Here is a 67,190-nt window from a genome sequence, read left to right on the forward strand (position 1 = left end):
AGTGCGACGTAAATGCTCACTGAGTCAATATGGGGAGCTGGGCTCTCGCTCAGACACACCCTCTCCATAATGCACACCCTTGCAGTGACCACCATCCCCCTGGCTGTAGCAAGTCCCCCTTCCATTCTCATTCCACACTCTACTTTCTCATCTCACTCCACATTCCCATTCTAACTACAAGAGCACAGTTGTATCAGCTAGCCTGCCAAAAGGATCATCTGGTCTACCACACAGATCAGCAGATTTTCCAACTAAGAGTTAGAGAGTTGTGACCTATTCAAGTTTCAAGTGAGGTAATGACTCAGTCAGGACCAGAACCCTAATCGCTGATGCCCAGCCCGGTGTTCTGCCCCTCAACCATCCCATTGGCTCCCATGTCCACGTGGTTCCCTGGGCTATGTGTCCCTGGAGCAAGGGTTCCTCTGCCCTTAAACATCAGAAGGGAGAAGCAAATTTACCACCTGGTCCACAGTACTCCCCCACTCAGACTGGCTTCTTCGATCCCCAAGCAAAAGTCCTGCAGAGAGTCTGAATCTTGCCCACATCCCACACTCACATCTTCTGGGTTCTCTTTGCCCAGTTTCTTAAGCACTGTCAGGTAGAACTTGAAGAAGAAGCTGAGGGTTAGGGTACGCCGGAACTCCACCATGCCACCAGGGGCATCGGGGGCCAGGGACAGCTCCTCTGCCAGGCCAGCACACACGTCCTGCAGCAGCTCCTCATTCCAGAAGCTGCCAGAGAACAGAAGGTGGGAGAACACAGGGTAGCAGTCAAATAAACTTGGTTCAAAATTTGGCTTGGATACTTACAGTTTTGTAACTTAAGGCAAGTTACTTGCTTGAGCTTCAGTTTCCTCATCTTTAAAAAATTTTTTTTTAATGTTTATTTATTTTTGAGAGAGAGAGAGAGAGAGAGAGAGAGACACGGAGCTAAAGCAGGGGAGGGGCAGAGTGGGAGGGAGACATAGAATCTGAAGCAGGCTCCAGGCTCTGAGTTGTCAGCACAGAGCCCAATACGGGCTGAAACTGACAAACCTTGAGACCATGACTTGAGCCAAAGTCAGATGCTTAACTGACTGAGCCAGCCAGCTGCCCCTCAGTTTCCCCATCTATAAAAATAGGCACAATTTGGGTGCCTGGGTGGCTCAGTTTGTTGATCATCCAGCTCTTGATTTCCGCTCAGGCCATCCCCACTTCTTAAGACTCTTTCTCTCTCCCTCTGCCTCTCTACCCTACTCTTGTTCTCTCTCTCACTCTCTCTCTAATATAAATTAATAAACAAACAAACAAATAAATAAAAATACAAATAAAATAGACACAATTTTTAAAAGACCACAAAATAATAATAATTAAATCGATTAAGTCCTTATAATTCACTAAGCAATGTTCTAAGTGCTTTTTATGAGACATCACTTTTCCTTTCAACTTAAAAGTATAGAAAATTTTTGACTCAATTACCAACGAGAAATTGGTGCCCAGAAAGATTAAGTAGCTTGCCTTAGATGACCCATCTGTTAAGTGTTGGAGCCAGAAATTAGAATGAAAGAGCCAAGCTCCAAAGGTAAGCTTTACTTATCCATATGGCTATGGTAAGGATTACAGAGGACAGTGTTAGGGACATGCTTGGTACAAGAGCTGCCATAAACTAGCCATACTAATAGTGGAAGTCATAGTAAGAGTGTAGTAGCAGTAACAGCAGTCGTAGCAATAGCAATAGTAGTAGCAGCAGCAGCAATACTAGTAGAAGTGATACTAACAGTGACAGCAACATTAGTAGTGGAAGCAACAGCCATGCTAGTAGCAAGAGCAGAAGTCATAGTAGAAGTAGTGGAAAGAGGAGCAGTAGTAATAGCAATAGCACCGGTAATACTATGACTAGCAGTAGAAGTAGCAGAAGCAGCAAAGGAGATACTACTACCATTAGTAGTAGCGATAGTAATGGTAGTGATAAAAACAACAGTGCTAGTGATAGCATTAATAGTAGTAGCAGCAGTAATGCTATCAGTAGTACTAGCAGGAGTAGCAGCAGTAACAGTAGTAGCAGCAATACTAGTGTTACTAGTAGAAGAGACCACAGTAATAGTATCAGTAGTATCAGTAGTGGTAGCCACAGTACTAATACTAGACTAGTAATGACTAGTAGTAATGGTAGTAGAAATAGCAGGAACAATAATAGCAGCAGTGACAGCAGCAGGAATAGTAGTAATAGTAGCAGTAACGGTAGGAGTAGTATGAGCTGTAGTAATTGTAGTAGAAGCACAGCAGTAATAGCAATAGTAGTTGTGGATATAGTAACAGCAGTAACAGTAGTACTAGTAGTAGCGGAGCAGTTGTAGCAATGGTAGTACCAGTGCAGCAACAGCAATCCTATTAGTAATCATGCTACTGGTAGCAACAGCGGTAACCATGGTAACGGCAGTAGTAATCACAGTAGCAGCAGCGACACTAATAGCCCAGTAGTCATGGCGGCAGTACTATGGGAGTCGGAGCAGCGCTGGTGGCTCTCTTTTGCTGGCAGCTCTTACTTGGATATCTGCTTCCGCGTGGTCTTGAGGGCTGAGATGGTTCTGTCGGCCATTCCGCCGTAGCAGAGGGCCAGCTCCTTCACCTGCACGGTTCCCGGGTGGAACAGGACCCTCATGCCGCTGGTCACCTTGGCTATGTCATCTTCTCTCCGGGAGGCCTGCTTAAATGCTGAGAAATACTCACCCTAAAAAATAAGAGAAAGGTTCCCGCTTGCTCCCTTGTTTGGCCAGGACTGCAGATGGTGTGAAGCATGGGGGTAAAAGGGGAGGTGAGGGGACAATGTCGTCACAAGGGGCCGCTGGTGGCACTCAAAGATGTGGCCAGCACTGTCCCATTCTCAGGACGAGTTCCAGATAACACTCTCAGAGTGTTCTCCACCCAGGAAAGGGTCGAGATTTCTCCTGTGAGTGAGGAAAATTGAAAGTCAGGGAAAAGGAGAACAGGGTTCTCTCAACCAATAGCTGGGAAGAGGAAAGACACTTTCACAAAGGCTCCTCAGAGGCCCGCAGCCCCCAGGCTTCCCATCCCGGCGCCCAGCGTCAGAGCCCACCCAGCCTCTCAGGCTGTGCCGAAACCTCTGGCGACCTAACTGCCTCTCAAGCAGACACCACGAGATGCCACCGGGTGTTAGGAACACCCCTTCAGCCGGCCACCTGTGCGCCTGCTCTCTCTAGCTTGTCTCTCCCACTGCTCTATTGTCTATGGGTAGAAACCTTGCTTCCTGAAAGAATGAATCACACCGTGAAACACTAGCTGCCTTTGTGCTTTGAACAAACATTTCCCCCTGGGGTGCAGGCAGGTCCTGTCTTTCAGGAGAGGTCGGGAGCGTGAGTGACTTTCCAGGGAAGAACCATCTGATTCAAGCCCTTTCGGGCCACGTTCTGCTTGAGGTCTGAACCCACCCTGACTCCACAAATCATGATTAACATCAACAGCAGAGGCTGAAGGGAAGGCTTATTGGAGAAAACACAATGAAGCTCAGTGTGGACATCCAGACGGGCCACAGCGTCTGTTGGAAGAAGCCATTGGGGCTTCTCCTGACCATACAGCTGGTCCAGACTCCCGATGTCAGACACGGCCCTGGGCTGGTGAGCCCAGAGTCTGAGCTTGGTTCTGGAACAGGACCGTGCCAGTCCACAGAGACGTTTCTACTGCGGTGTCACGAAGCATCAGTGTCAGATAGGCAGCTGTTCTTTCTTGATAAATCTTTCCTAATTCTGGGCATTAAAATCTCCTTTCTTTTATGAAATGTTTTCTGTTTTTGAAGATTTTTTTTAACTTTATTTATGTTTGAGAGAGGAGGAGGGGCAAGATGGCAGAAAAGTAGAGAGCTCTGTACCTTGCACTCACCCCCATATCTTGCATGGAGAAGACCTGAACCCATCGGAACCCTTACAGAATCCAGGAGTTTGGGAGGAAAAGGAGACAGAGTCCGCTGAGAAAACCTTCTAATGTGAGTGCGAACTGGGGAAGATAAAATCGGTCTGGGACCAGAGACGCAGAGGGATGGGGGCGATCCCCCTCTGTAGGGAGTGAGAGGGGAAAGAGAGAGGCTGAAACTGCTCAAGACATGGTCCTTATCTCTGGGAAACAGAAAAACCTCCACTCGCGACACAGAGAGACCCGGTATCCAGCTCTCCAGCTGACCCTAAGCGGGACGCACTTCTCCAAAATAATCCCTGGGATAACAACTCGCTGCGCACCAAATCCCTGCTTGCCAACTCCCTGCACATGCCAACTCAACCTGGAGAGGCTGCGAACCGACCCGGCCTTTGTGATTCTGGCTCAGCTGGATCCCTAGATGGGAGGGGAAGGGCTTAAAAATGGGAGATTTGCCTGCGAGTTTGTGTTTTGGGTGACAAGACACAGAGGGACCTGGTTTCCTGCTCTCCAGCTGACCCGAGGCAGGAAGCACTCATCCCAGGCGACCCCCGTCCTTGCTCGCCATCCCCACCTGGAGGAGATGGGAGCAGCGGCTTCTGGCTCAATAACCAGGAGGTAGGCAAGAGGCTCAGAATTGCCCTGAGGGGATCCTCTACAAGTTTGTGTCCACGTCAATTTCAGTGGGGCGCGTGGACTGGGATTTGGAAATGAGGCCTGGCCTGGGATATAGGGCGCAACCCACCTTGGCTGCGCCCCTGGCATGGGGAGTTTACACACCCAAAAAAGTGAGTTGCAGCGCATGGTTCAAGAAGAGACTGGAGCGCCACCACTCTTCTCCCCACAATCACCAAGGAAGAACTCCCACATGAAGCATTGGATCAAACCACGCCCATCACTTCTAAAGAACTGCCCTCCTCCCCCCCCTTTTTTTTAATCAGAGCACTGACCTGATTAATTCTGGTTACTGGCTTGCTTAAACAGTCACATTTAATCCATTCTCTAGATGTAAATTCTACACCTACCTACCTTTTCATCTCTCTCTCAGGAGAAATCAGACGATATAGTTTCTCTGGATAACACCAGTGTCTTTCTATCACCTCTTCAACCATATTCCACCCTTTCAATCTTCGAAAAAAGCTTCTTATCCCTTCTCCATGTTCATTCATTTTCCAATTTTGCCTCATCCCTGCCCTGTCATCTCTCTCTTTCTCTATGTTCTTCAACCAGCACTGCATACACCCAGCTATTTAATTGTAGGTGGGAAATCTGGTTATATCCTTTAATATGTTCTTTGTCAATTGGGTTTCTTCTTTTTTCCTTTTCTTCTTTTTGACTTTTTTATGTATTTCTATTTTCTATTATTCGTTTTCCCTCCTCCCTCTTTTCTCTTTACTTTTTCGTTTTCCCTCTCAGTTTGCGTGTTACTTGGATTTGTCTGTGCGTCTGTATGCCTCTGTTCCCCATGTGTTTGTCTGTTTGTTTTCTTCTCCAGGGCTACCTCAAGAAACAAGCCAAAGTACACATGGTGGAGAGTCCTAAATACCACTACCAGTAGGAAAATAAAATAACCAAGGTCTCAACAAGAGAGACCAAGAGATACCATTCAAAGAACACTTTCTGAAAGGATAGGTCTGGGACAGTAAAAAAGTCTTCTTGGGTACAGCAGTGCTCACAGGTGCAAAGAGCATAACAAGTCTTTAAAACTAACAAGAGATAGAAAGCTAACCAATATGACAAAATGAAAGAGCTCTCCTCCAAAGAAATTCCAAGGAGCATTGACAGCTAAAGAACTGTTCCAAATAGGTATAAGTAGCATAACTGAACAAGATTTTGGAACAATAATCATAAAAGTAATCAATGGGCTTGAAAAAGCATAGAGGATATCAAAGAAACTATGACTATAAACAGCATGGAGCTTAAAAATAGGTATGATGAATTTAAAAATGTGATAAATAGAAACATAATTAACTGGAGGCGTCCAATGCATGGACTGAAGAGGCAGAAAGGAGAATAAGTGATTTAGAAAACACCATTATAGAGAAAGAAGTAACTGAGAAAAAAGAGACAAACTGATCCAGGAACATGAAAGAAGAATTTGAGAGCTCAGCGATACAGTCAAATGGAACAATATCCATATCATAGGAATCCCAGAATAGGAGGAGAGAGGGAAAGGTGCTGAAGGAATCCTGGAACAAATTATAGCAGAGAACTTCCCCAACCTGGGGAAGGAGGTAGATGCCGAAATCCAAGAGGAACAGAGAACTCACCTCAGACATAATTTGAATCGATCTTCTCACAATGTATCATAGTAAAAATGGCCAAATATAAGGTCAAAGAGAGAATGTTGAAAGCAGCTAGGGAGAAAAGGGCCCTATCATACAAAGGGAAACCTATCAGAATAGTGACAGGCCTATCTACTGAAACTTAGCAGGCCAGATAGGAATGGCAGGAGAGATTCAATGTGATGAACAGAAAAAATATGCAGCCAACAATCCTCTGTCCAGCAAGCCTGTCATTCAGAATAGAAGGAGAGATAAAAGTCTTTCCAAATAAACAAAAATTGAAAGAATTTGCACCAAAAGCCAGCCCTACAAGAAATCCTGAGGGGGACTCTCTAAGGGAAGTGTTGCAAGGAAAGAAGATACCACAGACACCACGACAAGCATGAATCCCACAAAGGACACAATGTCTCTAAACCCACATATTTCAATAATAACACTGAATGCAAATGGGCTGAATGCTCAAATCAAAAGACATAGGGTAGCAGAATGGATAAAAAACCTAAATACATCTATTTGCTGTCTACAAGAAACACATTTTAGACTGGAAGATACCTTCAGATTAAAAGTAAGGGGATGGAAAAATATATATCGTGCTACGGTAAATCAAAAGAAAGCTGGAGTCACTATACTTATATCAGACAAACTGGACTTTAAATTAAAGACAATAACAAGAGATGAAGAAGGGCATTATATAATAATTACAGGGTCTATCCATCAGGAAGAACTAACAATCATAAATGTCTATGCACCGAATATGGGAGCACCTAAATATTTAAAACAATTAATCACAAAAAGAAACAATCTTATAGACAAGAATGTGCTAAGAGTAGGGGACTTTAATACTCCACTTACAGCAATAGATATTTCAACCAGACAGAAAATCACTAAAGAAACAATGGACTTGAATGACACATTGGACAAGATGGATCTGAGAGATATATTTAGAATTATACATCCTGAGGCGATGGAATTCACTTTCTTCTGAAGTGTGCATGGCACATTCTCCAAGATAGATCACATACTGGGACATAAAGCAGCCCTCAATAAATATAAAAGAATTGAGATCATACCAAGCACACTTTCAGATCATAATGCTTTGAAACTTGAAATCAATCACAGGAAGAAGTCTGGATACCTCCAAAAACATGGACGTTAAAGAACACCCTACTAAAGAATGAATGGGCCAATAAGGCAATTAGACAAGAAATTTTAAAATATATGGAAACAAATGAAAATGAAAATACAAGAATCCAAACTCTATGGGATGCGGCAAAGGCTGTCCTAAGAGGAAAGTACATTGCACTCCAGGCCTATTTCAAGAAATTAGAAAAAGCGCAGGTGCAAAGTCTAACAGCTCACGTAAAGGAACTAGAGGAAGAGCAACAAGAGCACTCCAAACCCAGTAGGAGAAGAGAAGTGTAAAAATCAGGGCAGAAATAAACAATATAGAAACCAAAGAAACAATTGAACAGATCAATAAAACCAAGAATTGGTTTTTTGAAAAAATAAAATTGACAAACCTCTAGCCAGGCTTTTCAAAAAGAAAAGAGAGAGCACTCAAATAGATAAAATCATGAATAAAAATGTACTTATTACAACCAATCCCTCAGAAATAAAAGCAATTATCAGGGAATACTATAAAAAATTATATGGCAATAAATTGGACAACATAGAAGAAATGGACAAATTCCTAAACACACACTCACTAACAAAATTCACATGGGAAGAGAGAGAAAATCTGAACAAATCCATAACTAGTGAAGAAATCGAATCAGTTATTAAAAATCTCCCAACAAATAAGAGCCCTGGACCTGATGGCTTCTCTGGGGAATTCTACCAAATGTTTAAAACAGAATTAATACCAATTCTTCTCAAGCTATTCCAAAAATTAGAAATTGAAGGAAAACTTCTGGACTCATTTTATGAAGTTGGTATCACTCTGATTCCCAAGTCAGAGAGAGATCCAGTAAAAAAAGACAACTACAGGCCAATATCCTTGATGAATATGGATGCAAAAATCCTCAACAAGATACTTGTAAATAGAATCCAACAGCACATAAAAAGAATTATCCACCAAGATCAAATGGGATTCATTCCTGGGTTACAGGGCTGGTTCAATATTCACAAATCAATCAATGTGATACATCACATCAGCAAAAGAAAAGAATAAAACCATATGATCCTGTTGATAGTTGTAGAAAAAGCATTTGACAAAATACAGCATCCTTTTTAATAAAAACCCTAGAGAAAGTCGGGATAGAAGGAACTTACTTAAACATCATAAAAGCTATCTATGAGAAGCCCTCAGTGAACATCACCCTCAATGGGGAAAAACTGAGAGCTTTCCCCCTGAGATCAGGAACATGACAGGGATGTCCACTGTCACCACTGTTGTTTAACATAGTACTGGAAGTCCTAGCATCAGCCATCAGATATCAAAAGAAAATAAAGGGCATCAGAATTGGCAAAGAAGTCAAACTTTCACTTTTCGCAGACGACGTGATACTCTACATAGAAAACCCAACAGACTCCAGCAGAAGTCTACTAGAACTGACCCAAGAATTCAGCAAAGTTGGAGGGTACAAAATCAACATACAGAAATCTGTTGCATTTTTATACACAAATAATGAAACAATAGAAAGAGAAATCAAGAAACTGATCCCATTCACAATTGCACAAAAAAAGCCATAAAGTACCTAGGAATAAACCTAACCAAGGATATAAGAGATCTGTATGATGAAAACTATAGAAAACTTATGAAGGAAATTGAAGAANGAAGGTTAACTGACTGAGCCACCCAAGGACCCCCATGAAATGTTTTTTGTGAATGTCCCTATCCGGCAAAATATAAACTGGACAGAGCTAAGCCTGTTCCCTCCTCCCTTCTCCAACTCATNTTTGGGGAGGGGAGATGGGCACGGAGGAGGGAACTTGTGTGGATGAGCATTGGGCGTTATATGGAAACCAACTTGACAATAAACAATTCGTAAAAAAAAAAAAAAAGAGAGAGAGAGACAGAATGAGCAGAGGAGAAATGGNAGACCTGCCTGAACAGGACAAAGAAACCACCCATAAGCAGAAAGCCAACCAAGCCAACTTAGAGCAAGGTCAGCAAATAAACACCTCATCAGCATGTGTGGGCCTGACCTACAGGCAGCTCTCCGCTCAGCATGCAAACCCCGGTCTCTCCTGACCTGGGAAGGAATGCTTGGCAGCTGGACGTGATCCTTGAGATCATGTCGTTGGCTACCAGACAGAGACCCCGCTGCTTTCCGGACACCTGCCGTGAACCTTATGAATTCTTGATTTCCATCCTCACCATAATCTGCACGGTAGGTAACACTGTGCCCGTTTTACAGATGAATAAACCTAGGCTCAGAAATCTGAATTGATTTGCCCAGGATCACATGCCATGAGTCCGTGGCACGCCCTGCCCCCTAACCTGGAAGTCTTCATTGTCCAGAGAGAAATATGGCTGCTTAAAGACAATGTTCAGAGACTTTGTTAAAATTGCATGATGCTGAGAGGAGGGCAAGATGGCGGAGAAGTAGGGCGCTCCATACATCTCATTCGCCCCCATATCTCACACAGAGAAGGCCTGAAGCCATAGGAACCCTTACAGAATCCAGGAGTTTGGGAGGAAAAGGAGACAGAGTCCACTGAGAAAACCTTCTTACATGAGTGTAAACTGGGGAAGATAAAATTGGGCTGGGACCAGAGACACGGGGGGGGGCGATCCCCCTCTGTTAGGAGCCGCAATGAGTCTAGGGGGGGAAAAGAGTGAGCAAAATTGCTCAAGACAATGTCCCTGTTGCTGGAGAAGAGAAAAACCTCCTCTTGGGACACAGAGGGATCTAGTTTTCTGCTCTTCAGCTGACCCTAGGCGGGACGCACGTGTCCCAGGCGATCCCAGGGAAACTGCTCCCCGCTTGCCAGCTCAACCTGGAGTGGACGCTTGGCGGCCGCGCCTTTGTGCTTCTGGCTCTGCTGGATCCCTAGGGGGGAGGCGAAAGGCTTAAAACATCTAAGAGAGAGATTTGCCTGTGAGTTTATGTTTCGGCGATGGGACACAAGAGGGACCTGGTTTCCTGCTGTCCAGCTGACTCTAGGCAGAATGTACTCGTCCCAGGTGACTCCCAGATGAAACTGCTCCTCGCTCACCAGCTCGACCTAGTGGAGATGGGAGCAGTGGCTCCTGGCTCGATACCCAGGGGGAAGGCGAGGGGCTTGAAACGGCCCTGAAGGGCTCGACTGAGTGTTTATATGTCAGGCAATTTCAATGGGGTGCACAGACTGAGATCTGGAAACAAGGCCTGGCCTAGGATATAGAGCACAGCCACCTTGTCTACGCCCCTGGCACAGAGAGTTTACATACCCAAAATAAGTAGTTGCAATGCTTGGTTCAAGAAGGGACTGGGGTACAGCCACTCTTTGCCTGACAACCACCAAGGCAGGACTCCCGCGGGATGCACTGGACCACATCACGCCCATCCCTGCTAGAGAGCTGCCCTCTTCCTCTTTTTTTTTTTTTTTCCCCTGGAGCCGGGGCAAGACCAACATGGATGCACTGCCCTGATTAATTCTGGTCACTGGCTTGCTTGAACAGTCACATGTAATCCATTCTCTAGATGTAAATTCTACACATACCTACCTTTTCAACTCTTTCTCTCTGAAGTTATCAGACTATACAGTTTTTCTGGATAGCATCATCATTTCTTTTGCCTCTTTTCCAACCATATTCCACTCTTTCACTCTTTGAAAAAACCCTCTTATTCCTTCTGCCTGCTCATTTCAATTCCAATTTGGCTTCATCCCCACCATGTCTTTTCTTTCTTTCTCTATGCTCTTCCATCAGCACTGCATACACCTGGCTATTTATTTCTAGCTGGGAAATAAATAGTTTAAATGCTTTAAACTGTTCTTTACCTATTGGGTTTCATCATTTTCCTTTTCTTCTTTTTTTCTTTTTTATGTATTTTTATCTCTGATTATTTGCCCTCCTTCCTTCCTCTTTTCTTTTCTATTTTCTTTTTCGTTTTCCCTCTCAGTTTGCATGTTTGTTGGATTTGTCTGTGCATCTGTGTGCCTCTATTCTCTGTGTGTTTGTCTGTCTGATTTCTTCTCCAGGGCTACCTCAAGAAACAAGCCAAAGTACACATGGTGGAGAGTCCCAAATACCACTACAAGTAGGAAAATAAAATAACCAAGGTCTCAACAGGAGAGACCAAGAGATAACATTCAAAGAACACTTTCTGAATGGACAGACCCTGGACAGTCAAAGAGCCTTCTTTGGTACAGGCGCTCACAGGTGCAGAGAGCATAACAAGCTTTAAAAACTAACAAGAGACAGAAAGCTAACCAAAATGACAAAATGAAAGAGCTCTCCTCTAAAGAAATTCCAGGAAGAAATGAGAGCTAAAGACCTGCTCAAAACAGATATAAGCAACATAACTGAACAAGGATTTAGAACAATAATCATAAAATTAAATGCTGGGCCTGAAAAAAGATGGAGGACAGCAGAGAAACTATGGCTATAAACACTATGGAGATTTAAAATAGTTGTGATGAATTTTAAAATGTGATAAATGAGATACATAATAAACTGGAGGCATCCAATTCACGGATTGAGAGGCAGAAAGGAGAATAAGTGATATAGAAAAAGAAGAAACTGAGAAAAGGAGACATAAACTGATCTAGGAACATGAAAGAAGAGTTTCAGAGCTCAGTGATATAATCAAACGGAACAATATCCGTATCATAGGAATCCCAGAAGAGGAAGAGAAAGGGAAAGGTGCTGAAGGGGTCTTGGAACAAATTATAGCAGAGAACTTCCCAACCTGGGGAAGGAAGTAGATGTTGAAATTCAAGAGGCACAGAGAACGCCCCTTAGATATGACTTGAATCGATCTGCATGACATATCATAGTGAAACTGGCAAAACATAAGGACAAAGAGAGAATGTTGAAAGCAACTAGGGAGAAAAGGGCCCTAACATACAGAGGGAAACCTATCAGAGTGATGACAGACCTATGTACTGAAACTTGGCAGGCCAGATAGGAATGGCAGGAGAGATTCAATGTGATGAACAGAAAAAATATGCAGCCAACAATCCTCTGTCCAGCAAGCCTACCATTCAGAATAGAAGGAGAGATAAAAGTCTTTCCACATAAACAAAAATTGAAAGAATTTGTCACCACTAAACCAGCTCTACAAGAAATCCTGAGGGGGATTCTCTGAGGGAAATGTTGCAAGGAACGCAAGATACCAGAGACACCACCACAAGCATGAATCCCTCAAATGACACAATGACTCTAAACCCATATATTTCAATAAAAACACTGAATGTAAATGGACTAAATGCCCCCAATCAAAAGACATAGGGTAGCAGAATGGATAAAAAAACAAAATCCATCTATTTGCTGTCTACAAGAAACTCATTTTAGACTGGAGGACACCTTCAGATTGAAAGTAAGGGGATGAAGAAATATCTATCTTGCAACAGGAAGTCAAAAAAAGCTGGAGTAGCTATACTTATATCCGACAAACTTGACTTTAAAGTAAAGACCGTAACAAGGAGTGAAGAAGGGCATTATTTAATAATTACAGGGTCTATCCATCAGGAAGAGCTAACAATTATAAATATCTACGCACCAAATATGGGCGCACCTAAATTCATAAAACAATCACAAACAGAAACAGTCTTATCGATAAGAACGTGCTAATAGCAGAGGACTTTAATACTCCACTTACAGCAAAGGAGAGATCAATTAGATAGAAAATCAATCAAGACACAATGGACTTAAATGACACATTGGACCTGATGGATTTGACAGATATATTTAGAAATCTACATCCTGAGCCAGGGAATTCACATTCTACTCAAGTGCGCATGGTACATTCTACAAGACAGATCACATACTGGGACATAAAGCAGCCCTCAATAAATATAAAAGAACTGAGATCATACCATGCACACTGTCAGAACACAGTGCTATGAAACTCGAAATCAATCACGGGAAGAAGTCTGGAAAATCCCAAAAAACATGGAGGTAAAAGAACACCCTATTAAAAAACGAATGGGCCAATCAGGCAATTAGAGAAGAAATTTAAAAATATATGGAAACAAATGAAAAATGAGAATACAACAATCCAAACTCTATGGGATGCGGCGAAAGCAGTCCTAAGAGGAAAATACATTGCGCTCCAGGCTTATTTCAAGAAATTAGAAAAAGTGCAAGTGTAAAATCTAACAGCACACCTAAAAAACTAGAAGAGAGCAACAAGAGCCCCCAAAACCCAGTAGAAGAATAGAAATATAAAAATCAGGACAGAAATAAACAATATAGAAACCAAAGAAGTAGTTGAACAGACCAATGAAACCAAGAATTGGTTTTTTGAAAAAATAAACAAAATTGACAAACCTCTCGCCAAGCTTCTCAAAAAGAAAAGGAGAGCACTCAAACAGACAAAATCTAATGGAAATGAACTGATTACAACCAACTCCTCAGAAATATGAGCAATTATCAGGGAATACTATGAAAAACTATCGCCAACAAACTGGACAACTTAGAAGAAATGGACAAATTCCTAAACACACACTCACCACCAAAATTCACATGGGAAAAGATAGAAAGCCTGAACAGACCCATAACAACTGAGGAAATTGAATCAGTTATCAAAAATCTCTCAAGAAATAAGAGCCCTGGGCCAGATAGCTTCCCTGTAGAATTTTACCAGACATTTAAAACAGAATTACTACCCATTCTTCTCAAACTATTCTAAAAAATAGAAATCGAAGGAAAACTTCTGGACTCATTTTATGAAGCCAGAATTACTCTGATTCCCAAGCCAGACAGGGACCCAGCAAAAAAGGAGAACTACAGACCAATATCCTTGATGAATACGGATGCAAAAATCCTCAACAAGATACTTGCAAATCGAATTCAATAGCATATAAAAATAATTATCCACCAAGATCAAGTGGGATTCATTCCTGGGTTACAGGGCTGGTTCAATATTCGCAAATCAATCAATGTGATACATCACAACAGCAAAAGAAAAGAAAAAAACTATATGCTCCTGTCGATAGATGCAGAAAAATCATTTGACAAAATACTGCATCCCTTCTTAATAAAGACCCTAGAGAAGGTCGGGATAGAAGGAACTTACTTAAACATCATAAAAGCCATCAATGAGAAGCCTTCAGCTAACATCATCCTCAACGGGGAAAAACTGAGAGCTTTTCCCCTGAGATCAGGAACACGACAGGGATGTCCACTCTCACTGTTGTTTAACATAGTGCTGGAAGTCCTAGCATCAGCCATCAGACATCAAAAGGAAATAAAAGGACATAGAAAACCCGGCAGACTCCAGCAGAAGCCTACTAGAACTGATCCATGAATTCAGCAAAGTTGCAGGGTACAATATCAATGTATAGATATCTGTTGCATTTTATACACCAACAATGAAGCAACAGAAAGAGAAATCAAGAAACTGATTCCATTCACAATTGCACAAAAAAACATAAAATACCTAGGAATAAACCTAACCAAGGATACAAGAGATCTGTAGGATGAATACTATAAAAAAACTTATGAAGGAAATAGAAGAAGACACAAAGTAATGGAAAAACATTCCATGCACATGGATTGGAAGAATAAATATAGTTAAAATGCCATTACTACCCAAAGCAATCTACACATTCAATGCAATCTCAATCAAAATTGCACCAGCATACTTCTCAAAACTAGAACAAACTGTCCTAAAATTTGTATGGAACCGCAAAAGACCCCAAACAGCCAAAGTAATATTGAAGAAGAAAACGAAAACAGGAGGCATCACCGTCCCAACATTAGCCTCTACTACAAAGCTATAATCATCAAGACAGTATGGTATTGGCACAAAAACAGACACATAGACCAATGTAATAGAATTGAGAACTCAAAATTGGACCCAAAAGTATACAGCCAACTAATCTTTGACAAAGCAGGAAAGAATATCCAATGGAAAAAAGACAGCCTCTTTAACAGATGGTGCTGGGAGAACTGGACAGCAACATGCAGAGGAATGAAACTAGATCATTTTTTCACACCATACACAAAAATAAACTCAAAATGGATAAAGGACCTGAATGGGAGACAGGAAACCATCAAAATCCTAGAGGACAAAGCAGGAAACAATCTTCTGGATCTCCACCGCAGCAATTTCTCACTTGACACATCCCCAAAAGAAAGGGAATCAAGAGCAAAAACGAACTATTGGGACCTCATCAAGATTAAAAGCTTCTGCACAGCAAAGGAAACAATCCATAAAATTAATAGGCAACTGACAGAATGGGAAAAGAGAGTTGCAAATGACATATCAGATAAAGGGTTAGTATCCAAAATCTGTAAGGAACTCACCAAACTCCACACCTGAAAAACAAATAATCCAGTGAAGTCATGGGCAGAATACATAGACAGACACTTCTCCAAAGAGGACATCCAGATGGCCAACAGACACATGACATGATGCTCAGAGTCCCTCATCATCAGGGAAACACAAATCAAAACCACACTGAGATACCACTTCACGCCACTTGGAGTAGCTAAAATGAGCAAATCAGAGGACTCTAGATGCTGGCGAGAATGTGCAGAAAAGGGCACCCTCCTACACTTTTGGTGGGAATGTAAACTGATGCAGCCCCTCTGGAAAAGTGTGGAGATTCCTCAAAAATTAACAATAGAACTCCTCTAGGACCCAGCAATAACACTGCTAGGAATTTACACAAGAGATACAGAGTGTTGATGCATAGGTGCACATGTACCCTAATGTTCATATCGGCACTCTCCACAAGAGCCAAAACACGGAAAGAGCCTAAGTGTTCATCAACGGATGAATGGATCAAGAAGATGTGGTTTATCTATACAATGGAATACCTAAGGCAATGAGAAAGAATGAAATCTGGCCATGTGTAGCAACATGGATGGACCTTGGGGGTTTTATGCTGAGCGAAATAAGTCAGGCAGAGAAGGATAGATACCATATGTTTGCATTTATAGGAGGATTAGGAGGAACTTAACGGAGGAGTGTGGGGAAGAAGAAGGGGAGAAATAAAGGGGGAGAGAGAGGGAGGAGGCAAATCATGAGAGACTCTTGAATGTTGAAAACCAAGTGAGGACTGATGGGTTTGGGGGGGGGAGGAGATGGGGGGTGATGGGCATGGAGGAGGACACTTGTGGGGATGAGCACTGGGTGTTACATGGATACCAACATGACAATAAACTATTAAGAAGGGCGGGGGGGGAATGTTGCATGATGCTAAGGTTGGTCCCCGAGGCTGACTCTGGTCTCTCATCTGGAACCTGCCTGGGGTAAGAGCAATGTAGGCCGCTGCTGAACATCTCACCTCCCTGCTGTAGGGGATCTCGATGGAAAGCAGTATCTCCTCCGGAGCCAGCAAGGTCTTTCTGTAAGCAGGGAAGAAGTTGTGATCCATCCGAACCGTTCTCCTGGTGCCTGTACAAAAGTCAGATACAGAGCGGCCATTGTGAGAAAACAGAGAGCAATCCACCGCTGAATTCCCCATCCTGGTCTCTGGTTCCCACGGTCAGAGGGAGGTGCTGGCACAATTAGGGCCAAGGCCCCCCATCTGAAATTCTTACTCAGCGATGTGCTGGTCAGTGTTTAATAATTCAGTATGTGTGGGCAGAGGGAGTCCTGATTTGTAGTATTTGCTAGTTTCTCCAGCATCAATACCCCCACCATAGCCAATTTCGAGCTCCCCAAGTGACATTAGTGAATGTGAAGTTGGAAACAGGGTAGGCAAGAGTTTACTCCATAGGCCTGCTATCCTCTGAAAGGACCGCTTACAAGGTTGGCCATGGGCTATCTTCTGGGAACTTGGATTTCATCAGATTCCCTAGTAAGGATGACTCACTGTGGCTAAACTGTTCATACAAACAGCATAGTTTATGCTGAATATCTGCTTTCCTTCTGGTGTCTGGGTTTTCAGTAGCTGCCAAGAAGAGCTACATGACCACCCCCTACCCCCCAAAAAAGCCCTCTGTGTTCAGTCTCCAACGAGCTTCCCCAGCAGATAACACTTCACGTGCGTTACCACAACACAGGGTGTGACTGAAAATCCAGGCATGGGCTGTGGCACGCTGGTGCATTCTGGCTCTAGCACTTACCGCTAGGTAAGGCATCTGGGCAACAGATCCTGTTGTGAATTCTTAATGAAGAAATGGACTGACTGTCCTAGCTGCCCATCTGGGTACATCTCCTTTGCAGTTTCCAGGGATCCAAACCTTAGGATGGCTGGGCCATTGAATTTTGGTCTCTGTTTCTCCAAAAAGTGACCTATCTTGTGGCCTTCTCCCCCACATGGGCCTCTTTCCTGACTTCTGCATGACATAGCTCTCACCTGTGGACACGATGGTCAGCTTGGCCCCGCTGGCCATGAACACAGTGTTGAGATCAGAGATGGGGCTGGCAGTGATGATGTTCCCTCCAATGGACTAGAACAAGCAGAGAGTGTGTGTGAGAGCCCAGCCCACCCAGAAAAAACCTGGCTGTCACAGCTGGCTCCAAAACACAGGGCAGGTGGGTGATGCCTGCTTGCTAAAGGCACAAAACCAGTGTAACTCAGGCATCCAGAGCAACGTGCAAACCTTGAGATCCCAACACTTGGGGATGGATCTCAGCTCTAACATTTTCTAGGTGATAATGTGGTCAGCTCCTTTAAATTTGCTCCATTTCACCCAAACTTTTTCTAAAAGGACTGAGGTGGTTTATCACAAAGTGAAAGCAAATATTTTCTGGAAGTAGATTCCCACCCAGCTGGGATATTTAGTGGAGCTCTCTGAGCTTGTGTTTACTCAGCCACAATCAGCAGTGTCAGGTGCCTGGGGTAGGGTGAGGGAATGGGGTGGGGGCTGTTTGCCTTGGGTTTTGTTCTAATTGAAAACAACAAAATGGAATGGATGGGGTGCCTTTCCTTCCTCCCTTCCTCAACACTACACCATCAGCTGTTGTGAGCGGTTCACATTGGTCCTGGGTGAATGTGGTAGCAAATGGGGAACCTGGGGGCTGGTCTGAAGTTTAGTTGTGAATAGTCAACAGCTATACCCCTCCTGCCTCTCTGGGGTGTCCACCTCTGGTTCTCCCCCTGACTCTGAGAGGCAGTCTAACACTCGATTTGGCTCAAACTCTCATCCATTTGCTGATTGCTTTGGCCAAGTTCAGGAACAAGGTGGGCAGAAGGCTCCATCATGCCAACATCAGGGTAAAGACTGAGGTGCATAGAGTGTGTTTCCAAGAGCGACGCACAGGCCACCTTCTCCAGAAGCACCTTTGGGGCTCCATCCCAGCCCTATGGAGTCAGAATCTCTGAGCATGGGGGCCAGGAACCTGCATTTTTAACCAGCACCTCAGACAGTTCGAGCTCTAAAGTTTGAGGTGCACTGGGTCCTCAGCAGACCACAGACGGGCACATCTACCTGTCACAAAAGGCCCCGTGCCCTGAGCCTTGAGGGCTCCTGAACAGGGACTCACCGCCACAGACTTGACCTGCTTCCCAGCAAACCAGCGCAGCTGCTCCAAGACACCTTTGAACACCTCTGTTTTGTAGGCACAAAGTTTGGCAACTGCATCGACCAGTGTCTTTTCCACAAGGCTCAAGGGACAAGAGGCTCCAAAGGAGATACCTGGGAACACATGCGCAGACTAATGGCGATTCCCTTCACGGCTCCGAAAACACTTTCACACACGGCACCTACGGTGCTTTACTGGTGCCTGAGAGAGCCTAAACCAGGTTTCGCATCCTTATGTGGATGAGGAAGTGAAAACCCAGAGAGGTTAAGTGACTTGCCCAATGCCACAGAGCTAATCCAAGAGCCAGTTCTCAACCACAGCCCTCTTGATCCTACAACCAGAATGCTGTCTTCTCTAAACCAGTGGTTCTCAACTCAATAAAATCAGATCTCAGAGAGAAGTCCTGGGGGTTTTTTTGTTTGTTTGTTTGTATTTTGTTTAAGTACCCAAGACCTCCCAGCTCAGACCACCCTCCCTCTATGAGTGATTCTAATATGGAGTCAAGGTTGAGAATGACTATGGATAATCTCACTGGCACTCTGCCATGGATGCGCAGGGGAGAAAGGCAATGAAGGCTGCCCCTGCTCCCCACGCAAGGCGGCTCCAGGAGAAGCAGGTAGCAACCGGTGCCAAGGAGAGGCTTTCCTGGCACCCACTGCCCCTCCAAAGGGACCCACCCAGAATCCCAGCCCCTCCTCAGGCTCAGGGCAAACCCCCATTACCCTCTGGTCCATGCTCCACTGAATTCAGCTCAGGAATCCAGGCTGGGCAAACGATCATAGGAAACAGCTTATTCTTAAATTTCATCTCAATGCCTGGAGAAAAAACAACAAACCTAAATTTAAGAAGCTACACCCAGAGGTGGGCCTCAGCACTGTTCCCACCATCCGCACAGGACTGTGACACAGTCACGACTGCATCATACTCTGTGGCTGTCTTAGGTCTGGAAGGTGCAGGGGACAAGGTGTGGGGTTCCATGTGGTTTCCACACTATCGGCCTGAAAACTGTCATTCTCTCAGCACCACACCCCCCCCCACCCNTCTGACTCTGCGCTTGTGCCTTCAACACCTTCATGATCCTCTGCTCTTCAGTAAGGAAAGCCTTCTTGATCTTGTCACGAACACACGTTGCACACACGGAACCACCACAGGCCCTGCTGACATGTCTTTTCTTCAAATGAGATGAAACTTGAATTAGCTTGTGTGTGTGTGTGTGTGGTGGTGGTGAGGGATAATAGATGAAGCCACAACATACTAAAATATGTCAGAAATGCACCTAAGCACTTTACATATTTTCCTTAAATGCTTACTTTTTTAGAGAGAGAGAGAAAGAGACAGAAAGAGACAGAGCACAAGCAGGGAGGAGCAAAGAGAGAGGGAGACACAGAATCCAAAGCAGAATCCAGGCTCCAAACATCAGCGCAAAGCCTGATGTGAGGCTAAATCTCACAAACCGAACCGTGAGATGGTGACCTGAGCCAAGGTCGGACGCTTAACTGACTGAGCCATCCAGGTGCTCCAGCACTTTATATATTTTAACTCATTAAATCCTCACAATAGCCTTTGGAGATACTGTGATTTTCTGTTTATAGGAAAAGAAACTGAGGCACAGGAAGGTTAGGTTCTTTCCACATTACATAGCTAAGAACAGACAACGCTTAGAGTTGGGATATAAAGGTAATAATAACACGAAAGTCTAGCATTCACACACAAAGGAAATTTGTCTGCGAGAGAAAACATCATATCTGCCTCCTGGGCCGCACCATCCGCCTGAGCTCCTCCAGGTGCAGGATGCTGCAGAACCACACATCTCTCTCTGCTTTCTGTCAAGTTAGAATGGTCTGTGAGAAGACTCCCCTCCGTCACTGAGTCCTGGGTATCTCTGCACTTCTCCCAGCCCCTCCCACAAGGCTACAGATGGGAAGTTTCAGTAAGATATGTCTGGGCGTCCTCCCCACCCTCCGGGTGCTGTTCAGAGTCTCTGATGGGTGGTCCAGGCTTGGAGGAGTCTGGCCTGTTTGAATCTCGGCTCCCAGGATAAAGAATGCAGGTGGAGGCCATATGTGGCCTGTCTTGAGAAGGTTCTCTCTACGCCCAGCTTCCCCAAATACCTTACCCTGGCTGTCAGTGGTTACACTGTAGAGTGTTATGTACAAAGTAGAAGGGGTGAGGCACATGGAGTGGTCTTAAAGTATTTCTCACTTGGAGCTCACAAAATTTTTGAGGATTCCCTTCTGCTAGAATCTAACTGGGTCCAGGACATTATGGGACGCAGGGGAAGGAACATGTCATATGTCAAAGGAGCTCGAAGACTCTTCCAGCCAGTCATCCTCCACTTTAACTCCTGCTGCCCTGGGCCCTCGGGCCGCAGCTACGCAGGCCCTCAGGAACACATCACTTGAGGCACATCTCACAGGCCTCCCTGCCATCCCAGCGTGTCACATTACTGCAGCTGGGGTCTCTGTGCTGCAGCTCTGCTCACAGGGACGGGGCCGAATCTGTTCTCCACTAGAGCTTAGAGCCAAGCCAGGCCCTCCTCTCTGTGCCTGCAGATACAACAAGAACCCAGGACCCAGGGAACTCCTTCCAGAACCGGAGCCAGGAGTCTCCCACGGGATGGTTGTGGCTGCTTAAAAGGATGTCGATTGCCGCTAAATTAGAGGTCCTCGAAGACCTTGGCCACACCATGATCCTCTCCTGGGAGCATCCCTGGGCTTGGGACCCAGCAAAGTGGAGAAAGGCCAAGCCAGGCTTAGGCATGGATGGAGGTTAGCAGCGACCTGGATGCCTCTGCTTCTGTCCCTTCGAGCACCGGGGAAGAGAGCTACATATCCCCCAGCCTCCCATTCACGCACTGTGAGCCTCACGTCCCAGGTGGTGGCACAAATAGGCCAGGTGGCCACAGTCATGGGAAACACAGACACAGTCACGGGCAACACAGACACAGTCACATTTGAATATCTCTCCTTTGTCTTTACCACATCACCCCCCAGAAGAAGTGGGGGACGAGAGAGTGACATTTATGGAACCCCTAGCATCTGTCACTGGCCTGGACACTTGACCTCCATTGCTCCGTCTTCACTTCCACTGGGAGATACTCCAAGGAAGGAACCAAGACAATGATCTTGGTGCCCAGCTCCTCCCACAGTGCCCAGCACATAGCTGGCACTCGATGTGCTCACAGAGAGCAGTCAGCAAGCATCTCAGTCAATACTCAGAACAGCTCTCTGAGAAGGTGTTACTACCCCCATATATGTAATGGGAAGCAGGGGCAGGGGACTAAAAGCAGGTTTTCTGAGGACACACAGCCAGCGAGGGGTTCCCCAGGCCCCCCGCAGGCTGTAGGTTGGCCGCACTCACCGATCTCCGTGTTCCCCACCACCAGCTTGGCCTCAGGGAACTGGGCTTTGAGGTCCAGCAGCTCCTGCAGGGTTGAGGCCTGGATCCAGGTCACCCGCTCGCCTTCGAAACGCAGCTGCTTCTGTGGAGTATCTTTCAGCCTCTGGAAAATGTAGTTTCCTGCTGCACAGTCCCCTTCCTACGGCCACTCCCTGATACATTTAAGTCTGCGGTGGGATCTAATCTCCTACTGATTCGTTGAATATGGGATTCAGAGGGAAGATCATGTCGGGGGAGAAGGGAGAGAACTTGCACGTACTGAGGAAGGGAGTACTTGGCACACACAGTAACTCACTTAGGATTTAGGGGTCCTTGGTGTGGGAAGCATTGTTAGCCCCATCTTTCACAGGTGCAGAACGAACCTGAGGACCCACGAGGTTATGGGGCTTTCACCTGCCACAAGGTGGCTTGAACTGAAAGCCCAATTTCTGTGCAGTGCCCCGTGCCCCCCTACCCCCGCTGCCTCCAGGAAGTGCAGTGGACAAGGTGTGGGAGGGGGTGGAGGGGGCAACGGAAGGGGTGTCCAGAGGGAATGCAACAGAGGCTGGTTCTAGTGTGTGAGGTGTGATGCGAGGCTGGGAGAGAAATACCCCTTATCAAACTGACGGGCTTTTAAGGTTACACAATCCAGAGAAAGGCACACCGGTGTCCTGCTGCAGAGCCCTTCTTTCTGGCCATTGGACTCATCAGGCGGTCTTCATGCACTCAGCACCCCCTGGGGAGATCTACACTTGGGGACTTAAAGAGAAGCTTGATTCTGTCCTTGCCATAAATGTTGAAGTGGATAAGCAGAATTGTCCCAGTGAGAGGGTGGTTGTGAGACTGTCCTTAAAACAGAGCAGCAAGCCATGGAGTGTGCCTTTTGAGTAGGGCCTGCTTTGTTTGTTTGTTATATAAATGAAGTGCTTGCAGGGAGGAGAATGGGTTGCTAAGGAGCTTATGCATTCGATTTAGCAAGGAAATAAGCAGATGCTTCAGGAGCACCTATTACTCTACATAAGGTGCTGGAGACATACACCCGCTGTGCTCAGAGCTACATGTGTGAGAGAACTGTGGGTCCCTTTGGGAGTATGTGACACAGGGACGTGACCTCCAGTGTCAGAAGAATTAAGGAAAACCCAAATGGCAAGGACACAAAGGGCCCCAGTGGGTATGAATGACGTGGGGTTCCTGGCTGGACCTCTCCCCGGGGCATCACCTACCAGCAACTCTGGGGGAAAGATGGGCTCCTGGGTGGGGTCCAAAGGCATGAACTCCTCTGGGTTGAATAAAGATGGTGAGAGAATAACCTGATGGGAAAGGGAACAGATGAGTAATACCGCATCTCATTCTTTAAAATGCCCTTTGGGACCTACCCAATCCTTTGTCCAAGCGAGCCTGTTTCAATCCCCCCCTCCCCCACACCAGCGGGCTTGGCAAGGGCTAGGCAGCTCCTGGAAGGCAGGAACAAGGAAGTCTCGCCAGAGGCCCCCGGGCTNACTGCTCTCATGCTCTCTTATTGACTCATCTGAAGCCAGCCCATTCTGATAGGCTGAGTGGTAGCAGTTACTGCACAAAGTAGGTCTCAGTGATGGCATTGGCCTTGGCCAGGTTACCAGCCCTCTCTGGAACCATAGTCTCCTCATCTGCATCATGATGATCACCCTAGTACTTACCTCCGAGCTGTGGTGAGGGTTTAATGAGATAACTCACATTACACTCAGCATTATTATACCCAGCTCATAAAAGGTAGTCAGTCAAAGCTAGTTACTCACAGAAAAGTCTCTTCAAAGAATAGTGACTATTAGAACCAGAAGAGCTTCTCATCCTCCATTCTCTGCATTGAACAGAGGAGGAAGCAGGCCCAGAGATTTAAAAGATTTAACCAAGAGTATACACAGTGAATGGAAGAGCCATGTCATGTTCTTTTAATACACTAGCCCTCAATCCAACCCAATGAACATTTTTTTTTAAGTGTTTTTATTTATTTCTAGGAGAGAGAGAGAGAGACAGCGTGAGCAGGGGAGGGTCAGAGAGAGAGGGAGTCACAGACTGAAAAAGGCTCCAGGCTCTGAGCTGGCAGTCAGCACAGAGCCTGACGCGGGGCTCGAACCCACGAACCGCGAGATCATGACCTAAGCGAAAGTCGGACGCTTAACCGACTAAGCTACCCAGGCGCCCCCCCAATGAACATTTATTAATAACCAGGTGAACATGGGACACCTCAGTGGCTCAGTCAATTAAGCGTCCGACCTCGGCTCAAGTCATAATCTCATGGTTCGTGAGTTTGAGCCCCGCATCAGGCTCTGTGCTAACAGCCTGAAGCCTGCTTCAGATTCTGTGTTTCTCTCTCCGGCCTGCAACCTGGCTCACACTCTGTGTCTGTCTCTCTCTCAAAAATAAGTAAACATTTGGGGCACCTGAATGGCTCAGTTTGTTGGGCCTCGAACCTCGACTCAGGTCATGATCTCACAGTTTATGAGTTTGAGCCCCCTGTTGGGCTCTGTGCTGATAGGTCAGAGCCTGGAGCCTGCTTTGGATTTTGTGTCTCCCCCTGTCTCTCTGTCCCTCCCCCACTCTTACTCTGTCTCTCTCAAAAATAAATAAACGTTTAAAAAATTTTAATATATACATAAACATTTTAAAAGATTAAAAAGAAACCCAGTTGAACACATTTTTTTCCAAACTGGAATATCAATACATTCCTAAGTGAAAGAAACCCTTGAAGTCCAGTGGGGACATAAGAATTTGGAAATTTACCATGTAGAAGATTTTATGCAAGAATTTTAGTACAAGGAGATTCTCCAAATCTATATTATTATTATTATCATTATGTATTTTGGGAGTCTCTCTTGGTACGTATGTTAAGTAAAATTGCTATTTCCAGTATTTCCAGTGCCTAGCATATGTGTTCATCCATTCTGTAAATATTTGCTGAGAGCCTATTATGTGCCAGACGTGGTAAGGGCACTGGAGACAGAGCAGTAAAGAAAGACAAGGTCTCCAGGCAAATGAAGTTAGTAAGGGAAACCGACAAAAGGAGACAAAAAATTTCCAGATGGAGACCAAAGCTATGTAGAGATTAGTACAAGCTGTCTGGACCCAGAGTGACCAGTGGCTTAAACAGAGTGGTCATAAACAGCCGCTCTGATGAGGTGACTTTTGAGTTGAATTTAATGACGTGATTTGGTTCAGGGAAGAGCATATATCATCTAATTATGTTTTGTTAAGAAACATTCTAGTTCCGCGTAGGAAATGGGTTACAGGAGACAAGAGTAGAAACAGGGACCAGGACACGATAGTGGCCCAGGCAAGACGGGATGGTGGCTCAGACCAAGCGGTTATTGAGAAAACTGAGAGAAGATGAAGAGGTCATCCTAGGGTTTGGAAGTCAAGTAGACACCACTTCTGGATGGACTGGGTCTGGTGTAGGAGAGAAGGAATCACAGGTGACTCCTGGGTTTTTGTCTCGAGCAAGTAGGCAGATGCTTTTCCCATTGACTCAGATGGGGAAAAAGAAGTCAGGGGACAAATGGGATTCATTAAGTTTGAGATTAGACATCCACATAGTGATGTCAAGTAGGCAGTTGGAAATATGAATCTAACCTCTGAGGAGAGGTCAAAGCTGAAGATGTAAATGTGAGTGCTCTTCGCACATTGATGGTACTGAACTCACCCAGGGGGATCGTGCAGAGGGAGAGAAGAAGGGGCCAGGCCCAGCCAGGGGGACACTGCAGCCACCAGGAGCTCCATCAGTGGGGAGCCAGCACAGGGCACCAACTTGGGAGGTAGGAGGAAATCAGCAAAGCATAGTGTCATAGGAACCACGAGAAAAGCCAATGGAAAAGGAGAAGTGGAATCTGGCTCNTCAGATTAAGGTCATTCCGTTGTCCACACAACCATGAGAGACTTCGAGACGCTTTATGTCATTACTCTTCACTCTGCTTTACATTCTGGCCTCTTCCACAGCTGTCCTCACCTCTCCACCCAGGACCCTGGGCCAGCAACAAAGGAAGCGCCCCCCACCTCAGGGGTGGGGGGGCGCGAGCCCCTGCCGAGGCTTGTGTAACAGGCGTCAGTGCATCCTAAGCCTCTGAGCTGGAGCATGGGCCCCAGGGTCACCCGCAGTCACCTCTTAGTCCAACCATGGAGGCTGAGTCAAGAGGAAGTTTCTGGCAGATTCCAGGCTCAGTACATGCTCCTCTCTCTGCAGGGCCCTTCCATAGCCTCTCCACTCACTTTTGCTCCCTGGCTTTCCCCTACATCCTTTTCTCCCATCCTCTGTGGAATAAAGGGAGGGGCAATTCCCAGGAAACATCAGACACCATCCCCTTAAACAGAGCTTCCTGATGTCCACTTTTCTCATAACCACTCATCCATTTACTCAACATCAGTTACATGCCAGGCATTCTGCTGAGGGCTGAGGAAATGGAGGTGAGTAAGATGTTCTTTAATAGTCTGCAGTCAAACCAGGAAAATAGAAGCCAGCATAAAGATGCAATCTAAACAGCTTACAGTAAGCGTTTCAGGAGGGCTGAGGACAGGGCACTGTGGGACCAGCACAGCCAGTGGGTACCCTATACAACCTTAGCAGGTCAAGGAAGGCTTCCTGGAAGAGACAATATTTTGCCCGCTCCTTAGGAGCTAGCAAGAGTTAGCCAAGTACAGAAGTCCTAGACAAAGGACACTCAAGACTTGGTAACAACTTATTCAAAGACCAGGAAATCAGTGGGCAGAGAGTGTTAGGAGTCCACAGTTGTCCCAAAGACAGAGTCCTTGGTGCACAAAGGGAGAAAACTGGAGAGCAAAGATGGGGCACTCCTTCCTGTGTGGGTCTTGAGTGCTAAGCACAGAAATTGGACTTTATCCCACAGGCAGTGGAGACCAACTGAAGGATTTCATGGGATAGGAAACGAGTCTGGATCTTAGAAAGGTCTCATGGGCATGCACACATACACACACACAGTCACAACCAAACCCCTATATCACAGTCCTTGCATGGACACTCAACCATCAGGCAAAGGATACATGATCTTGTTCTGGAAACGATCATACTTGGAAAGCATCACTGTGCAAGCCCCGCAGCCCCCTTCTCCACAGCCCAGCTTGGTCCCGCTCAGCCCCACTGGATGGTGGAGGGTTAAGGAACATGAACTCACAGAAGAGTCTTTGCTGGGCCGCTGGCAAGTGTCTGTGCAGAGCCATCCGTTGCCACACCCAGGCTCAGGCCCCTCAACCCAGGGAGGCAGCAGACCCACACAGCCTCCTCTTCCAGAAAATGCCACAATGTACCCTGGAGGTAGAGAATGAGACCATCCCCACTGCACAGAAGAGGAAAGGTAACAGGGTCCTATCAGACAGCACCCAAGTATTCCCTGGGACTGGAGTCCCACTGCTGTCCAATCCTGGAGATTCTTCTTGACATTGAGATCTTCCTGGCATGGTCTTCTAGGCTCCCAAGCCGTGGTCTCACTGGGCAAGTGAACCAGGCATTTGGGTGGCCCTCAAATCACCCCGCCTGGGTATGCAATGAAGACAAAAGAGACGTTGATCTGTTCTGGGACCTACTGAGTCCCAACTTTTCACCTTGAACCTTTTGGGTTGATTAAGTCCAGGAACCAAAAGTAGGGTTGGATGAGGGGCTTCTGAATATCCACCCATAAGCTATGTGAACGTAAAATGAAGATTCTTCGAGAACGTAAAATAAAATGAAGATATTGTAACCATCTCTTACATGATAACTTTGAGTTTGCTTACATGCCTAAGTAATAGGCTATTCTAGAGAACAACACTTAAAGCAGCCCCTTTGCTTGTAGCACAGTCTCTGCTGCTGCTTTCCCTGCAGGCTCCAGGCCTCTAAGCCATCCAGTTATCTACCAAAGATGGAGATCATTATCACTGGTCATTTCCCACATTTGCAAGACAAAATTAGTAACTAATGATGACATAGCATCTTACACTTGAAAAATACTTGACATCCATGGAACCATTTAATCTTCTCAATATTTTAGTGAGCAAGTGGGGTAGGAGTTACCATATCCCCACAGATTAAAACAAAACAAAAAACAAAACAAACTGAGTCCCAGGAGGTAATGTGAGCCCTGCAAGGAAGACAGTCATTCATGTTACCATGTGTAAAGGCCCAAACAAAATCATCTGACTCCAGATCTGGGGGCTCCCCCTTCACCATGTGGCTGCTCTTTCAAAACACATTCGGGAAGAACTCTTGATGTCCTAAGTTATTCTTCTCACTCATCAGAATATGTCATTACCAGCAATTCAGACAATATAGAGGCATGGGGAAACAAATGGTAGCAGCCCAAAGTCCAGCAAAATCTTGTGACCTGGGGATCTTTTTGCAAGCCAGTGTAGAAATTAAGACTGGGCTCTTTTTTTTTTTTTCCCTCTTCTTATTCTTTCTTTTCAAGAACTTCCAGAAATTAACTCTCACCACAAACAGCAAAAAGCCACCTGGACTTCATTTATGTGAAGACTTTCCGTTTGGGATTTCATTTGAGATTCAACCTTTAAACTAGCAATTGCTATGATCAGGAATGTCTGAGACTTTGGGGCCTTCAACACTGTATCAGAAAACTAAAACTAATGTCAACCATCTCTGAGAATTGCCTCTCTTCTCAGGCCTCCCAGGTAGGGAGACTGGAAATAGAGTTCTGTGTAGTCTCCTGATCCTACCGAGGGATTCCACCTCTGACAAAGAGCCACCAAGTTCAGGGACCGTGAAACTCCAGACTTGCCCTCTCCAGATAGAAACTCCAGGACAAACTACTCCAGAGCCAGACACCATCTGATAAGAGATGAGTGAACCAGAGGTAAGGCCATGGACTTCAGACTTGTTTCTGTGGGAACTGAAAAAAATCCTTTGTTGTCCTAAAATATGTCACCTGAATGAGCCACTGGACATCCCTGCCTCTGAGGGTGAGAGAGGTTTGTTGATGGAAGTCAGGATGAGCATCATCCCAACAACCAACCCTGAAGGGTTTCCATTATGGGTGGGAGGTTAAGAGCATGGCTCTGGGTTTTAGCCTGGGCTCTCCCAGCATTTGCCCAGAACACATGAACAAGCAGCAGGTCCCTCTCATGTGCTGGCCTCACTTCCTCCTCTGTCCAAAGTTGTGTCAAAAGAACTGCTATGGAGATCAGTGAGATCATGTACAAAAATCAGCTTGAACTCTATCTACATCTAGTAAGTGCTCATTAAATGCCAGCTCCGATTATATTTTCACTGTTGTTTCTGTTCTAGGGTCTCAGAATACCTTCCTACTTTGAAAGAACACAAGGTCTTAGATGTTACAGAACCCTGCCTGCGCTGAAGAAAGAGTAACATCCCAAGTGCCCCTCAGGACTCCCCTGTCCTTGCCTCCTTGTACCCACCATCTCCACAGTGGATGGTACCTCCACACAGTTCCCTAGCCCAGGCACCCTTTCCCAAAAAACACTCCTTCCTCTGACCTTCCTTCCACCTTCACAGAACTAGGAAGATTGCCCAGGAAGACTGCTGATCTCTTTGTTGATCAGCAGAGATCTGAGGAAGGCTCTCTGCTCAAGGGGAATGGCTGTGAAGCTTACCAGGGCTAATGAGGGCCATTCACAGCTATTCATTTTACACACCCTGGATTAAATCTTGGCACCACTTGAGATCTTGAGAAACATCAAGAAGAATCCTTTCATTTGACAGCTGATAATTTTACACCTGGAGAGTTCAGATGACTTCCCAGAGTCACACAGCTGCTGAGTCACACAGCTATAATGCAGACGTCCAGAGCCTGGCTCTAGGGCTCTGTCCTCAACACTTCATGGCCTCCCACCATCACTGGAAAATGACATAAGGCCTAGAGAATGACTTCTCATACCCCCCTCCTCCTCCGAAGTCAGGATACATTTTCTTCTCAGGTAGGCCAAAAGGGTTGTTTCTGGATCTGCATTCTTCTCCACCACCTATAAGAATAAAACCAGAAGAAAAATATATCCTAGGTAGACTTAGCCATTATCTTGCCCAAGAGTCTGTGGAGCTAACAGGGATGTGCTAAATATATCATGAAAACCAAGGTCTTTTTCTTGATAATTCCATAAGAATGAACATATGAACCACAAGCCATCCTTTATACATGCCGATATTCTCCAATTCTAAAATTCTACCTTAGTGCTTCTCTCTGGACCTACCACAGAGGGCTCAGGTATTGCACCTGCCATTCTGAGGTGGCCAAGGCAGAGCCCCCCTTCAAATCAAACATGTCATCTCATTTCCAGCTGTTGGATCACACCTGTGAATGTGAGGGGCAGCTAAGAATGGCGGCATGTAGATCTCTGGCTATGCCCCCCAGCACATACATTCTCAGGCAGTAGAGAGTGTGTCTCTTCCCCTGTGCACACAGGGACTATTGTATGCATTGGGCTATCACAGCCAACACCATTAACACATGTCAGACGTGGAGGAGAACTCTCAACCCAAAGGTCCACAAATGATACACTCAATAAGATGAAAATGTTGCCTACAAAATGAGGTGCCAGTTTTTTCAATGCAAATAGTCAAAGGAAATCCATGACAACCTGTTTCACTACTCATATTCATCATACATTGTCAAGGGTAATAGGGTTGGGGTGACTGGGATGATTAAAGACAGAGAATTTATGACGAGAATTTCCTTAGAGAGAATGGTATTGTGAGTCTTACATCTTCCTAAGGTTGAGGAGAGAAGGTATGTACCTCAAACTCTGTGAGGGGGCTCCCATAACCCTACATGTGAAGCTAACAGACAGCCTTTGTAGAATGGGGGATAGAATGGTCTGTGTATCTAAAAGCTAGAGATAGGCTTACCAGGCGAGCTGAAGAAGAAAGGGCAGTATTGGCATTGGGGTGCACTCTCAGAGTTTGGGAGAGCAAAGGTTTGCTAGGTGTTGCCTGTGGACCTAGTGTAGCCCATGCAAAAGAGAGAATGTTGGTGTTCTTTCTTGAATTGAGACTGTGAATGGAAACTTAGAAATGACCCTAGGACTTCGTTAGTGATTCGGAGCCACCCAAAAAGTCATAACACTGCCAGCATTTGCCTCTTGAAGAATGTTTCAAGGAAAGTGGAGAATCAGATTCGTTTTCTTTTATTACACCCCACGGATCCAGTTTGTTCAAAGTCCTAGTTACAAAGTGCACACGAGGAACTATTTCTTTTCTCTCAGAGAAGTCATAAACACACAAATAAAGATCCCGATCGCCTTTCTTGCAAGTGGCAGGAAGAGCCTCTTAGCTGACTACCTTCCCCTCAAATTGTAGCTTCCTCTTCCAGCTCGGCTTTCGTCACATCTGTCCCCTGCTCCGTGCTTTCCGTGACTTCCCACATGTTCAAGATAACATCCAAGGTCCTTACACTGTCTTCCGAGGCCTTTTTCCATTATGTCCCCAATCTTCATTTTCAGCCTTTTCTTCTCCTCCTTTCCTGACAACATAGTCTTTTACTCCAGTGAAACTTCCCTGGCAAAGATTTTGTATATCACCCCAGTCACAAGTGGTCCAATCTTCCTTGAATTCCTACACAGAATGGCCGCACCACTCTCGTAGCACGGCTGCAGTGCTGCTCCAGCAATTTCCACAGAACCCTCTCTCAACAAGATGCAAGTGGGCATTCCAAAGAACAAACACTTCATGGGGATATGAGTTTAGAAAATGCTAGGCTCAGCAAATGCTCTGATAAAATTTCAGCAGCAAAATGAATAGTAGCTTTAATGGATTATAACTCATTAAATAAAATTAAAACTTATGAGTCCAAAGTGATATATAATAAGTAAACAGATCGAGAGAAAGAAAGTTCTTTCTGACAGAAGAAGCCAACTAATGAATACAATTAGCCTAATCTTGCAATCAGCACAATAACTGACCAAGTCAAGAATCATCAACGGGAGCTAAAACTACTGGGTGAAGGTTATTCATCAAGATAGTTTCACAGACTTAAAGTGTCTTCTCATAGATTATTGATTAACTATAAAAAGTAAAAAAGTAATTTTACTGTGGAGAAAACTGGTGGATACCACGATAACCAAGTGATCACAGTTCACATCCCAAATAATGGAGGAGGAGGCAGACATCTTGTGCCTCCCAACTGTAACTCACCGAGTAACACTATCACTGGGAAGAGGCTGAGAAAATTGGTACCCACTGCATAAGACCCCTCTGTTCCACCTACTCCTACCTTCCCCACGTCCCTGTGCATCAATGGAGATCATCCAAGGGGGCAATTTTTATCAAAGTAAGAGACTTGAAATATTTATTGCAATACTAGGGGGGAAGAGGGGAGAGAAACATGCCCTTTACGGGAAAAAACAAACTGTGGCTTGCCACAAGATGTCAGTAAATGTCCTCACACAAGTAATCTGTCACATTTACATACGTGAGATACCAGAATCAAAGGCTATGTACATCTTATATCCCAATATTAGCAAGGAAACAAGTTCATGTTCCTACTCTCAGTAAAGAGAATGATGAAAGCCTCAATGTGTTGGAATAAACACAGAGATGGAGGCATGTGGGCGACGTCCAGTCCCACCCAGGACACTGTGCCCTTTTTCAGCTTTGTGCCAGCGTCTCTGCTGCCGCACACCTCTCTTATCACCTGCCTCCTGGGCACTGCTTTGACCCTAGAATGTTTTGACTGTGTTCTATGTCTGACAAGGTTTTCATTCCCCAGTGTTACCCAAAATACAGCAACACTTCGGAGGGAGAGAGAGAAAGAAAGGAGAGACAGTAAGAGAGAATATGAAAGAGAGAGAACAGCCCTCCTCTGAAGGACAAACTTGCCTTCCACGGGACCAGAGAAGCCAGACCAAAGGCCGGCCAGCTCCAACTTACCTTTTTTCCGTTCACAAAGAAAACCAACTCATCCGCTGTCATTGTCACGGGATGTGGTTGGGGATCCCGAACTTCAGGTACTACACTCCCAAGAGGCACTGGCAGTTATCACTGCTCAGCAACTTGAAAAATACACTTCCCAATAAAATGAAACCTGGCCAGCCAACGGGAAGAAATCAGCCTAGAGCTTCAGGGCACAAGGTGTTCTTGGAAAAAGCTACCGGTTTACATAATCAAGGAAAATAAAAACACTCCCACACGGCAAATTGCCCTCCCAACACCTGTGTCAAAGAGCACAGCGGAAGGCCCATGCAGGAACCAGCGAGGGGCGGGCCTTCCTGCCAGGTGACCTGCTGTATTAGCACTGACCTCATGGAACCTGCTTCATCTCCCCACTGCTGAAGCAGAGAAGGAGGCAGGGCCCTGGGCAGAGCCANTGTTAAGCTCTCTGTGGTCACTACTCACCTGCGCCTCCCAGCTCACACACACATGCCCACACGCACGAGTGTTCCCTCCTGTCTTCTTCAGTCCTGTAACAACCCACATGGCTACTCAGTCAGTCTCTCTGCAGTAGGTTGCTTCCCCTGTGCCCCTCGAAGGCTACACAGGGGAAGAAAGGAGTATTAGGTAGAAGCAGTCGGTGTAGCAACAGCTCAGTGAAACTGCAGACTGCTGGGACATTGTTAACACAATGCCCTCTTGCTCCACAGACTTTATTTAAGCAGGAGATGAAATCTCACATGTAGGTTGACCAGGCATCTCCGTTAAGTCCCAACTATCCTGTTTTAAACACTGAAACCATAACAAATATCTCAGTCCAGGGCAAACTGGGATGATTGGTCACCATAAAACAATGGTTCTTAACCGAGGGATTAGTTAGAGGAGATAGTCCCATATCGTTATCATGACTGAGAGATGCTACTGACATCTAGTAGATAAGAAGCTGGGTATACTACTCAACACCCTGCAACAGAGGACCACCCCTCCCAACAGATACACACACACACACGCAACAAAGAATTATCTGGTCTTAAAATGTCAGTAGAGACAAGAATGAGAAACCCCCCTCCAAAAGGAAGAAGGAAGGAGGTGGGGAGAGGTAGAGGGGCTGAGTGTGGGTGCTATTTCATAATAGGTCAGTACTTCCAAACCACACTCACATCTTTGTGGTGGAGAGGCTTTTTCCTGTATCCACTGATCCAACCAGTTTTGCAAGCCCTCTACTTCCATCTGGCTAGACTGGGGCCAAAGTCCCAGGAGACTCTCAAGGTGAAGGTGGAGTGCTGAGGAAGGAGCTCAGTGTTGAGGGTTAGGTAGTCAGGCTTAAATAATGGCTCTACCACTTCTGTGTGACCTTTGGCAAAAATCACTCTCTTGGTCTCAATCTCATCTATGAAATGGGGTCACCTGCCTACTTTGTAAGAATCCTGTCTGGTAAGAATTGAATGAGACATAGTTTAGGCAGTCGTCCTTCAGCCTCTTTCTCTTTTCTAGAGGTGAAATTCCTCTGTTAATGTGAGCATTAAAAAAACAAAAGTGAAATAAATGTTTAATAAGGGCCTTTGTTGCCATTCAGATTTTATTTCTGTATAACTGTAGTAACTAGTTTATCTCAGTAATAATGAGATTTGGCAAAACTTTGACTTCTACGGTTACTCATTATCCAACACAATAACAATGACCATTTCCTTCTCTGCAATTTTTCAACATGGCACAAATGAGAAGAAAACAGTCCAAAATAAACATTTTCCCCCAAGCTGAAGACCTCCTGTATTTGCTTTCGATGTTGGGATGAATTCTCAAATTTGGGCTGAATGAATGGGATTTCAGGGCTTGAAATAGGGCCACTATAGCTTATGTTACATGGGCTTGTCCTGTTTTCCCTGAGGAATGCCTTGGTTTATAATAGGTGCTATACTGGCACGTGAATCTCAAAGTCCACAGAGAAGCCAAATAAGCTCTGAGTCCTCCTAAACAAAAGCATCTTCCCTCATGGAACAACACTTGCAGGAAATCACATGAGTGAAGAAGGAAAACAGTGCCCAGAGAAGTCCTTAATTCTGAAACAGTGAACTCCTTGGGTCTGAGCACGCCCTGGAGGAATAGCAATTCAGGAGAATTTTTGGATATTCTCTGGCAGTCTGGTCAGCGCCAGACAACAGCTGTCGAGCCTCTATTGCTTTGGAAGGGTGCATTTTCTGTTCTTTTTTTTTTTTTTCACTTGCAACAAACTTCACTTGAAAAGAAAAAAAGAATTACTCTTCTTTCAAAATATTCCATTACTTGGGTTTTGGGGGGTTGGGGATATTTTTTTTTTTTACTAGTTTGCTTTTTGTTTTTTTTACTAAGACTGGTTTCCCTCCTAGATATGCCCATGCTGGAGGATACAAGATGTTATCCTCCCAGAGCATCGCGGTGCAGCAGCTGTCTTCCCTGTGTTTCCAGACATCTAGATTATTAGCCAGCCCTAATCACAGTTCTTGACACCGGAATAGCATACTATGATTTCATTTGATCTTTAGAACAGCGCTGCAAGATGGGCAGGGAAGTTATTATCTTCTCTTTCCAGACAAAGAAAATGAGGGTCAAAGAGGCTGACTTGCCAGTAATCCCACTGCATGCTTCCCTCTTACCCCCTCCCCAGCACAGAAAACAGCTCTCTGACGGTTCTTCACCAACCTTGGAGCATAAGCGCAGGATTGTCAGCATGACATTCAGGGCCCTTCTCGGCCCAGCTAGAACCCACCCTTCTGGTGGGTGAAGTGTCTTTCTTCCAAGCCTGGGTGGGGCTCCCCGGGATGGGGAGCAGAACTGCGTTTACTGCTGTATCGCTGGTGCCTTGCATAGTGCCAAGTGTGCAAGAAGGACCAAAACATGCTTCCTGGATTGAGCCCACAATGCAAGGAATGGGTTGAATTTTCAGAACTGTCTAAGCCCCTGACTTTTTTTCTTGATCCACTAGATTTTTTTTTAGTATAGTCGGCACAGATTACATTGGTTTCAGGTGTGTAACACAGTGATTAAATGGCTCTATATACTGTGCTGTGCTCAGCACACGTGTAGCCCCCATCTGTCTCCATACCACACCATTACAATATCATTGACTTCATTCCCTATGCTGTCCCTTTCACCCCCATCACTTAGTCATTCCATAACCAGAAGCGTGCACCTCCCACTCCCCTTCACCCATTTTGCCCTTCCCTCCACTGCCCTCCCCTCTGGCAACCATCAGTTCTCTGTATTTATAGATCTGATTCTTATTTTTGTTTGTTCACTTATTTTGTGTTTTAGATTCCACATATAGGTGAAATCATATGGTAGTTGTCTTTCTGAATCTGACTTTTTTCACATAGCATAATACCCACTAGATCCCCCTGACTCTTATTGAATACAGAACTTTCTTCCATATCATTAGCAACATTCAATTCCTTCATCAGCCTCTTTCCAACTAACCTTCTATCTCTATCGTTGATATCAGGTAACCAGCTAGTATTCCTTAACAACAAATAATCCTTTATTACTTTGGAGGAAATCAACCCTTGATATTCTGTACTCATCTGAGAAGTAGATCCTTCTAGAATCAAAAATTTGGTATTATTGAAAAAGAAACAGAGTCAAAACTAAAACAAAGCATCTGAATTTCACCCTGGATCAGTTACTGCAGGCACACAAAAGCTCAAGATGTAGAAAAAGCCCAGAAGCAATTTAAATCTACTTTATCTGTCTGCATCTGTTATGTTTTTTGATAACGTCTTTTGTACTGAATAATCTCTGTTACCCTGGGGACATTTGTGGTGATGACTGTATGCGCTTGTCTGGACCGAAACTAAGGTCTCTCTTTCCAATCTCAGCTGCTCCAGCACAACTCAGGAAAGAGAGTCCTAACTTGTAACTCTTGTAAAGGATCAACTCACATTTGCTCTGTAGACAATATTGGCCCAATGAGTCGCCATTTAAGGAAAGTTATTTTCACAACTTGTTTGCACCTCCTATTCCTCTCACCTGACTTTTTTTCCTTATTATCATCCAAAATACTATACAATATACTTACTTTGCATGTTTATTGTCTGCACCTTATTCTCACTGCACTCAAGAGAATGTAAGTATGGCAGATATGTCTATCTTTTCACCAAATATTCATGCCCTCCTTCTCTAATGAAGTGTTTCTACTGGGAGGTCACTCACCATTTCCCATCTCCCTATATGTTAAGAAGCCCTATGACTGAGTTCTGATGAATATAATATGGGTGAATGATGTTCACAATATCCAGGCTCCTGTTCTCTCGTTCTCTCTATCCCACTGTCTGATCGCAAATGTAAACGCCCAGGGTGACTTTAGAAGCCACACACTGAAAATGCCAGAGCTTCCAGTCAGCCCAAGTGATTAAAAAAAATATAGTAATCTGGGGCGCCTGTGTAGCTGAGTCTGTTAGGCATCCAACTCTTGATTTTGGCTCATGTCATGATCTCATGGTTTGTGGGTTTCAGCCCTGTGTTGAGCTTGTTGTGCCCGAATCGTGAGTCCCCAGAGACCACCAAGGAGCCGACACCGATGCAAGTACATAAGGGTCTTTATTACAAGCTCGAGCAGGGTCTCACCATCAACCGGCGCAGCTGCAGCAGGGTGAAGCACTGAACAATAGCAAGCAGGGTTTTTATAGGGTAAGGGACAGGGGTCTTACAGTCCACACGTTGTGTGTATAGCATCACCACAAAAGCACCAATCATAATTGCAAACCCCCATGGTAACAGTTTTAACCATTCAGTATATGTTAGATGTTTGTTACTTTTGGCAGGACCCAATCATGACCTTGGAGAATCCTTTGAACATGACCAATTATGAGGTGAGTTCAAAGGGCCTACGAGGGGTTTAGGCAAGCGGTGAGTGATTGGCTAGTTTGTACAAAGTAACTATCTGTAGTTCCCAGCCCTGACTCAGACCACAGGAATGTCACACATTTCTTTTGATTGGCTGATCCAAGGGTGGTCCAAGGGTGGCTTCAGCTGAAGCTTTTCCTGGAACTGGGGCTACGTGCAGCCCAAGGTTGCTCTTAATGGAGGACTTAATTTCAGGCTCCTCAAGCTCTGCACTAATAGCATGAAGCCTGCTTGGATTCTCTCTCTCTCTCTCTCTCTCTCTCTCCCTCTCCCACCCACCCCCTGCTCATGCACATATGCACACTGTCCCTCAAAATAAATAAACTTAACAATAAAGACAATGATCTGAGTACTCTCTTCGACCACCCTTGTAGCTATTGAGGAGGTATATTTCCCCCCTATGATTCAAAGTGCTTCTAGATGGTCTAAGAATTAAGTTGACAAGAGACAGATAAACAGGAGAAAAAGAAAAACAAAGCTTGATTACCTGCACATGGAGGTCCAATAACAAAATTAAGACCCAAAGAAATGACCAAGTAGTATTTATATTTTTTAGACAAAGAAACAAGTCTCTGAGGAATTGACAGGACAAAGAAAACTTATGGTCAAAAGCTTTCATTGGTAAGGAATTCTAAACAGAATTTAGACTGAGGTAGTAAATAAGTAAAAGTATCAAGGTTTATGCAATCTTCTTGCCATGAATTTCCTATCTATGTTGACAAAGATGTCTTGGAACAGAGAAGATACCTTTCACAGGGATAATTTATTTCCTGCTTTCAAGAGACAAAGGCTGGGGTTTGGAGTACAGGCAGGATATTCTTCTTGTTCTGGTTGGTTCTTATATAACTTTAATTCAAAATAATCAATATGCCAAAATGGTACATTTTGGGGCACTTACCCTTGGCTCCCACATCATCTATGTCACTTTATAGAAACAAAAATAGAGCTGTATTGTGCTTACACACTGAGATTTCTGGGATTGTTATAGCACCTAACAGTACACACACTAATACAATATATTTCCCTGGGCAGAGATGTTTATCTGTTTTCTTCAGTGAAAAACACAACATGAACATGATAGGCACAATATTTATTCAAAAACTTACTTGTTGAATAATGAATGAAGAACGAATGAATGAAGAACAGCAAGGCCAGAACGTGGTTTTAATTAAAGGCAAGTAAGCAGAGCTTGAATGTCTGACTTGCTCCACTTGCACCACTGCCTCAGGAAATAATGTCACCAAGGATCATGGGTTCCTGAACAGAAGACAACTTTGGTCTCATCCCCAGGTCTTTGGCCTCAAGTGTCCCCTTCCTCACACTCTGTTTTAAAGATGGGCTTCAGTGCAGCTTTTTACACTGGGAAATAGTCACACATCCATTCATTTATCAGTGTTAATGAGATGCTGCCATATCCCAGACACTGTACTGAGCATTGATCAACTGTAGTGTCAGAGAGGCTTAAAGAGCACTTAGCTGTACCTTACAGATAAGCCAGGATCTCTGAGCCAGCACTGCTGACCCAGAACTTGCCTTCCTAAATATCAACACTCCCCAGTGCAGAGATGCAGAATTGAGTCTTGTCTACTGATATTCTCAAAGTATTGATCATATGAAAATTGGAGAGCTTCCTTCAGTCCTCCCAGGACTGGCCTCCGACCCAGTTTTATTACAGTAGTCTCTCAGATGTGAAATCAGGGTGCAGGCATCTACAGGGAGATCACCTGCTGTTCCCATTCTAAATTTGTCCTTGAACCAGAATGCTCCACTGGAACACAGTGTTGCTAATTCTGTTATTTGATTTTTCTTTTAAAAAGGAAGGAACTCCTTCTCTAAGAGGGGAAAAAAAAATTCCATGAACCCACTATTAATATCCTAAAGCATACAACCCAAAAATAGAACAGAGTCCCCAAAGTAATCAGGGTCAGAGGCAAGCTAGCCAACTCAGACCTGTTCTCTAGAGGGCTTACCATTTTCGCAGTGCTCAGGGAGAGGATGTGGAAACTGGAGTCACCTCTGCATGGAGGCTTCTGTCCTCACATGTCCCTCACTGTAGTCTTGTCCCTGCCTGGGTGGTGCCATCCTCTGCCAATGGCACCTGTGTCACACTTTTGGAAGAGGTCTACCCTTTTCTCCAGTGCCATCAAAGCCAGCTGATGATTGCATCTGAGCGTTAATATTCGAGATTTTGGCCATCCATGAGTAATCCCCAAGTCTCAGGATGTGATATCTGCTGGTTTCCTGAAGCATGGATTTAAACCTCATGAGCTAGGCTGCCCCATCCGTATCACAGTGCACTGAGAAATTCTCACTGACAGCTTTCAGGGGCTGCTTATACTGTTAGCTTTGTTTTAATACATTCCGTGACAACTGGAGAAATTAAGACATCCACATCTCCTCACTGATTTAACAACGTGAAGCTCTTTTAGGAGAGTATATGGCTCTTGCTATAAATGCTGCAATGGGAGGCCTCCAGGCCTGAGGCTAGGCTATTGGCCAAAGCTAAGTCACTTCCACAATGGGAGACATTTTGAAGGGACAAAGATTTACGAGGTCACGAATACATACTGGGTCCTGGGATAGTCATTCTATATGTATCTCATTTACTTGGTACAACACCCCTATGATCAGATATAATTTCTTGTTTTCTATATAAGGAGCTGTCTGGGCTCAGAGGGGCTAAGTAACTCACATGTCTGGTAAGGGGGAACCAGGAGTTAAAGCCAGTCCCTCTGAGTCTAGAATCCTCTGACAGCAATAGAGAGCAGAGTCTAGGCTTTCCCAGCTCGACGCCTCTCCCAGAACGGTCCTTTTACCCATTATAGAAGTTAGAGGCAGGGGAGAAACTGCTTCCTTGACAAAGTTCTCACTTAACTGTTGAGGAAGAAGCAGCAGCGAGAAACGNTAATGAGCAGAGTTTATAATCTTGTCCTCCCATCCCACAAAACATACCCCCCCACAAATATATACATATATTTTAGAAAAAATTTTAATGTTTTATTTATTTCTGAGAGAAAGAGACAGCTTGAGCAGAGGAGGGTCAAAGAGAGTGGGAGACACAGAATCTGAAACAGGTTCTGGGCTCTGAGCTAGCCGTCAGAAGAGAGCCTGATGCGGGGCTCAAACCCACAAACCGTGAGATCATGACCTGAGCCAAAGTCGGACACTTAACCAACTGAACCACCCAGGTGCCCCTAAAAAGTTAATATAAATATGTGTGTGTGTGTGTGTATGTATATGTATGTGTGTGTATATGTGTATATATATGTACACATACATATATATTCATGTATATGTATGTGTACATTACTTTGTTATGAATAGACAGAGGCCCTATTCAACAGATCTAGAGAATTTTGGCAACCAAGCAATAGGTTGAGATGAAGCCACAGATAATCCTGGTGAAAGAGACAAGAGGCTCAGGTGACAGCCAAGGATCTGCTTCTCTGACATTTTTGGCAAGACCCCTTCCCAACTACAAAATTTCAAGGCCGTTCCAGTTCTGACAGTGCTTGAGATAATGCTTAGATTTTTAAAAAATCTTTCTTTCCAAAGACAATGACTGCCCAAGTGTGCAACAGCTCTTTTTATTCATGGTCTCCGAACCTTGCCCATCTCTGAGCAAGTTGTACCTTGCTACAAGGACACTGTCCTTTCTCATCTAGCATCGGTGTAGCCAAGGAAAAGAAAATGTTATCAGGTGGTGGAAGTGCTCTAGTTTATTCCATACTTATCATTTTCACATGTAACCATTTGGAGCAGTATTTCTTAATGTGGAGTATCCTCGAGTAACAAGCCTCTGAAATGTTCCTGACGGTTCTTTGGAATTACAAAACATGTTGTCAGCCTGAGACTCTTGTCCACGAAAGCATAGAGTAGACACCCTTAAATGATCCATTGGTGGATGGAGGTGACAAGAAGTTTCTCGCTGGCAAGGTCTGGGGCTCCTACAAACTCAGCCCAGTAACTCTGAAAGCTGGACTCATCCTGGATAGAAGATGGCTCACTATGGCCCCACCTTGAGGACCCATGAGAGGTGGTCTTTCTCTGTCCTCCCTGTGCTCATGTCTCTCCCCACTGGGTTAGAAGTTTTGGGGGCCTAAAGCAAGTAACCACTCATAGTCTATGTCACTCACCTTTTACAGCATGCCCCCACATACTCAGATTCCTGCCAAACTGGCTCCCAACTCACATCGAACACAGCCTAGCCTGTCCCTGAAAAGGAGAGCCATGCTCCTCTTATGTGCATCAAGACCCATCTGGGCCCAGCTCATCTTCCAGCCTCATTTCTGGCCATCTCTTCCCACAAAATCTATCTTTTGGCCAGTAGACTACTCTGATCCCTGAACTCACCACCAAATCCCAATGCCTTTGCCCAGGTCCTTCCTTCAGCCTAGAACTTCCTTTCCCCACTCCTTTCCCAACTGAATCCTCAAGAGCTCAGCTTAGATGCAACCATTTACTCCAGGCCCACAGCCTAAGAGTCACAGCCATAACCAGGAATTCATTGTTCCCTCATCTGTTTCTATTATATTGTATCCCTACCTCTATTGTGGCATATAACACAGAGATCTATCTCACTTATTTTTGTAACCCCAGTGACACATGATAGCCAACTGTAAATATTTGCTCAGTGACCTCTACCCAGCTAAGGAAGGCAGAAGGAAAGGCACCCGTTCTTCTCACAGAGTTTGCCTGAGTCTGCTTCTCTGCCATCCAGGAGAGAAAGTCATCTTGATCTGATGCTTTTTAAAAAATAGTTTATTGTCAACTTGGTTTCCACATAACACCCAGTGCTCATCCCCACAAGTGCCCTCCTCCATGCCCATCACCCCCCCCATCCCCTCTCCCCCAACCCCTCAGCCCTCAGTTTGTTCTCAGCATTCAAGAGGCTCTTGTCATTTGCCTCCCTCTCTCTCCCCAACAATTTTTCCACTACTTCTCTCCCATAGTCCTCCATTGAGTTCCTCCTAAACGTGCAAAATATGGTTATCTGTCCTTTTCTACCTGACTCATTTCGCTCAGCATAACACCCTCAAGTTCCATCCATGTTGCTACACATGGCCAGATTTCATTCTTTTCATTGTCATGTAGTATTCCATTATATAGATAAACCACATCTTCTTGATCCATTTGTCCACTGATGGACACTTAGGATCTTTCCATGTTTTGGCTATTGTTGAGAGTGCTGCTAGGAACATTGGGGTACATGTGCCCGTATGCATCAGCACTCCTATATCCCTTGGGTAAATTCCTAGCAGTGTTATCGCTGGGTCCTAAGGGAGTTCTATTGTTAACTTTTTGAGGAACCTCTACACTGTTATCCAGAGGGGCTGCACCAGGTTACATTCCCACCAACAGTGTGGGAGGGTGCCCGTTTCTCCACATCCTTGCCAGCATCTAGAGCCTCCTGATTTGTTCATTTTAGCCACTCTGACCGGTGTGAGGTGGTATCTCAGTGTGGTTCTGATTTGTATTTCGCTGATGATGAGGGAGTCTGAGCATCATTTCATGTGTCTTTTGGCCATCTGGATATCCTCGGACTGAGCCACCCAGGTGTTCCTGGTATTGATCTCTTAAAGTGAAGTGGCATCTCGTAAACAGGCAACCACTGATAAAATATTAAAAGAAAAAAAGAGTTAATAGTTTCCTTTGCTGAGTTTTATGCAAAGATCTTATTAGAATATCAAGGCAAGTCCTGCATAAAGCGCCCATTTTGAGCCTGGAGGCAAGGTAACATACACACACACACACACACATACAAACACATACACACACTGCACTGATGCTGGATCATTGAGCCCAATGCTCAAGAATAGATTGTTGAGGCATTTTACAGTGCAAAACTGTGTTTTTATCATAGCACAGAGACAGGATTCATGCAGTATTGTGATTTTGAGGAGTGGTTGATTATACAGGGTTTTCTATCCAATGGAGGTGAAGGTGATATTAGAGCTCCAGAAAATTGAGTCTATAGGTTTCTGGCGGTCTAAGATTGTGTTTTTCAAGACTCATGGGTGGCATTTCTGCTCAGGTCATGATGTCATGTTCATGGGATAGAGCTCAATGCTCAGCACAGAGCCTGCTTAAGATTCTTTCTCTCTCACTCCCTCTGCCCCTCCCCCATATGCAGGAGTGCATGCTCTCCCTGTCTCTCTCTCTCTCTGTTTCTCTCTCAGAAAAAAGATTGTCTTAATGATTTACAAGAAAAAAACAGTTACAAACTTTACTGTAGTTTCATGTCCTACAGGACTGGGATCTTCATCTTGATCTTGATCTGTTGATCATTTGTCTTTCCTCTGCCTTTGTTCTTAGGCAGTGAGGAGTGTCTGAGGAATGTTTTACATATCCCGCCTTAAGGAAGGGAAGAATTACAAGGTGTGAACTCCTGCTTTGCCCTCAGCTTGTCTTTTGCCCTCCCATCAACATTACCCTGACTCTGACATTCTAAGCACACAAANCTGTCTTTTAAGTTTTGGGGTGTGTCTTTTGTAAAAGTGCATGGCTGGATTTTGTGTTGCTGTTTTCTAAATTAGGCTAAGTCTGTTTTAGGTAGTATATTTAAGTCATTAACATCTTACTATTTCAATATTTGGGCTTGTTCCTACCATTTTACTTTGTCCTTTTTTTGGTATGATTTTTTTCTTCTTTTTTTAAATTTTGAGTTTCTGGCGTGTTTGCTTTCTTATTCATTTCTTTCTCTTGTGGTTTGGAACTTTTAGACTCCATTTCATTCTTTTAATGGTTGTCCTTAAATGTTGTCACTTATAGCTGTCTTTAAAACTTTGCTTTGTTTCACCTGTAAATGTTCTATTCTCTTTCAAAACAGCTGAAGGGTGAAAGCTACCACCTTTTCTGAGAAAAATCTGTCAAAAGCTCCACAATAAAAGGTATAGAAAAACAATAGAATTATTAAGAAAAGTATTTTGCAAGTATATAATCCACTGTATGCAAATTGCAGATACATATAAACAGGAAATATCTAGACTTCTGTCTTCAATATGAAGACAAATGTTGACTTACCAAGAAAAAGGAAAATTATGCTTTTTATCCCCAAAAAAGGTGCTTTTCAAACCAGAAGGAATTTTGCAATCTAATCCAAGCTCTTTAATTTAGAGCTGGGAAATATTAAATCCAGAAGGTAGAAATTATTTGCTCAAAATGTTGATTTGTCGGCCTAAGATACACCGGGAGGGAACTTCTGTTTCTGCAACTTTCCTGGATGGAGATGCAGGAGAAAATCCAAGCATGAAAGAGTAAGTATGAAAGCAAGATCTTTTCCTACATTAGTCTCTTTATCCATACAGGAACAATAGACCATTTACATCTGTCATGGTAAAAGTAAGCCTCTGGCAGATTAAAAAAAGCCAGTCTAGGGAAAGTTACTACCACCTGGTTGATTTTGATTTGCAAGTCATAGTGATGTGGGAACAAAAGGCAAGCTGAGGGCAAAGCACTAGCTAACAGTCCACAAGTCCCCACCCAGGTGGTACTATGTGTGACATTTCTCACGCACTCCCACTGACCAAGAACAAAGGAAAGGGAAAAACAAATCTGTTAACTGGTTAACAGATCACAGTCAGGACCAGAGTCTCCATCAGTTTGCAACTGTCTTAAAGATTCCCAAGCAAAATGCAATATCCAGAAACCATTAGACTCAATTTCCTGGAGCCCTAACATCACACTCCCCTTCATAGGATAGAACATCCTTTTATTTGTTTGTTTGTTTGTTTGTTTGTTTTGAGAGAGAGAGCATGCTTGAAAGTGGGGGCAGAGACAGAGGGAGACAGAAGATCCAAAGCAGGCTCTGGTGACAGCAGACAGCCCAGCCCGACATGGGGCTCGAACTCACCTGAGCCAAAGTCAGATACCTTAATTGACTGAGCCACTCAGGCACCCCAGGATAGAAAATCTTATATAATCAGTCACTCCTCACAACCCCAGTGCAGCCCTTTCTGCTCATGGGTCCTGTCCCAAGAATCTAATAAAACCACCTTTTTGCACCAAAGGCATCTCAATAACTCATTTTTAGCCGTCGCCTCCAAATCCCAACACTTCAAACCGCATCAACAGGCCTGCAATGTGGGTGGTAGCTGCTGCCAGGGTCACCTTGGTGGCCTCCATTATCAGCAGAATCCAAATGACTCATTTTCAAGAAGGGAGGTCAGAAGACCTATATACACCCTGAGAGCTTTCTGTTTCTGGTCTCTTTATTGAACTATCAAAGCATAACATATTAAACTCTAATTGTTAATCACAAAGGTCATTAGATATGTCTATAAAGAACTGAGCTTCCTAAGTCTATGAAGAAAACCACCCATTCCTTTCTAGTACACATCTTCTATACACATGGGAGGAAGTTTTATATAGTGCTTTCCAAACTGATACTCTGCAGAATGACAGTTCTAACATGCATTTAACAGGTCTCTGGGACAAGGTGTTTCAGGATCAAATACACATGGGAAATGCTGGATTGACTAAAAGCCTAATAACTTTCAATGTAGACCTTATCAGAGACTCTTCCATGCCTAACGTACAGAGAGCTTTCTGGCTTTGAACAACAGAATCTTTTTCTCATGAGAGCTTTCATGGAGCACATGTTGAACACCATGCTTTAAAGAGCTGCAAGGTTTTCTGCAAACAGCACAATATCTTTCTCACTCTAAGGATCTCCTATAAGTAGGATCAGGCAGTAGGTCTGTCACTGAGCATTATGCCTTCAAGGTTCACCCATGTTGGAGCAGGTGTAAGAATGTCCTTCCTTTGTAAGGGCCAAATAGTATTCCATTGTGTGCATATACTCCATTTCGTTTATCCATTNTTACTGGGGGAATGTTTGAAGAGGAGCAAGATATTTACATGGTCTCATGTAATTATTTACTATTACAAAGAAATTATATGTATTCACGGCAGAGTAAATACTCAGTACAGGAGTTCCTATCTTATCTGAAGCTCTGTTGTCTGTGGTTTTAGTTACGGTCAACCACGTGGTCTAGACTCAGATGATCCTTCTCCTGACATACTGTGAGAAGGTCAATAGTAAACTAGATTTATGTCACAGGGGCCCCTGGGTGACTCAGTTTGTTAAGCATCCTACTTCAGCTCAGGTATCTCATGGTTAATGAGTTCGAGACCCACATCGGGCTCTTTGCTGACAGCACAGAGTCTGGAGCCTACTTTGGATTCTGTTTCTCCCTCTCTCTCTGACCCTTCCATGCTAGCACACTCTCTTTCTCTCTTTGTCAAGAATAAATAGAGATAAAAAGAATTTTAAAAATAAAAAAAAATCAGAGGCAAGATGGCGGAGAAGTCGGGAGCTCTGTACATTTCAATCGCTCCCATCTCTCAAATAGAGTAGGCCTGAAGCCATAGGAACCCTTACAGAATCGCAGGAGTTTGGGAGGAAAAGGAGACCGAGTCTGCTGAGAAAACAACCTGATAGTTGCGTGAGTGCAAACTGGGGAAGATAAAAACGGGCTGAGACCTGGAGACACAGAGGGAGTGGAGGGAGCCCCCTTTGGGGGGCCTGTTGTGAGTTTAGGGGAAAAGAAAGAACGGGTGAAACTGCTCAAAGAACTGTCCCTGTCCCTGTAGAAAAGAAAAACCTCAGCCCGGGACAGAGAGTGTTCCAGTTTCCAACTGTGGAGCTGACTTTGAGCTGGACACCCAGGTCCCAGGCCGCACCAGGAGAAACTGCTCCTCTGCTCTCCAGCTCCATCCGGAGGAGAAGCAGCACAGCCTGAAACTGCCCTGCCGCTGATCCCTAGTGGGGAAGTGGCCAGCTTGAAATTGCCCAGAAGGACTGGCCTATGGTTTTATATTTTGGGCAGGATCAATAAAGCGCATGGAGTAAGATCTGGAAATGATGCAGGTCTTGAGGCGTAGAATATTCCCACCTTGGCTTTTCCCACAGCACAGGGAGATAGGACCCAAAAGAGTCATTTGCAGCACTTGGTTCAAGAAGGGACTGGGGCGCCGCCATTTTAATCCCCACAACCACCAAGGCAAGACCTCAGGGAGGCTAAGACACGCCTACCCGAAACCAGGCCCATCCCTGCCAGAGTGGGGCCGGGTTTTTTTTTGTTTTGTTTTTTTTTACCGGAGCCCGGGGCAAGACCAACATGGATGTAATGCAGTGATTAATTTTAGATCAGTTCTTACTGTTCATATATATTTTCCCATGTCTCATTTGTATCCCTCCCCTCTGCTGGACTGGGTACTCTGGTTATTGGTTTGCTTAAACAGTCACATTTAATCCATTCTCTAGATGTATATTCTACACCTCCACTGCTACCTTTATATCTCTCTCTGGAGTAATCAGACTATATAGTTTCTCTGATGAACATTATCTTCGTTTCTTTCTCCGTGCCTCTTACCATATTCTCCTCTTTCTCTCTCTGAATTAAGCCTCTTACTCTCTCTGTCGGGTCATTGTCCAGTTTCGCTTCCTCCCTGCCCGGTCGTTTCTCTTTGTATATGTTCTTCCGTCAGCACTGCATACACCTTTATTTGTAGCTGGGATTCTGGTTTTAATCTTTTAGACTGTCCTTTGTCTTTTGGGATATTTCTTTTCTCTTCTCTTCCTTTATATTTTTTATTTTTGTATTTTTATTATTTGTTTTTCCTCCGCCATCTTTTTATTCTGTTTTTCTTTTTTTTCTTTTCCCTTTCTGTTTGCTTGTTTATTGGATTTGTCATTGCGTTTGTGTGCCTTTGCTCCCTGTGTGTTTGTCTGTCTGTTTTCTTTTCCAGGGCTACCTCAAGAAACAAGCCAAAGTACACATGGTGGAGAGTCCCAAATACCACTACGATTAGAGAAATAAAATAACCAAAGGCACAACAAGAGAGACACCATTAAAAGAACACTTCCTGAACATATAGGCTGTGGATAATCAATAAGCCTCCTTTAATACAGCAGGACTTGCAGGTGCAGACTGCATAATAAGCTTTTAAAACTTACAAGAGACAGAAAGCTAGCCAAAATGATGAAATGGAAGAACTCTCCTCTAAAAAAATACCAGGAAAAAATGACAGCTAAAGAATTGCTCAAAACAGAAGCAACATAACTGAACAAGAATTTAGAACAATAGTCATAAAATTAATTGCTGGGCTTGAAAAAGGCATGGAAGACATCGGAGAAACTATTGCTACAAAGACTATGGAGCTTAAAAATAGTTGTGATGAATTTAAAAATGCTATAAATGAGGTGCATAATAAAATGGAGGCGTCCAATGCACGGATTGAAGAGGCAGAGAGGAGAATAGGTGAGTTAGGTGTCCATGCACTGAATAAGGAAGCACCTAAATACATAAAACAACTAATCACAAACAGAAACAATCTTATGGACAAGAATGTACTAATAGCAGGGGACTTTAATACTCCACTTACAGCAATGGATAGATCAACTAGACAGAAATCCCTAAAGGAACAATGGACTTGAATGACACACTGGACCCAAAGGATTTGACAGATAGATTCAGAACTCTACACCCTTAGGCTGTGGAATTCACTGTCTTCTCAAGTGCACATGGCACATACTCCAAGATAGATCACATACTGGGACATAAAGCAGCCCTCAATAAATATAAAAGAATTGAAATCATACCATGCACACTTTCAGATCACAATGCTATGAAACTTGAAATCAACCACAGGAAGAAGTCTGAAAACTTCCAAAAACATGAAGGTTAAAGAACACCTTATTAAAGAATGAACGGGCCAATCAGGCAATTAGAGAAGAAATTTTTAAAAATATATAGAAACAAATGAAAATGAAAACACAATTCAAACTCAATGGGATGCAGCAAAGGCAGTCCTAAGGGGAAAGTACATTGCACTCCAGACCTATTTCAAGAAATTAGAAAAAGCACAAACAAAATCTAACCATGCACCTAAAGGAACTAGAAGGAGAGCAACAAGAGCACCCCAAACACAGTAGGAGAAGATAAATAATAAAAACCAGAGCAGAAATAAACAGTATAGAATCCAAAAAACAGTTGAACAGATCAGTGAAACCAAGAATTGGATTTTTGAAAAAAATAAACAAAATTGATAAACCTCTAGCCAGTCTTCTCAAAAAGAAGAGAGCACCCAAATACACAAAATCATGAATGGAAATGGATTTATTATAACCAAAACCTCAGAAATGCAAGCAATTATCAGGGAATACTGTGAAAAATTATATGCCAACAAACTGGACAACCCAGAAGAAAAGGGCAAATTCCTAAAAACACACACTATGAAAATTCACACAGGAAGAGATAGAAAATCTGAACAGACCCATAACGAGTGAAGAAATTGAATCAGTAATCAAAAATCTCCCAACAAATAAGAGCCCTGAGCCAGATGGCTTCCCTGGGGAATTCTACCAGACATTTAAATCAGAGTTAATACCCATTCTTCTCAAGCTATTACAAAAATGGAAATGGAAGGAAAACTCTGGACTCATTCTATGAAGCCAGCATTGCTTTGATTTCCAAGCCAGAGACCCAGCAAAAAGAGAGAACTACAAGCCAATATCCTTAATGAATACGGATGCAAAAATCCTCAACAAGATACTTGCAAATCGAATCCAACAGCACATAAAAAGAATTATCCACCATGTCAAGTGGGATTCATACCTGGGTTACAGGGCTGGTTCAATATTCGCAAATCAATCAATGTGATACATCACATCAACAAAAGAAAAGATAAAAACCATACGATTCTGTCGATAGATGCAGAAAAAGCATTTGACAAAATACAGCATGCCTTCTTAATAAAGACCCTCAAGAAAGCTGAGATAGAAGGAACTTACTTAAACATCATAAAAGCCATCTATGAGAAGCCCTCAGCTAACATCATCCTCAATGGGGAAAAACTGAGAGCTTTCCCCCCAATATCAGGAACACGACAGGGATGTCCACTCTCACCACTGTTGTTTAACATAGTACAGGAAGTCCTAACATCAGCAATCAGACAACAAAATGAAATAAAAAGCATCAGTTTTGCCAAAGAAGTAGTCAAACTATCACTTTCCACAGATGACATGATACTCTACATGGAAAGCCCTACAGACTCCACCAGAAGCCTACTAGTACTGATCCATGAATTCAGCAAGATTGCAGGGTACAAAATCAACGTACAGAAATTAGTTGCATTTTTATACACCAATAATGAAGCAACAGAAAGAAATCAAGAAACTAACCCCATTCACAATTGCGCGCACACACACACACACACACACACACACACAACATAAAATACTTAGGAATAAACCTATCCAAAGATACAACAGATCTGTATGATCAAAACTATAGAAAACTTATGAAGGAAATTGAAGAAGACACAAAGAAATGGAAAAACATTCCATGCTCATGGATGGGAAGTATAAATATTGTTAAAATATATTAGTACCCAAAGCAATCTACACATTCAATGCAATTCCAATCAAAATTGCATGAGCATACTTCTCAAAACTAAAGCAAACTATCCTAAAATTTGCATGGAACCACAAAGACCTCGAATAGACAAAGTAATATTGAGGAAGAAAGCCAAAACAGGAGGCATCACAATCCCACACTTTAGCCTCTACTACAAAGCTATAATCATCAAGACAGTATGGTATGGACACAGGAGCAGGCACATAGACCGATGAAATAGAATTGAGAACTCAGAATTGGACCCAAAAGTATACACCTAACTAATCTTTGACAATGGGGTAAAGAGTATCCAATGAAAAAAAGACAGCCTCTTTAACAGATGGTGCTGGGAGAACTGGACAGCCACATGCAGAGGAATGAAAGTAGATCATTTTCTCACACCATACACAAAAATAAACTCAAAATGGATAAAGGACCTGAATGTGAGACAGGAAACATCAAAACCCTAGAGGAGAAAGCAGGAAACAACCTCCTTGACCTCAAAGGCAGCAATTTCTTACTTGACACATCCCCAAAGGCAAGGGAATCAAGAGCAAATATGAACTACTGGGACCTCATAAAGATAAAAAGCTTCTCCACGGCAAAGGAAATAATCAACAAAACTAATAGGCAACTGACAGAATGGGAAAAGATAGTTGCAAATGACATATCAGGTAAAGGGCTAGTATCCAAAATGTACAATGAACTCACCAAACTCCACACCCAAAAAACACAAATAATCCAGTGAAGAAATGGACAGAAGACATGAACAGACACTTCTCCAAAGAGGACATCCAAGATGGCCAACAGACACATGAAATGATGCTCAGAGTTACTTATCATCAGAGAAATACAAATCAAAACCACACTGAGATACCACCTCACACCGATCAGAGTGGCTAAAAGAACAAATCAAGAGTCTTTAGATGCTGGCAAGGATGTGGAGAAATGGGCACCCTCCTACACTGTTGGTGGGAATGTAACCTGGTACAGCCCCTCTGGAAAACAGTGTGGAGGTTCCTCAAAAAATTAACAATAGAACTCCCCTAGGACCCAGCAATAGCACTGCTGGGAATTTACCCAAGGGAAATAGGAGTGCTAATGTGTAGGAGCACATGTACCCCAATGTTCATAACAGCACTCTCAACAATAGCCAAAACATGGAAAGAGCCTAAGTGTCCATCAACGGATGAATGGATCAAGAAGATGTGGTTTATCTATTTTATGGAATACTACATGACAATGAGAAAGAATGAAATCTGGCCATGTGTAACAACATGGTTGGAACTTGAGGGTGTTATGCTGAGTGAAATAAGTCAGGCAGAGGACAGCTACCATTACTTTGCACATATAGGAAGATTAGGAGGAACTAAACGGAGGACCGTGGAGGAGAAGAAGGGGGGAAATAGTTGCAGAGAGGGAGGGAGGCAAACTATGAGAGATTATTGAATGTTGAGAATAAACTGAGGACTGATGGATATGGGGGAGAAAAGAAGGGGGGTAATGGGCATGGAGGAGGGCACTTGTGGGGATGAGCACTGGGTGTTATATGAAAACCAACTTGACAATAAACTATTAAAAAAATCTCACATACAAAGTCAGCAATAGGCTATTGATATCATCCAGGAAAAAGCACCCACTTCCTGAGTATTGTTTGGTTGCTCCTATGCCCCAGGAGCCAGGCTGGCATCACTGTCTCTCGAGTCCCTCCTTAAGTGGCCCAGGATTTGGCAATTTCCCTAGGCTGAGGGAAGCACAGCCTGCCCACAAGAGACACTCTGGAAATATCTGTAGACTGGGCAAGGGCAGATCCAAAGCCAGGCCCATGAGAGATTCTGCTGTCAGGTTCCCCTCTCTCCGTGGCACAGCTAGGGGAGGCCCCTGGACAGAGTTCTAGGTTTGCAGCATCAGGAGGGGAAAGGAGAAGCCTCTGGACTCCCAGGTACCCATCAGAATGGAGGCAAGCATGTCACTTTCCTCCCTCAGGATCCCTGGGGCCTTCTCCAAATACACACAGCCCTGGGGCACCTGGGTGGTTCAGTCGGTTAAGCATCCAATTTTGGCTCAGGTCATGATTTCATACGAGTTCGAGCCCCACATTGGGCTCTGTGCTGACAGCTCAGAGCCTGGAGCCTGCTTCGGATTCGGTGTCTCCCTCTCTCTCTACCCCTACCCCTCCTCTCAAAAATAAATAAACATTTAAAAAAATACACACAGCCTGGAATTTCTGCTCCACTAAGTGTCCAAGAATAAGAGAAAACCCAGAGAGCCCCGCTGAGTCCCCCCCCCCCATTCCAGGTGACATGACTGAAAATATCCAGAGCTCTTGAAGGGGCACATTGCTCACCCAAGCCCTGACCCAAAGCAGCCTCTAGAAGAGGAAGTGAGGCTCCAGTAGGCCCTTCATGCCTCTGCTCTGAGGGTCTTTGGTGAGGAGACCACAAACAGAAGTATTTCTGGGGCCTAAAAGGTCCTAGAAGGAATGATACAGGAGGCCTGTTGATTCTTACTTAGAAGGAAACCCAAGTAAGTTCTGTGTATTTCCCTGGTAGCTGACAAGTCCAACGAGGTAAAAACAGAAATGCTGATGCTACCACCAAGTGGGGAAGTTGGTACCTTTGCGTCCCTGATGCCCCCTCCACGACTGACTGCCAGGACCTTCCTTGCCTTTTTAGGATGAGGACAGGCCTGGGTCTGTGAATGGAGAGAACCAGCCCTGGAGAGGGGCTGAGGCAAAGGAAAGTTTCCACCCTGGAGGGAGCAGGCTGTGGCCCAAGCCTACACCCCACAGCTGGTGTGTGTGTGTGTGTATGTTTTTTGGGGGGGTTAAGTCTACACCCCACCCCTAGGAGGTGTGTTTGAGGCTAGGGAGGGTGAGACCGTGTGTGTGTGTGTGTGTGTGCGTGTGTGTGTGTACACACGTGTATGTATGAAGGGAAGAGAGGGACAGAGAGAATAGGTGGGGACACACAGATACACAGAAAGGCAGCCATGGACTTGGCAGAAGGCTGTCCTGGGCAGGGTGCCGGCTCAGCCCAGGACGCCCAGTTTGGGCCGCACTTCTGGCCCTGCAGATAGGCGAGCTCCGGCCACCCAGCCCAATCCTCACCCCTGCACCCTCCATCTGTAAAACAGCCACTACCTTCCTGAGTTGTAGAGATCAAATGAGATCTCCAATATTATATTTGGAAGTGCATTTGGAACTGCAAAGGGCTATGCAAAAATGAAAGAATATCGTTCAGCAAATGGGTGGTGAACTGTGTTCCCTAGCTGTAGTCCTGGCTAATGCTTGGTACGCATGCCCTGGTATGGATAAAACAGACATCTGTCTGTCTGACCACCCTAAATGCATCACCATCCTCCTCACCTGCTTCACCTTGAGACTCACATGAGATAATGAACGTGTGAAAGCTCTGAATGTCAGGTTGGTGCACACAGGTACGAAGCACTTTGTGTGTGCATGGGGGTGGGGGTGGCTGTGCTAGAGCCAAGACAGAAGACCAGCTTCCACCCTTTCTCTACCATTTACAGCTCAGTGCCCTTGGGAAAATCACTTAACTTTTCCTCCATTAAACAGGAATTGTGCCCCACACTTTGCTTTCCTTACAGAGTTTTTATTCTTTGGGTGTGTGTGTCTGTGTGTGTGTGTGAATGAAAATATGTATTTAGAAGCATTTTGAGGTGGTACATTGAGGCCAAGAGACTTACAAAGTTCTTACCTCTTTTAAGTGGAGAAGTTAGATTGAACCCGGGGACTTGACTCCCAAGCCCAGCCACTTTCCATGCTATGCCAAGTAGTATTTAGGAATAAAAATAGTAGTAATGTTCATTATGAATGTGATCACCATTGCTCTTTAAAATACCTCAGGCCACCTGGCACTTCTGTGTTTATTAGAGACGACTCTCTGGACTGAGGGGCATGGCTTGGTCAAGACAGCAAGGTCTCTAATCTCGGACCCCACTCATCACTCACCCCTTCACCATCATCCTTTGACAGTGCACAACCTGCCCAACTCCACTTTGAGAGCCTCAATGGTTCTCGCCTTAATTTTGAGTACCTTTTCTACAGCATGGGGGCTGTGCTCTCAACATTTTATCATCTTACAAGGTGTCCTCCCATAGAACAGTAATATCAGTGGGCTGGAGTATAGATTTTGGTCAAGAAAGAGAGGTGAGCCTGACAGACAGACAGACATGGGCAGCAGCCTCCATCTTTCCTGAGTGAACAGGGAAGGGTGCATGACCTAGTAGCAAAGGGAAAAAAGACAAAGAGGAGAGGAAGACCAACATAGTCAGGATTTAAATCAGGCACATTTTCAGCCCACAGAAGAGGAGAAGGCGTTGTCAAACCTCCCTCTAAAGAGGGGAAATAGAGAAAAGGGAGACTTGAATCTTCCCAGTGTTTCCAAAAAGTCTCCAGCCCTGTTGCAAGCTTCCCACACACAACCAGAAGGTCTGGCCAGCCCAGAATCCCTCACAGGAAGAAGAGCTGAGCCTTCTCTGTTGAGATGGGAGGGAAGCCCAGTTACTTCCCTGACCCCTTCTGATTTATCACACACCTCATTTATTGAGGGTGTGAACCAGTGACAAAGCTGTTTTTTGTGCATCTTGCCTTCGTGGAGGCATGACCCTAATCCTGGAATTCACAGGGCTCCATCCACTTTCAGCAGCTGATGGAACAACTCAACATGGAGCAAAAGTCATGTAGTCCCTGGAAGGTGGAGGCAATCAGCCAAGACACTACTGTGTGTGTTTCTGGGCCAAATGAGTTTGTAGATCAGCGAGTCAATGTGTTATCTGATAAAATCAGAGATTTGAATCAGCTGACCTGGATTCAAGTTCCCCAGACAGCTACTCACCCACCAGGTTAGTGACTCAAGTGAGTTAGCTAGCCTCTTTGAGCCTACTTCCTTATATGGAAAATGGAATTAATGGCCACATCATGGAATCACTGTCAATGAAAAACAATACAATTTGTGAGGTACGAAAGATTACAGTGAGGTGGGATACCATGAAGGGGGAGGATATGGTACGAGTAAAACCTTAGTTTGTGAGCATAATTCATTCTGGAAGCATGCTCGTCATCCAAAGCACTTGTTTACCAAAGCAACTATCAAGAACCATTAATGCAGTTGTGATCATGTGATGTTGGGCATCACGGACTACTTGTATTACAAGACACCCTCATTTATCAAGTTAAAATTTATGAGAAATGTTTGCTCATCCTGCAGAATACTCACAGAACAAGTTACCCACAATCCAAGGTTTTACTATATTTGGAATTAAAGAGTTCAGCATTTCAGTCCCAGTCTCTTTCTTCACTAGTGCTGGGACCTTGGACAGGAGCTGAAACATTTTTTTAAATATGGACTTTATTTTCTAGAGCGCTCTTAGGTTCACATCAAAACTGAGTGGAAATTACAGCATCCCATATACCTCAATCCCCACAGCAGCCTCCCCATCAGAACAGCACACCTATTAAAAATCAATGAACCCGGGGCGCCTGGGTGGCTTAGTCGGTTAAGCGTCCGACTTTCGCTTGGGTCTTGATTTCGCGGTTCGTGGGTTCAAGCCCCGTGTCGGGCTCTGTGCTGACTGCCAGCTCAGAGCCTGGAGCCTATTTCAGAGCCTGTGACTCCCTCTCTCTCTGACCCTCCCCTGCTCACACTGTCTCTCTCTCTCTCTCCTAGAAATAAATAAAAAACATAAAAAAAATTAAAAAAAAAATCAATNGACAGAAGCCCTGGTCCCCGGGCCTCCAGCACTGGGCCATGCTACTGCTAGCTGGAAACAATAATGGCGGTTGCGTTTACTGTTTGTGTCTCACTCTTCCTTCTCCAGACTCATGGAATGATTACATGGTCTGAGTCAGAATCAGGCCTGAGACTTCCGGAGGCTTTGCTTACTCAGCCACTGCCAGTAGCTCTTTACTTAACCTCTGTCAATGGGGTCATCAGGCCATCCGCGTGCCCTTCTGCCCCCTTCCCTCCCCCTCCTTAGGACAAAACTTGGGGAGAAACAAGAAGTGCTCTGCCCTTGTTCTTGAAGCAAGGCCTTTCCCTTGGGGAGCAANCCTGTCATCACAGAAAGTTCCTTAGGACAGTACAGTTCTGGAACATTCTTCCCCACTCTTGAGCTTGGCTAATTCCTACCCATCTTTCAAATCTCAGCTCAAATATCACATTCTTGCAGAGGCCTTCTCTGACCCCCTAGTCTAAATTAAGAGCCCCTGTGTCTTTCTTATAATGCCTGCAATTTTCCTTTTCAGTTCTTACAACTATTTGCAAAGTTATAGTTATGGATAACTCAGTCTCAGAAAGTGTTTTCTTTATTTACCAGTCAATCCCCTGCCCTGGTCTCAGCACCTCACTTAGGAGAAGCTCAATCATGCTGGGTGCATGAATAAAATACTGAACAAATGTTGGCTGGAGTGGCCGCAAATCGTTTATTTGCCTTATGAAGCATTAGGTAAAGAGCAAGATATGAGCCTGGAATGCAGTCCTGACCTCCATACTTATTTTAACCAATTGTTTAACCATGCCAAGAACCATCTCCCCACATGTGGGAGAGTGCTCTAGTTCCCAGCTCAGAGCCATGAATGAGGTAGATAATTGGTGCCGTGTGCATTACTTTTCCTTTGCTACTTCCCCTATGTCTTTCCAGCCTTCTCCATGGTGGTCTCTCTCTCCCTCTCCCGCCTTGACTTCTAAGTCTCTCATCCCTCAGGCCCACTCTGACTGAAAGGCCCTGAGTTCTCTTAGCTGTCACCACTCATTGACCAACCACAACATTCCTCCCAAATAAAGAGCCCACCTTCTTTGAGCCCTTGCTCACTGCCTTCCCCATCTCAGCCTGACCCCCGATCCACCCAAAACTCATAAAGGCAAGCAGGCATGTTGGAGACATTCTCAGGAGAGCAGGTATGCACAACACCTGGCCTAGAGTGACCCACTCTTTTCCAGGGCATTCTCAATCCTTTCCTATTTGTGGACCACCTGACATCAGCATCCCTTCACGTCCTTGTTTAAAATGCAGATTCCTAGGTCCCATTCTTAACTCCTCCAAATCTCTGCAAGGGAGGCCCCTAGAAGCTGCATTTTCAATAACCAGCTGAGGCAAGTCTATTATTACTCAAGGCCAAGCCTTTGCAGTGTAAAATATGTAGCCCCATGGAGTGCTAGGAGGGTTCTGATAAGTCACTCATTGAGCCTCCCTTTCATTTGTATACAATTTCATTTTACATCAAAAGATTACTTAGTATATACCTGCCTAATGAGTGAATTACTATTATTTGGGATTTGTAAATTCATGCTAAAAATTGACTTTGCTTTGGGTCACCTGCGTGGCTTAGTTGGTTGATTGTCTGACTCTTGATTTCAGCTCAGGTCATGATCCCAGGGTTGTGGGATTGAGCCCGGAGGCAGGCTCCATGCTAAGCCTAGAGATTCTCTGTCTCCTTCTGCCCCTCTCCACCACTCAAGCGCTCTTGCACGCGCTCTCTGTCTCTCTCTCAAATAAAAAAAATTAATTTACTAACTTTTAAGGGCACCTGGGTGGCTCAGTCAGTTGAGCATCCAACTTCTGCTCAGGTCATGATCTCCTGGCTTGTGAGTTTAATCCCTCTGTCAGGGTCTGTGCCAACATCTTGGAGCCTGGAGCCAGCTTCAGATTCTGTGTCTCCCTCTCTCTCTTCTCCTCCCCTGCTAACTGCAGTGTGTGTGTCTCTCTCTAAAAAATAAATAAACAATGAAAAAAATTTAATAGGGGCTCCTGGGTGGCTCAGTCAGTTGAGTGCTTACTTTGGATCAGGTCATGATCTCGTGGTCTGGGAGTTTGAGTCTTGAGTTGGGCTCTGTGCGGACAGCTCAGAGCCTAGAGCCTACTTTGAATTCTGTGTCTCCTTCTCTCTCTGCTCCTCCCCGACTTGCACTCTGTCTCTTTCGGTCTCTCAAAAATAAATAAACATTAAAAATATATATTTTTAAACTTTTTGATAAAATTTATTTAGTTTTAAAGTGGACCCCAACTCACTTCTCTCCCTGGGAAAAAGTGATGCAGAACGAGGCCATCCTGTGGATTCCATGAGGCACGTGTCCAAAAAAGTCACCCCAAGTCCCCACTAAGTTTACAAGGACTCGCTCTAATCAGAGGACTGTGGTCTTGAGTTGGTCATGATTTCAAAATGCCGCTCTTTTTGGTCTTTGGTAATAACTTATGGTTGGTTCATCATAGGTGATTTAGTTTATTATGTGGTGCATGATGAGTGCTAGAGGATTCAGGGATGCAGATTGGTGTCAACACAAGCATAGTCTATACATACGTTCTCAGGAACTAGACTCTAAGACGTGCAGCTGACTGTTCAAATATGAATAATCTTAAAGCTAAAGGAGATGTGTATTTCTATAATCTCCCCAAAATTTACTTTGGATTAATATTATATTCTTGTAGTCAGGTTTATTTTCCACGCAGCAGTACAAAGGGTGGGGTGGGCTGGCAGCAGACAGAGGCATCTGACTGCACTGTGCCATACACAGCTATGTGGCAACTTTTTACTGGCTTTGCACTCTGTGCTACCTCCTCCAGTCAGAACTGCCGTGTCCCCTTACAGTCTTTCCCTACTTGCCACTTGTCCTGGGGCCCCTCTCCCACCCCAGCAAGGCAACGTTAACTGTCCTGGATGGGGGCCAGGGGGTTTCTGGCACTCAGAAATAGCAGTTAGAAGCATCCCCAGGTCTACCTTTTCTCCCCTCTTCCCAGGGGGGTCCTGGACTCTTCCCCACCCTGCATAGGAAATCACAGAGCACAGCAGCCTGATATCCCTGGGAAGTTTTAGGAATGGTTCCCATATGTTCACTCCCTATCCCTTGTCAGACACCATGCTGGGCTGTCTTCTACAGGCTCTTAAGCCCACACCACAGCCCCAGCCTACAAGGCAGGCTAAGTCTCCTTCTTGTAGACCAGGGCTGAGGGTCAGACTCACTACACTGAGCCTCTCACCAGGGATCCCCTCACTTGCATCCTGAGGAGGTCAGCACCTGGACAGCCTCTCCTGGGCCCGCCTTCCTGTGTCTACTGCACCTTATCCCATTTATGTTAACTTGCACAAAAATCACAAGGTCCTGCTGGTTTGCAAATGCAGGACTCTTAATTTTTCTGTTAAATATTGAGGATCACTTGTAGGCGGTGAAATACATAGCTCTTAAGTGCACCATCCCATGAGTTTTCATTGATGCAGAACGCACACCCCATTTAACAGAATGTTTCCATGGCCCCAGGAAGATCTGTGTGCTCTCTCCTATTCAGACCTTCCATTCTGTTCAGGCAGCGGGAGGAGAAAACAGAGTAGCAGGAGATGGACGAAGCCAAGGAAGCACAAATATTGCCACTGTCTAGTTACAGCCTGCAGCCATGACTCCTTCATCTTGCCTTCAGCCTGTTAAAGCAACACACCTTACCTGTTTTCTTCCCTTTCCTTCCCAAGGAAACAACTTCCCAGAGACATCCTGGGAAGCTCAGCTGTGTCTCCCTGGGGGCCCCCCCTCACCAGGACACAGGGCCTGCCCAGGCCCCCGCACCCATGAGGCTCACGCCCAGCTGAGCTCACACCGTCCTCCGCGGCCCTCCGCCCCTGCTCTGGGGCTCCCTCCTCATGCTGAAGCTCCAGGGTCCCTTGCAGAGCCCCGGGGTGCAGCTGGATCAAGTTAACCACAAACCACACAACTGGGCACAGCTGAAGAAATTGGGCAAAGAGCCATGCACCCTACAGCTGGGACCGCGTCCAGGCCCCCCTCTGCAGTCCCACTGAGGGACAGATGACAGCCTGTTCAACATGCCGGTAAAAACAACCCTTGTTGTGTTCATCTCAGCGTTGTTTATATTATGAAAACAACTTGGGACGGAGCCAAATGTCAACATGGGGAACTCATTACATAAACCATTGTGGCATCCATACAATAGAAAACCACAGCCATTAAAAATAACATCCAGAGAGGATAGTAATAGGCATGGAAAGCGGAGTCGTGCGTTGCCAACATTTAAAGGAATCTCACAAACATTAGCATCTCACAGAGCATTAACAGTTCTGAGTGTGTGGGTGATGGGTGATTATTGCATTCTTCTGATTTGCCTGCACTTTGTGCAATGGATATGTAATAATACATAAAAGTTACTTACTGAAAGCGCCCAGCTTTTACACGGTTAAATCGTGAGGAAGAAGTCTGCACCGGAACCATAGAAATGCCACCACAGCACTTTCACCCGAAGCCTTGACTCAATGGCACATCACTCCTCGGGCCTGCAAGGGGTATGACTCTCCCCCCAAGAGCTCTCACATGGATCTCACCCTTTGGAAGAAACTGGCCATTTTACACTCTAGAAAAGCCAGCTGTTCTCACTCTCCTTGCACGTGGTCTCCTGCCTCCACCTTGTGTCCTCTCCATTCCCTCTGACCGAGGAACCCTCTGGCATGGCCCGGCATGCGTAACTTCTCCCCACCGGGGGTAGGCACCCAGTGGTGGCTCTCCAAGGAGTCCTCGCCTGAATTCCAGGATCCTGTAAACATGTTACCTTGCATGGCAAAGGGGACCCTGCAGGAGCAATGTAGGTTGCGGACCTGAAAATAGGGAGCGTCGCCTAGACTCTCCAGGTGGGCCCAATATGATCACGGGAGCCCTTCAGAGCAGAGAACTTTCTCCAGCTGGGGTCAGAAGAGACGTAGCTAGAGAGATTCAAAGCCTGAGAGAGACTCCCCTCCCACACTAAAGAGGGCCACATGTGAAGCAGGGGGGAATGTGGTAGCCTCTAGGAGCAAAGACAGGTCCCCAGCTGTCAGCCGGCAGGGATCGGGGACCCCGGTCCTACCACCACAAGGAACTAAGCTACTCGAATGAGACTGATCCCCAGGACCTCCAGAAAGGAAGCAGCCCTCCCAACACCTTGATTCTGACCTTGTGAAACTAAGCAAAGGACCCAGCAGAGCCACACTGTCCTTGTACTTCTGACCTACAGAACTGCAGGACCATAACTCTCTTAGCAGCTTTCAAATAGGCAGTGCAGTATTGCTCACTATAGCCCCGTGCTGCACCCTACAAGGTGCTGTGTCCATGCACTAAACTTGTGGTAATTTGTTAGGGCAATGGGGAAAAGCTAACACACCATCCTTGACCACCAGTACAAACACCACTTCCATGAAGCCTTCTCTGGTTTCTCCATTTCTAGATGACGGTCCCTTCTGAATCTTCAAAGCATTCTGCTGCTCCCGAGTTTCTTCAGCCATTATTGTGGTCCACCCATATAAAGGTTATTTACATATATGTCATATTTCTCCTCCCAGACTGTGTGCTACTTGGGGCAGTATCTGAGGTTTCTCGTCCTTATTTCCCTTCCAGGGCATAGCACATACCTCATAGGGAATTACTGTTAAATTTTTGCTGGAAGATGTCCCATGTTCTATATGGGTGGTTATTGTTTAATAAAATAAATTGTTATGGTAATGGACCCCAGAAATATTTGCAAATACACAGAGGAGTAGCTGACTCATTCTGGATACTGACAGCCTAAGAAAAGCCAGAATGTGCAGAAGCAGGGTATGCTAATTTTTGAATGCTGGAAATCTGAGCTCTCTGGCAGTTGGCTCTGCGATGCAAATTCATACACAAAATAAACGAGATTGAAAGTTGGGATCGAAAATGTTTTAGAATATAACTTCTTAAAACATTCAACTTCTGGCAATGTGAAGTTTTAATTAAAGGAATTAATTAAATTAGCAGTTCTGCTGCTTTAAATGGATATATACATGTTAGAGAATGTAAAATTATTTAGCTCAAAAGAGAGAAAGGGAAACCCCCAAATTCCAGAAAAGAAGAGGGAACTCAAAGTCAGAATGTCAGGAGCAAGAGTTCCAAAAAGAGCTTGGTGCAACTACTAGATGGGGGGCGGGGGGAGACGCTGTGTTATCCTTGGTCTCTGAGTGACTGTGTAGAGTAGACTCCCACCAACATCCTTTGTTGTCGACGTAGGAATGAAGAACCCGAATCCCAAGCATAATGAGTTAAAAGTCTCTCCATACCAGGACACCTGGGTGGCTCAGTGGGTTAACCTTCTGACTTTGGCTCAGATCATGATCTGGAGTTTGTGAGTTTGAGCACTGCATTGGGCTCAGTGCTAACATCAGAGCCTGCTTGGGATTCTCTCTCTTTCTCTTTCTCTCTCTGCTCCCCCCCAAGAATAAATAAATATTTTTTAAAGTAAATAAAAAGTTTCCCTGCACCTAGATAATGGAACACCTTAAAATTAAAACATCTTAACAGAAGAAAAGCAGCTAGTGAGAGAGAAGATATTTTACCTGCAAAGGAAAGACCATTAGGCTGACTTTAGAAAAACATGGTCCAAGGATTGGGAGAAACCATGGCCACCTACGATGCAGCGCCCAGCAAAACCATTATTTGAGGAGGACAAAAATAAAGACATTTTTTACAACAGACTGAGTTGACCATTTATAAAGTCTGATTGAAAAACTGCTAAAGGATGTGTTTCTGAAAGAAGGAAATTGAACGCAGAAGGAAGGAGTGGGCTATAAAAGCAGGGAGGAGAAAATCAAAGGTAAACATGAGTACAACTAAATATTGGATTGTTCAGGAGTAATACCACCGAAGACTGTTCCAACCAGGGGAAACAGCGGCCCTCAGTGATGCATGGTGGGGGACAAAGATCCCAGAGAATGCATTCCAAGGTTCTTCCCTATGTGGTGACAGCATATGAAAAGTAAATAAATGTTCACATTTTAAAGACAGTGGGCAGGTTAAAAATGTCACAATTACCTGAGTGCCTGGGAGGCTCAGTCGGTTAATCACCCGACTTTGGCTCAAGTCATGATCTCCCAGTCTGTGGGTTCAAGCCCTGTGTTAGGCTCTGTGCTGACAGCTCGGAGCCTGGAACCTGCTTCCGATTCTGTGTCTCCCTCTCTCTGCCTCTCCCCTGCTCGTGCTCTGTTTCTCAGTCTCAGAAATAAATAAACATTTAAAAAATGTTGTGATGTCACAATTACCTTTAAAAGAGGAGAAATAAAATATAGAATTGCCAAACTAGCAGAGAGAACAAGGAGGGAAGGAAAGGAAAAGCTTGAAGCCAATGGAAGACAATTAAGAAAATGAGAGAGAGAAAATGGTCCATAGAAAACCACCACATGGTATATTTAAGGATGCTCCCCACATGTTGTTTGTAATAATGAAGGATTGGAAATAGTATAAACATCCATTAGCAGGGGGATGAAAAAATACGTTTCAACAAATACATATTAGAAAATACAATGTAACTGATAAGTGATAGAATTAGATCAAATGCCCCAATATGCATACAATATCAAAAGGGTAATGTTGAATGGAAACTCCAGTTGGAGAAGGCTATCACCATATGATGTCATGCATGTAGTGTTTTTCAAAGGAAACTTTTTTCTTTAAGAAATATATACATATAAAGTTTTTTTATATATACATACATAAAAATGTACAAACCATAAGGCACAGATCAATGACTTTCACAAAATGACAGGTCCTTGTCACCAGCACCCAGACTAAGAACTAGAACATCACCAAGCATCCCATAAGACTCCCTCATGTACCTCCAGTTACCATCCACCTCCAAAGGTAACTATCACTGCAACCCCAAGCCCTGTAGGTTGGTTTTGCCAGTTTGAGTTTATATACATGGGGCCAGACACACAAAAAGTTTGTACTTACATTGTTCTGGACTCTTTAAATTCCATATTATTTTTGTGAGCCGCATCCTTACTGAAACATGGAGCTACAAGGTATTCCCTCTTTCCTGTGCTTGGGTACTATTGCATGAATATGCCACAATTAATTTATGGACTTTATGAGTGATCCGCCTTTGGGATTTTTTCTGTGGGGGAGGGGATTAAGCAGTGTGTCTGTGATTGATCTTTGACTTTTCTTTTGGTGCATGTGCTCAGCTATGGGGTCAGAGAGTACACATGCTTTCCACTTCAATAGAGACTTCCAAATAGTTCTCCAAATTGCTTTTACCTGTTTACTTCCCTAACATTAAGTGAGAGTTCTGGCTACTCAGAATATTGTTTACAATTGGGTTTTTCAGTGTTTTATGACTGAAACATTTTTTTTAAGTTTAAAATTTAAGCAAGAGACAGAGAGATAGAAAGAGACACAAAGCATGAGCAGGGGAGGGGCAGTCAGAGGGTGAGACACAGAATCTGAAGCAGGCTCAAGGTTCCAAGCTGTCAGCACAGAGTCTGATACAGGACTTGAACTCACCAACCATCAGATCACGACCTGAGCCGAAGTCGGATGCTTAACGGACTGAGCCACCCAGGGGTGCCCCATGAGTTTGTCATCTTTTAAATGTTAGCTATTCTATTGGTGGATGGGTATGAATTTTAAAACACACTCATGCACAAATACTATGCATTACCTATGGATATATACATGTGTACATATGTGTGTGTGTAGTAAAAAATATATATATATATAGTAAAAATATAGAAATATGAGTGGAGCAGATAGACACCAGCCTTAGTATACTGATTACGTCAAGGCAAAAAGGAAGGCCTGAGGGTTCACTATACTTCCAGCATTAATTTTTAAACACGGAAAACAAACATTTTTAGAACTGGGTGGGAAGTATCTCTGTGTCTTTGACTTTTCTCCATGTTACTTATAGTTGATATATGCTATAATTAATTTTTTTAAGAAAAAAGTTCTCAAAGGAAAAAATAGACCCTAAATAGGGAAGCAAACAAATTCACAATGTACCTGGTTATGAAATATAACACTTGAAACTTGACTAATGGATCAGACATTCCCCTTCTGGGTATAATTGGGTCAATATAAAGAAGTGTTTTTAAGAAACTGTAGTACAAAGTAAATAATTCTGTGGGTCTGCATAAAGGACTAGAAGCAAATATTAAAATTGGACATCTTCATAATTCATGTAATATATTGCAAGGAGGGTAATTTCTGATGCTTAGTGGATATCTTTCAAGTATCTGTTCAGAAATAAGAACTTCTTGAGGCACCTGGGTGGCTCAGTCGGGTAGGAGTCTGACTCTTGATTTCAGCTCAGGTCATGATCTCACAGTCATGGGATTGAGCCCCGCGTCGGGCTCTGCACTGGGCATGAAGCCTGCTTAAGATTCTCTTCCATGGGGCGCCTGGGTGGCTCAGTTGTTTGAGCGTCCGACTTCAGATCAGGTCATGATCCCACAGTTCGTGGGTTCGAGCCCCACGTCAGGCTCTGTGCTGACAGCTAGCTAAGTGCTTGGAGCCTGTTTCAGATTCTGTGTCTCCCTCTCTCTCTGACTCTCGCCTATTCATATTGTCTCCTCTCTCTCTCTCTCAGAAATAAAACATTAAAAAATTTAAAAAAATAAGATTCTCTTCCTCTCCCTCTGCCCCTCCCCTCTTAAAAAATAAAACAACACTTCTTGGTTTGTTCTTGCATTAAGAGGTTCCCATTCTGCAAGGAGATTGTTGTCACACACTTGCTACATGGGACTAAAACTTAGCATAAAGAGACAGCAAGGTCGGAAGCGCCTGAGTGGCTCAGTTGTTAAGCGTCTGACTTCAGCTCAGGTCATGATCTCATGGTTTGCGAATTCGAGCCCCATGTCGGGCTCTGTGCTGACAGCTGGAGCCTGCTTTGGATTCTCTCTCTCCATCTCTCTGCACCTCCCCTGTTTGCACTCTGTCTCCTACTCTGTCTCAAAAATAAATAGACATTAAAAGAGAGAGAAAGAGAACGACAGCGAGGTCAGTAGAAAGAACAAGTTGGGTTTTAATTCTGCCACTGCCACCTCTGGAGTCCTTGGTCACCTCCCTGACATCAAGGTAGTCGGAAGGACCAGGGGTCTTAACCTCAGCAATGTTGACATTTGGGGGGGGGGG

The 67,190-nt window shown here is 44.5% G+C and overlaps 2 protein-coding genes and 1 long non-coding RNA gene across 3 annotated transcripts; all 3 read right to left on the minus strand.

The window, feature by feature from the left end:
- Nucleotides 1-543: 543 nt before the first annotated feature.
- LOC144229658 (xanthine dehydrogenase/oxidase-like) lies at nucleotides 544-16,768 on the minus strand (the record flags this gene model as incomplete). Its single annotated transcript, XM_077761747.1, has 3 exons — nucleotides 16,577-16,768; nucleotides 2,525-2,709; nucleotides 544-731 (listed from the first exon to the last, which is right to left on the minus strand). Coding segments are annotated over exons 1-3 (553 nt in total), but the record flags the coding sequence as incomplete, so codon positions are not given.
- A 471-nt stretch (nucleotides 16,769-17,239) lies between these two features.
- On the minus strand, nucleotides 17,240-23,775 carry LOC144229660 (xanthine dehydrogenase/oxidase-like). The gene is made up of 8 exons (XM_077761748.1): nucleotides 23,711-23,775; nucleotides 23,564-23,594; nucleotides 23,364-23,450; nucleotides 22,123-22,264; nucleotides 19,485-19,577; nucleotides 18,724-18,875; nucleotides 17,594-17,687; nucleotides 17,240-17,304 (listed from the first exon to the last, which is right to left on the minus strand). The coding sequence occupies exons 1-8, from the start codon at nucleotides 23,773-23,775 to the stop codon at nucleotides 17,240-17,242; spliced, it is 729 nt and encodes a 242-aa protein (XP_077617874.1).
- Nucleotides 23,776-27,202: 3,427 nt separating this feature from the next.
- Nucleotides 27,203-33,138, minus strand: LOC144229659 (uncharacterized). Its single transcript, XR_013334548.1, has 3 exons — nucleotides 32,996-33,138; nucleotides 30,039-30,096; nucleotides 27,203-27,265 (listed from the first exon to the last, which is right to left on the minus strand). It is a non-coding gene; the product is annotated as an uncharacterized LOC144229659 (long non-coding RNA).
- Nucleotides 33,139-67,190: the final 34,052 nt, after the last annotated feature.

This window comes from Crocuta crocuta, unplaced genomic scaffold (genome assembly GCF_008692635.1).
Source record: "Crocuta crocuta isolate KB4526 unplaced genomic scaffold, BGI_CrCroc_1.0 scaffold1022, whole genome shotgun sequence".
NCBI classification, from domain to species: Eukaryota; Metazoa; Chordata; class Mammalia; order Carnivora; family Hyaenidae; genus Crocuta; species Crocuta crocuta.

What these genes read in the sequence shown, in the direction of transcription:
- LOC144229660 (XM_077761748.1), bottom strand. Translation starts at nt 23,775, where the DNA reads ATGGTTCCAGAGAGGGCTGGTAACCTGGCCAAGGCCAATGCCATCACT. An exon ending in TCTTTCCCCCAGAGTTGCTG is followed by an intron (nt 22,265 to 23,363) that starts GTAGGTGATGCC and finishes TACATTTTCCAG; the next exon opens with AGGCTGAAAGATACTCCACA. An exon ending in GGTGGGGAACACGGAGATCG is followed by an intron (nt 19,578 to 22,122) that starts GTGAGTGCGGCC and finishes TTTTTTCTCCAG; the next exon opens with GCATTGAGATGAAATTTAAG.